General features: G+C 40.8%; 1 protein-coding gene and 1 pseudogene across 5 annotated transcripts; one reads left to right on the forward strand and one right to left on the reverse strand.

Annotated features, from left to right (window-relative positions):
* Nucleotides 1–14,082: 14,082 nt before the first annotated feature.
* On the reverse strand, nt 14,083–14,125 carry LOC130040542 (uncharacterized; annotated as a pseudogene).
* A 6,049-nt stretch (nt 14,126–20,174) lies between these two features.
* On the forward strand, nt 20,175–55,363 carry LOC130040322 (probable small intestine urate exporter). 5 transcript variants are annotated; one of them, XM_056132354.1, is made up of 12 exons: nt 20,175–20,267; nt 26,059–26,170; nt 31,541–31,746; nt 32,329–32,562; nt 32,641–32,728; nt 32,959–33,045; nt 46,344–46,462; nt 46,586–46,747; nt 50,632–50,764; nt 50,849–50,996; nt 51,850–51,940; nt 53,265–55,363. In XM_056132354.1, exons 2-12 carry the CDS (start codon nt 26,080–26,082, stop codon nt 53,397–53,399), a joined length of 1,494 nt encoding a protein of 497 aa, XP_055988329.1. In that variant the 5' UTR covers nt 20,175–20,267; nt 26,059–26,079; the 3' UTR covers nt 53,400–55,363. The 5 variants fall into 5 exon arrangements, with proteins under 5 accessions (XP_055988329.1, XP_055988332.1, XP_055988330.1 ...); XM_056132357.1 differs by having other exon boundaries at nt 31,655–31,746; XM_056132355.1 differs by having other exon boundaries at nt 20,187–20,271.
* Nucleotides 55,364–59,223: the final 3,860 nt, after the last annotated feature.

The raw sequence follows: 59,223 nt of genomic DNA on the forward strand, positions 1-59,223 counted from the left end.
TCTTGCATGCTCTTACTTGGCACATTGGAATGTACTTTTTGGGTATAAATTTGACTGCAGTTTTTGTGTTCCAGGCTGTGGGTTTTAGACCTCAACACATTGCACAGTGCATCAGAAAATTTCTTCTATTCTAGTCTTGATGCCTCGCTTTGAGTTGGACAGATTCAGGTGCAATAGTTTCAGATGTAATGTATGATGTAGTTATGTAATTCATTAGGGTTTTGAAAAGCATAAGTAACATGCCATCAGCTTATAAATAATTCCTTCCTATTAATATCTAGTTATGATAAATTTTTCAGACCTGAACACCTGAAGAACCTGCCGTCAGTACTTATCAATACGCTGGCTTGGCTCTTCACACGCTACTTGTCTGAATGCAAGGTTCCGTCCCAATGGAAAACCAGCAGGACTGTACTACTGTACAAGAAGGGAGACATCCACGACATTGGCAACTATCGCCCGATCTGCCTATTGTCTGTCATCTACAAGTTGTTCACTCGAGTCATCCTGAATAGAATTGGCAGAACACTAGATAAAGGACAATCATGCGAGCAAGCCAAGTTCTGCAAAGGATTCAGCACCATTGACCATATCCACACGAAAACCAAGCTCATTGAGGTTTCTCGGGAGTTCAAGATGCCACTCTGTCTAACATTCATTGATTTAAAGAAGGCCTTTGATTCTGTTGAGACGGAAGCGGTCATTGAAGCCCTAGCCAATCAGGGCATTTAATCTCAATACATCAGGATCCTCCATGAGCTGTATTGCAGATTCACTACCAGGATCTCACCATTCTACAAAGAAGTAATCATTGATATCAAGAGAGGGGTTCAGCAGGGTGATACCATTTCACCGAAACTCTTCAGTGCCACTCTCGAGAACATCATGTGATGACTGAAATGGGAAGGAATGGGAGTGAAGACAGATGGTTGGCAACTACACCACCTCTGCTTTGCTGATGACATTGTTTTAATAACACCAAACATTAGCCAAGTGGCACAAATGCTGGCCAACTTCCTCTGTGAGTGTGGAAAGGTCGGACTACAGCTGAATCTACGAAGACAATGTTTATGAGAAACAGCCTCGTTCCTAATGCTCCATTTGCTCTCAACGGACGACCATCTTCGAATGCAACAGTTATGTGTACCTAGGTCGAGAAGTCAACATGACAAATGACCTGGCACCTGAGCTGCGCAGGAGGAAGAGAGTGGCTTGGAATGCCTTCAAGAGCGTCGAAGAAATAGCTAAGAGGACGAAGAACCTCCGGCTCCAGGCACATCTCTTTGATTCCACTGTTCTTCCTGCATTAACATAAGCCTCAGAGACCTGGGCCCTACGCAAACAGGATGAGAATGCTATTCGGGTCTACCAAAGAGGAATCGAAAGAACTATGATTGGAGTATCACGTTTCACTCAAATGAGAGAAAGAATCCCGAGTTCCGACATCCATCGACGATCAAGAATCAGGGACGCTGTCTCATTTGCCATGGTGTCAAAAATCAGATGGGCTGGTCACGTAATGAGATTTAGAGATGACCACTGGACTAGAGCAGTTACCGACTGGATTCCATGGGATGTCAAAAAACCACGTGGCCACCCACCTACCAGATGGTCAGACTTCTTCATCAAGATCATGAACGACCGGTTTGAGGCTCTTCGTGTTCCTAGAACGAACAGATGCCATTGGGCTACACTAGCATGTGACAGGGACAAATGGAGACGTTACTGGTGCTCGTTCGAGCAAATCAACGATTAACAGGAAGTCAAGTGATCAAGTGATAAATTTTTCCAGTTGCTTCCACATCAATTCTTTTTTTTTTTTCTTTTTGGATCACATGTGGCGATGTTCAGGGGTTACTACTGGCTTTACACTCAGGAATTACTCCTGGTGCTGCTCAGGGGACCAGCAGCTACACTATCACTCCAGCCTCCAAACTTAATTCCTTTAAATGTGGATACAATCAATATCTTGATTGAATCTTGATTGATAAGACACTTATTTCTCTGGCTTGCACAGCTCCTTAATTGCAACAATTCCTCCCTTCTTCACTGCCTTCAACAATTATACAGCAACACAGGGATATTTACAGTGACTTTCATAATAGACTTGGCTAATTGCTTCCTTTCAGTGTAATTATTCAGTGAATTATTTCATTAACCCTTTGTGAACTGGAAACTGCCAGGTATGTAGAGATAGATTCAGAACAAGAGAGCTTTACTGGAGTGCTAGAAACTTTTTTTTTTTTAATATTTTTAGCCCCTCTTGGAGAGCCTGGCAAGCTACTGAGAGTATCTCGCTCGCACACAAGCTACCCGTGACGTATCCCATATGCCAAACACAGTAACAACAAGTCTCAAAATGGAGACATTACTGGGCCCGCTCAAGCAAATTGATGAACAGTTTTCTTAAAAATGTTCTTAAAAAATTAAATCACTTTGCGATAGACACTTACAAAGCTATTCATGATTCAGTTTCAGTCCTACAGTGTTCCAACACCTATTCTTGTACCAGTGTACATTTCCCAGCACCAGTGTCCCCAAGTTTCCTCCCTCACTCTACTCCCACCCCCACCCCCCAACCTGTCTCTATGGCAGCACTTTTCTTCTCTCTCTCTCTCCCTTTCTCTCTCTCTCTTTCTCTCTCCCTCCCTCCCTCTCTGTGTTTTTGCAAAATAAAATTTCGCAATAACAACTGTCCTACTTTTATTAAGGGAAGAGAGAGTGTGTGTGTGTTTTGAGAGTCTATTTATTGATTGATAACGTTCATCAACCTTTATTGATTGGTTTTAGATTTTTAGTAAATTTTATCAAGATATTGCAAAATAGTGATTTTGAAATTGGATCAGGCTTTCCTAATTTGTGAGGTAGCCTTTCCTCTTTTCCTATTGGTTAATTTTTAGCTGATGGATATATTACAGTTTACAATACTACTTAAGTCATTTAGAATTGCAGAGCTGTTGCACCAATCCCTTCAAAAGTCCCTCCATCACTCTCCCACGTTCCCTCTCCACTCTTCAGTTTCCCCAGTTTCCAGTTCTAAACACCATATCCAAGGGTGTTTGCCATTGGGGATTGTCCTATCCCCTTTCTCTCTCCCTCCCTCCCTCCCTCTCTTCCCTTCTTTCCTGGAGGCTCTTCGTGTTCCTAGAACGAACAGACGCCATTGGGTTACATTAGCACGCGACAGGGACAAATGGAGACGTTACTGGTGCCTGTTCGAGCAAATCGACGATTAACAGCAAGTCAAGTGATCAAGTGATAAATTTTTTTCACTTGAAAAAAGTCCTTCCTTCCTTCCTTCCTTCCTTCCTTCCTTCCTTCCTTCCTTCCTTCCTTTTCTCTTTCATCCTTTTTTTTATAGTCATATAAGAGAGGTCATCTGGTATTTAACTGGACTCACTTCACTAACGAAACTCTCCAATTCATCCACCTTGCGATGAATTGTAAAATTTCACTATTTCTTCATCTCATAATCCATAAAATAACAATTGAATAACATTCACTTGTACATACACACCACAATTTATTTATCTCTTCATCTGTTTAGGAGCACTGTATCTTGGCTATTGTAAATAGAGCTGCTGTGCTGAACATAGATATGCATATGTCTATTCAAATTAATGTTTTTGTTTTCTAAGGGTAGATTCCCAGGAGCAGAATTTCTGGGTCAAATAGAATTGCTCTTCATAATATTTTGAAATATTTCCAAACTGTTTTTTAAAAGTGACATTCCCAAGAGCAATGAATGTGTTCCTTTTACAACATATCCCTGTCATTAATTATTGTTTCTGATCTTTTTCATAGAAACTACACTTCCTGGTAGTTTCATTGTCAGTTAAGTGCATTTCCCTGACAATCAATGATATCAATGATAATCAACATTTTTTTATGTATCTATTGGCTATCTTTATTTCTTCTTGAAAAAAATGTTGTTAGTGCCTAGAAAACCGACCCAGGGAAGTGCAGGAACGCCGCCCCCCCCCCCCCCCCCCCCGGCCAGATTTAGGACCACATCAGAATTAGGACTTTAGTTCAGCCCAGGTGCCAAATCCCCCACAGGTACAGTGTGGTAAGGGATGTGGCCTGTGGAGCCCAGACAGCTCATGCAGCAACAGTCATTCCCCCCTTTCCCAGTGTTTTAGACTCACATCTCAATCACCTTTACCTAACTCTGAGGAGGACAGCCTGCCTGTCACAAACACATCACACCAATAGTCCACTAGCCTATTCCAATCTCACCACAATAAATGTGAACACAAGAAACTGAACAAGGCTAATATTAAAGAATACATCCTCTAAATCTGCATTAGATGACTCATATAAGTCACAGACGGGCAGCAAAGAGGAAGTCAGTATTCTAGAAAGGGAAAAAGGTGACCATCATCGACCAAGCTCATCCAGAATCCTTTCTTGCAACCAGAGGGGGACACTGATAGTGAACTGGAGTGTCCCACCTTCATACTACCACAGTAACATGAAAAACAGCTCAAGTCCCCACCACGAGGAGTGGATGAAGTAAAGAGGCCAAAAGCCTCAATTCCCTCAATGGGGAATACCAACAAATACAATCTCTCCAATAGAGAATTCAGAGATGAAATGTTGAGGATGTTTAATGAACTCAAAGAAACGGTGGAATCAGTATCTAGTAAATTAAAGGAGGATATGAAAGAAACAGTGGAATGGACAGCCAATAAACTACAGGAAGAAATGAGAGCAGAAATAAGAGAGCTACAAACAGAAGTATCACTAATAAAGAATTTGGTAGATGGAATTAAAAACTCAGTAGGTGCCCTCAACAGTAGAATGACAACAGCTGAAGACAGAATCAATGAGCTTGAGGATGAGCTGCAGAAAGCTTACAGGCAACAACATACGTGGGAAGATGTAGGATAGCATTGATTTGTCCTTCCTGCATAGCTCAGGTAGTTAAGGTTTATTGGGTTGCTCCCATCACAGTGCTCCCATTCCTTTGTGTTTATTTGTAACTTCTTTCTTTGCACTATGTTGACTTGTAAATATTGTTTTTCCCTTCTCCCTAAGTCCTTTGCATAGTTTATTCAGAGCAATGTCCTTTTTGTATGGACACAAGAAGACAGTATATGCTATGATTTCGTAACATGCCTCTCAGTGATATTTTCCTCCTGGGCATCTGTTCTCCCGACCTAAGCCTCAGTGCCCTTACTTCCTAGAGCCCCCAAAAGCAGGGTCCCGACAAGGGACTGGATGGAACCAGGGCAAGAGGTAAGCTATGTGCTACCCTGGCATCGAGATGGGCCTGACCAAAGAGTCATAGTGCTTAACTATAAGTTAATAGCTTGGTCATGGACAAATGCTGTCATCATCAAAAAAGTAATAACTGAACTTGGATTCTGCTAGGGTTAGGAAAGATTAATCTGGCCTGAGGTCTGTAGTCTGAGTCTGTGGCAAGATGTTCCCAGGAGACCTGCCCAACAAGCTTCAATGTTATCTCTTACTGTGCCCATACAAAAATAACTAGTATTAAGACGCTAATAGAGTTATTGGACTGAGGAAAGGAGAAAAACACCTTAGGAGGTATTTTGCCCTTGGGCAGTCAGGAAGGGTTTTGGAATACCTTTTAGGTGGTGTTCCCTTTGAACTTGATGGGCGCTCAGGAAGGGCTTTCTTATGCTGATTTGACTACCACACTGGGTACAGTATCAGCCCAGAGTGCTGGGGAGTTGGAGAGACTAGAGAGCTGGAGAGAGGAGAGAGGAGAGAGCAGGGTGTCAAGATGGGCGGTGGAGAGGCAAGCAAGGGGGTCAGAGAGAGAAGAATGTAGAAGAATACAGAATCAGGCGTGTGGAGAGAGAGAGCCCAGGCTGTGAGATGGAGTGCAGAGAGATGAGTGGAAGAGACAGGAGGAGATGGGAATGAGGAGCAGTGTGAAACTAGAATTAGAGGCTCAGAGAGACTGGGGCAGGCACGTGGGGGGAAATGGAATAAACGGAATCTGACCAATCAACTGGCTTGGCCCTCATCTCTTCCTCCTCCAGCTGCTCCATGACCCAGATCACCCCAGCTGCGGGAGCAGCCCGAGGTCCCCAGAAGGAGAGCAGCTAGAAGAGCCATCTGGGCCTCCCTCTGGCATACCTTGAAGATTTTATACAGTAATAGACCTCAAAATAGCTCTAGGGCAAGTCAGAGACTGAGGGGATGTATTCAAGAGGAACAACATAAGAATCATCAGAGTACCAGAAGGACAGGGATGCAACCCCAATGAAGTAAGGTAAGGTAAAGGTAAAGGCCCTCCCGTTGATCGTCGATTTGTTCGAGCGGGCCCAGTAACGTCTCCATTGGAGACTTTGTTGTTACTGTGTCTGGCATATCGAATACTCTCGGTAGCTTGCCGGGCTCTCCGAGAGGGGCGGAGGAATCGAACTCGGGTCGGCCATGTTGGCCACTTGTAAGGCGAACGCCCTACCCGCTGTGCTATCGCTCCAAACCCAATGAAGTAGCAACAGTTAAAGATATCATAGTTGAGAAGTTCCCAGAGCTGGATAATGTAGGCCTGCAGATCCAAGGAGACCAAAAGGTACCAGCTAAAAGAGATCCCAATAAAGATTCCAAGACATATCATAGTCAGAATGATGAATATCACAGATAGAGACACAATACTACAAGCAGAAAGGTCAAAGAAGGAAATAACATGCAAAGAATTACCTCTTAGATTTACAACAGACTTATCAGAGGAAACTATCTGAGCCTGAAGACAGTCATGGGATATAGTGAAAAAACTCAATGAAATGAACGCCTCACCACAAATACTCTATCAGACTAAACACTGACTCAAACTTGAAAAAAATGATGCACTATTTTATGGATAAACAACAACTTAGGAACTTAATAGATTCAAAACCAACCTTAAAAGGAGGACTAAAGGGGCTACGTAAGACAAGACGAATCCCTACGAGCACAACAAACCTCTACATAAAGATGGCACAAAACCCCATGATAATAATCTCTCTCAATGTCAATGGTCTAAATGCACCAATTAAGAGACACAGAGTGGCAAAATGGATTAAAAAACTGAACCCAACATTCTGCTGCCTACAAGAAACACATCTGAATAGTCAGAGCAAACACAGACTCAAAGTCAAAGGATGGAAAAAAGTCCTGCAAGCAAACAACTCCCTCAAAAAGGCACATGATTGCCATTCAAAGCCTAATTGCAAACCACAACACCCAAAAAGAGAGAGAGAACAAAGGGGAATGTCCTGCCACAGAGGCAGGGTGAAATTGGGGGATGGGGGTGGGAGGGATACTGGGATCTGTGGTGGTGGGAAATGGGCACTGGTGGAGGGATGGGTATTTGATCATTGTATAACTGAAACCCAAGCACAAAAATTTGTAAGTCTATAACTGTACCTCATGGTGTCTCACAAATAAAAATTTTAAAAAAAACGGCCAGGGGGCAGGGGCATACTAATATCCAACAACATAGGTTTCAGGCTGAAAAAGATTAGAATGGACAGAGAAGGCCATTTTTTAATAATCAAGGGATACGTGCAGCAGGAAGAAATCACACTCCTAAGCATATATGCACCCAAAGCACCAGCAGAATACTTAAAACAACTGCTAATAGACTTCAAAGAGGACATTGATAGCAGTACAATAGTAGCTGGAGACTTCAGCACCACCTTATCACCTCGGAAGAGATCAACAAGATTAAAATTCACTAAGCAAAGTACTGGCTTTGAAGGAAGAAATGAGAAAGAGGGCTAATAGATATATACAGGACTTCCCATCCCCCCAAAAACTGAATATACATTTTTTCCAGTGCACATGGAACACGTGCTGAGCCACAAAACATACCTCAATAGAATCAGAAAAATAGAAATTGTACCAACTATGTTTTCAGACCACGATGCACTGAAGATAGAAGTTAATCACACACAGATGAAGAGAATCAAATAAAACACCTGGAAATGAAATAAGTCAATGTTGAACAATCAAGGAAGAAATCAAAAGATAACTGGAAACAAATGAGAATGAAGACACGAATTACCAGAACTTGTGGGACACAGCTAAAGTAGCGTTAAGGGGAAAATTTATAGCTCTGTAAGTATTTCTCAGGAAGGAGGAAAGGCACATATAAATAACTTAACTTCACAGCTCAAGATCTTAGAAAAGAACCAACAAAAGGAGGCCAAACCAGGCAAGAGGAAATAAAATAAATTTTTGCTCTAATAAAACTTAGAGCAGAAATTAATGACATGGAAACAAACAAACCAAAAACAAAAAAACCCAATCCGAAAGATCAATGAAACCAAGAGCTGGCTCTTTGAAAAACTAAAAAGTGGTCGATAAACCAATAGCAAGATTCAGAGAGAGAGAGAGAGAGAGAGAAAGAGAGAGAGAGAGAGAGAGGAGAACCCTAATAAACCAAATCAGAAATGAAAAGGGGGAGATCACAACAGAAACCAAAGAAATTCAAAACATCATCAGAGATTACTTTGAAAGACTGTATGACACAAAACAAGAGAACCTAGAAGAAATGGATGCATTTCTGGATTCCTATAACATCCCAAGGCTGAGCCAAAAAGATTTTGAATACCTGAACACATCTATTACTATCAAGGAAATTGAAACAGCAATCAAAATCTTCCAAAAAACAAAAGCCCAGATCCAGATGGATTCACTAATGAATTCTTCTAAACATTTAAAGAGGACCTATTGTCAGTTCTTTTCAAGCTTTTCCAGAAAACTGAAGAAACAGAAACACCCCCAAACAGTTTCCATGAGGCACATATCACCCTAATACCAAAAGCAAACAGACACACACACACACACAAAAGAAAATTACAGACTGATATCCCTGATGAACACGGATGCAAAGATCCTCAACAAAATATTAGCGAATAGAATCCAATGGCTCATTGACAAGATAATACACCACGACCAAAAAAGAGTTAAGCTTGAAACCATAGCCCTATCTTCCTGCCCTCCAGTAGGGAGGCTGTAGATTGAGTTTGTAGATTGAGTTAATAAGTAACTGTGCCTCCGTAAGAATCCCTCAGCTATGACATTCTGAGAGTCCTAGGATCTTAACTAACACTTCCATTTCTTCCTGTCACTAGACTTTGATAACCTCCAATCTAATCTCTTCTTCTATGAATTTGGCTTTTCATAGATTCTACTTGTAAGTGATACTTGCTTTTCTGTTTGACTTTCTCATTTGACATAATTCCTCAAGGCCTATCAACAATGTACAAATGACAAGATGTTCCTTTTTCTCACACCTGAACAGAATTTCATAATATATAGATGTAAAACAGTGTCCATAATATATAAATCTCCTTTCTCCATTCATCATTAATGAACACTTAGATTATTACCATATTTTTGCTTTGTGGATAATGCTGTTGTAAACAAAGAATTGCAGATAATTCTTTGAGATTTTGTTTTCATATATTTTAGATATATAGGCAGAATATTGCTGGGTCACAAGAAAATGTTATTTTTTAATATTTTGAGTTACCTCATAGTTTAAATCAGCCAGCATTTGTGCTGCTTGGCTAATGTTTGGTGTTATTAAAATGATGTCATCAGCAAAGCAGAGTTGGCATAGTTGCCGACTGTCTATCTTCACTTCCATTCCTTCCCATTCCAGTTGTCGCATGATGTTCTCGAGGGTAGCACCGAAGAGTTTTGGTGAGATGGTATCACCCTGCCGAACCCCTCTCTTGATGTTGATGATCACTTCCTTGTAGAATGGTGAGGTCCTGGTAGTGAATCTGCAATACAGCTCAAGGAGGATACTTATGTATTGAGTTTGAATAAGCTGTTTGGCTAGGGCTTCAATGACCGCTTCAGTCTCAACAGAATCAAAGGCCTTCTTTAAATCAATGAACGTTAGACAGAGCGGCATCTTGAATTCCCAAGAAACCTCAATGAGCGTGGTTTTCGTGTGGATATGGTTGATCGTGCTGAATCCTTCCTGGAATCCAGCTTGCTCGCATGGTTGTCCTTCATCTAGTGTTCTGCCAATCCTATTCAGGTTGACTCAAGTGAACAGCTTATAGACGACAGATAACAGGCAGATCGGGTGATAGCTGCCAATGTTGTGGATGTCTCTCTTCTTGTACAGTAATACAGTCCTGCTGGTTTTCCACTGGGACAAAACCTTGCATTCAGAAAGGTAGCACATGAAAAGCCGAGCCAGTGTATTGATGAGTACTGACAGCAGGTTCTTCAGGTGTTTGGTTCTGGCCTTGTCTGGGCTGGGTGCTGTTTGCTTCTTTACTGACAAAATGGCGTGTAGGATTTTGTAAGAGAGAATGTTGGGAACAACATATTCATCCTGGAGAATTTGGTATGTGGGCAGGTGGACGTGGCTATCAAAGAGATCCGAGTAGAAGTCATAGATAATCTTCTCCATTGCCCTTCTGGAAGATGTGATAGATCCATCAGGACCTCGCAGGGCAGTCATTTTGGTCTTATAGTTGGCGAAGGACAGGTGGGCATTGCGAATACTTTTCCCGGCTTCTTTTGCATTGGCCAGCACTGCTGCTCTTCTCTCTTTGAGGTCTTCCTTCATTGCTTCTCTGCACTGCTTTGAGAGCTCAGACTTTCACTTGTGGTTGCCCGAGGCTTGAGCCAAGCCAAGTTGGCCAACGAGCTGGAGAGTTTTCTAAGTAAATTTACTGTATCACTCTCATTCTGTTGGTTGTCGATTGCCTCTTAGCAGGCCCCAGTAATGTCTCCTTTGTCCTAGCCCTGAGATTTTAAAAAGTGCCACATTCAAGGCTCTTTCAGGGTCAGGGGAATGAGACTCATTGTTGTTACTGGTTTTTGGCATATTGAATATGCCACGGGGAGTTTGCCAGACTCTACTGTGTGGGCAGGATACTTTTGGTAGCCTGCCAGGTTCTCCAGAGTAAGACCTAGATAATAAGATGATAATAAGATAATAATAAGAGCAGGGTTTTATAGTCTCTGGGTCTTGGCCGTTGATGGGATTACACAGAGCCAGGGGCAGCTGGTGGGTATAATGCCTGGAAGATGGGGGATCTGTGTGGAGGAGGCCCCAGTCCCAATCCGAGCAGGCATGGAGATCTACGCCTCGGGTCCCGCACACCTGGGTTCCTTGGCTGGTTCCTTCATGCGTGAGGCTCATTCAAACGTGTGGAGAGTGGTCTTAAGCATGACTGTGGCTGGAACTGTAGGTCTTCAGCTGCTTGGGTTCTGCTCAGGGTGGGGAGGGAAACTCAACCCACCCTCCTCCAAGGGGCCCTGGTGAGGACAGCCAGGCACGGAGGCAGAAGACACTGTGCTGTTCTCTTCTGGGAGCAGAGTTTTATAGTCTCTGGGTCTATAGTAATTTTACGAAATTTAAAGTAAATTTACTAGACCATTTAAATGGATTACTAGCTGAGGAAAGAAGAAAGCTACACATCCTGGATAGAATGTCACCCTTGAGTGGATCTTCTAGTAATCTTTTTTTTTAAAATAATTTATTTATTTATTGAATCACTGTGGGAAAAGTTACAAAGCTTTCAGGTTTAGGTCTCAGTCATGCAAATATCAAACACATTTCCCTATACCAGTACTTATTTTTTACCACGAAGAACCCCAATAAAACCCCACCCCCCCACCCCTCCCAGTGCCTGGGAGGCAGATGAATTCTAGTTAACACTCTATCTGCTTTGATTAGATCCATTGTTTCAATAAAAGATTCACCACTATTATTTAGAGTTTACCTCCCCCCCCCCCCCCCAAATCAGACATGCTGAAAAAGCATTGTGAAGTAATTTGCTGTCTACAGCTGGGTTCAAGAATTAAATGTTGGTTTTGGATTTCCGCTATTTTACTTATTAACCCTGGAAGTATTTCTACTGAAAGTCAGATAATTAAGAGATTGGTTTTTGTGCTCTGGAGTCGTGGCCATGCCGGAGAGCCGCTCGTGGGGGGCAACTGGTGACCTTGGTAGGGCGTGAAGGACGGACCGGAACGCCCCCTTCCCATGAGGTTTTAGTCGCCCCCACGCCCCCGGCTCATACCTGCTCTCCACAAGGCTCCCGTGCAGCCGCCATCTTTCTTTCCAGAGGGAGGAGGGCGGAAGGGAGCAACACCCTTTCCCCTCTGAGCAGACATGATGGCCTGGATTAACGCATAGTCCTTTCACTTTTCTGCTCCAAGCTGCTGGGTTCTGCATTAAGTCCTTGTGCTTCTGGGGCTGTGGCTGTGCTCCTAACTTAACTCTGATTTTCAGGGAGAAAGGTTGGGTGATTTACTTCCCACTGATCACTTTGTATATACAGAGATGTCTCGCGGCCGCATAAGCGGCCGCGCGGTTTGGAGAAAAAGTCCTAGTTCTCTCATACTCGAGTTATGCTTGTAGAGGCTTCTGGTCACCGGGGTTCCATCTGGGGGAGGCGGGATGCGGCACCTACCCCATCTGGGACTTCCCGGTGATCTCGGCTCTTTTTGGAACCTGGTGTCTTCTCCGGGAGCTGTGGAGCCAGCCGTCCATGTGGCCCTTCTTTCTAGTAATCTCTTTAGCTGAGACTTTGTCCTTGAGTTAATCTCCTGGAGGAGTGGCCTTATCTCTCTTTGTTTATTTGTTAATATTCAATATCACCTTTGTATCCCCACTCTGTTGTGGATGGGCCCAGGCACTCCCTGCCTTTGTCCCTGAAAACAGAGACTGGTTGTGGAGAAACTTGGCGTGAGGGTGAGCCAGGCTGTGACAGCCAACTTGGACAGGTGGCCGAAGGGCCACCATGTTCTGGCAACCGGCCTCAAGAGTAAAGCCGAGGGCCACCATGCTCTGGCGGCTGGCCTTGAGATGAGAGGGAAGGGAAGGCTGGCCCATATCCGCCCTGGCCGGGCCCAAGGCCACATCTCCATTCCTGTTTCTCAGAACTGAGATGAGAAACAGAAAATAAGTAATGCTTGCAAAAATAAAATTGCTTATGCAGCGTAATTAATATTGTCTACACAACTGTTTAAACCTGCCGATCGGGGTCGGAGTGATAGCACAGCAGGTAGGGCACTTGCCTTGCACGTGGCTGACCCAGGTTCAATCCCTGGCATCCCTTATGGTCCCCCGAGCACAGCCAGGAGTAATTCCTGAGTGTTGAGTCAGGAGTAACCCTTGAGCATTGCTGGGTGTGACCCAAAAAGCAAAAACAAGAACAACAAGAACAAAAAACCCTGCTGATCATTGCTAAAATAAGACTATATAAACCAGCTTGGATTATAATAAATTCGTTGTATATTTCATACTGTCATCCCTACCCCATCTATCAGCTCTCATTCCCTCTCTTTAGCCGAACATCGATTTGGCTGCGTGGGTCATGGCACCACCCTACATGATTTCTATATAAAGTATGCTTGAAGGGGTTTAGGGATATTATGAGCTTACAAGGTCACCAAGGTAGCTGGGGTCACAGGGTTAGAAGAGGTCAGAAGATGAAGAGACCAGAGACTGAAGAAGAAGACAACGGCAGCAGACTAGAGACCAGGAGACAGAGAGAGGGAGCTGAGCACAATGGCATGGACAGAAGACAAAGAACTTCTTCTGGACAGAAGACAGAGAAGAGCACAATGCTAAGGTTAGAAGGCTTCAGAGGATCGACAGAAAATAACTTCAGAGGAGATTAGAGAGACTACAGAGAATACAGAGACAAGAGCCAGAGATTGCAGACAGAAAAAAGGAGAGACAGAAAAGAGCACAATGGCACACATAGAAGCAGAGCACAAAGAGAGAAGATAGAAAGAGAGCACAACAACGAAGAGAAGACAAGAAGATGAGGAAGAAAACCGAGACTTTGGAGACTTTGAGGTCTGCAAGAGGAGTAGGATGATGGAACTCTGATTACCGAGACTACGGCAATAATGACAACTACGACTGCTCCATAAAGGGAGAGAACGGACATGCCGGGAAGTCCACCTGTTGCCCATCCTTTCCCCTTTCATTCTGATTCCTGGGTTACTCCCGGTCCACTGAATGCCACCTCTGCATTCTGCCTGCGCCTGGCCTGTGTGTGGGCTTGACTTCCCCACAGCCCACCATTCTTGTTTCTTATATATTGTTTCTTATGTATTGCATATTGTTGATTTGTCAAGGGGAGTGCTAACCTTCTCTCCTTTCATACAACATAGCACAGCGGTAGGGCGTTTGTCTTGCATGCAGTCAACATGGCCGACCCGAGTTCAATTCCTTCGCCCCTCTCAGAGAGCCCGGCAAGCTACCGAGAGTATCTCGCCCACACGGCAGAGCCTGGCAAGCCACCCGTGATGTATTCGATATGCCAAACACAGTAACAACAAAATCTCCAATGGAGACGTTACTGGGCCTGCTTGAGCAAATTGATGAACAACGGGAGGGCCTTTACCTTTACCTTATTGTTGATTTGTAGATTATGTGTAAAATCAGGATTTTCATTTCCACTTTCTAGTTCTACCCCGACTGACCTGGCCAATCAGAATACTTTGTTAAGCCCTTTCTCCTAGACAAGAAAGTTAAATACTTAAAAGAAAAGAAAACAGACTACTTAATCTAGTTATGCTAAAAAAGAATCATCATTTTTTTCTGTCTTCTGATTTTGAATGTAGAGGGCAGGCAGGCAAGCAAGTCTTACTACCTTTATAGTGAGGTAAGCCTATTTTCTTTTTTGACCATGGCATGTTGAGTCATGGTCAGTTCAAGGACTAGTAAGCAAGTTAGTGGCAGCTACAAGATCCAAATCATCTTGCTTGATTGCAATATCAGTAGAACAACCAAAGAAGCAAGGGCAAATCAAATCTCCATATAGGAAAGTCCTGCTGGTAAGATATTCTCTGAGGAAAGACAACTATAGGAAATCAAATACTAAAGTCAGTTTTTCAAAGCCAGGCATGTAACTTCAGAGAAAGATGTTGACCAAGGTCACAATATGCAATATTTCAACAATACACAATATTTCAATAAATTAGTCCATAAAATATGATGTATTTGACACATAATCACAATCATCTGGTTGTTCGTCGATTGCCTTGAGCAGGCACCAGTAACGTCTCCTTCTTCCTAGCCCTGAGATTTTAAAAGAGCCATATTCAATGCTCTTTCAGGGTTAGGTAAATGAGACCCATCATTATTACTGGTATTTGGCATACTGAGTATGACACGGGAAGTTTGCCAGACTCTGCTGTGCGGGCAGGATACTTTCGGTAGCCTGCCAGGTTCTCCAAAGTAAGAGTGAGATAGTAAGATGTCGTGTGGCCATGAATGCGGCCGCGCGCTTCCGGGAGCTGGGTTTTATAGTCTCTGGGTCTTGGCCGTTGATGGAACCACCTGGTGCCGGCGGCAGATGGTGGGTGTGACGCCTACCTACTGGAAGATGGGGGATCTGGGTGGAGAAGATCCAGTTCCGATATGAGCAGGCTTGCAGATCTCAGCCTCGGGACCCGCATGCCTGGGTTCCTCTGCTGGTTCCTTCATGCATGAGGCTTGTCCGGATGTGTGGAGAGTAGTCTCAGCATGGTTGTGGCTGGTTCTCGAGGTCTTTGGCTGCTGGGGCTCTGCTCGGGGGGGAGAGAGAAACTAAACCTGCCCCCCTCCAAGGGGCCCCAGTGAGGACAGCCAGGCGCGGGGGCAGGAGACTCTTGTATTTGACACTCTTGAAAATTCTGATTTTAACTATCCTGTAAAAATGAGTTTTCCTTGAGACTTAAATTATCATCAGATTTTAATCCTTCTCCATTATTAAAAAATCAAGCCCCCAATGCCCACTGAATTGATGTCAATGATAGAATATTGCACGTTGAAAAGATAGGCACAATTACCTCGGGGCTGGGGGAGAATGCCCATGAGGGGGAGAAAAAGAGAGAAAGAAAGAGAGAGAGAGTGTGTGTTGCTGATTGTCCCACTCCCAAGAAATTATGGCCAACAGAGCTGTCTTCTGACCAGAGTTAACTGACCCAATATTGGGAAAGAAAGCCAAACTGAGACAATGTTTGTATTATGGATTTAATTTAGTTCCTGGAATACATTTTTCTTGTAAAGATGTGCGGGGAGGAAGGGCTGCAAACTGTAAGAAGAGAACTCTCAGAACGACCACCAACTGGAAGCTCTTTGGCACTATTGTGGCAACATAGGAAGATGCCAGATGCCGTCATTGACAACACTGACAAAGAATACAATAGACTTGTTCAGCACCTCCATGATTGTGCGAGGAATACCGAGAGAGAGATAGCCGCGAAAAGACGCCTGTCTTTGAAAACTCCTGAACAACGTGGCTTGGCATGAGCCTCAGGCAACCACAAGCGAACGTCCGAGCTCGCAAAACAGTGCAGAGAAGCGATAAAGGAAGACCTCAAAGAGAGAAGAGCAGCAATGCTGGCCGATGCAGCAGAAGCCGGGAAAAGCATTCGCAACGCTCACCTGTCTTTTTCCAACTACAAGACCAAGATGACTGTCCTCCGATATACTGATGGATCTATCACATCTTTCAGAAGGGCAATAGAGAAGATTATCCATGATTCGGATCTCTTCAATAGCCATGTCCACCTGCCCAAATACCAAATTCTGCAGGATGGATATTTTGTTCCCAGTGTTCTCCCTTCCGAAATCCAACACACCATTTCATCAGTAAAGAAGTGAACAGCACCCGGCCCTGACAAGGTTAGAATCAAACACCTGAAGAACCTGCTGTCAGTACTCATCAATACACTGGCTCCACTCTTCACATGCTACCTGTCTGAATGCAAGGTTCCAACCCAGTGGAAAACCACAGGACTGCTCTACTGTACAAGAAGGGAGATATCCACGACATTGGCAACTATCGCCCGATCTGCCTGTTATCTGTTGTCTACAAGCTGTTCACTCGAGTTATCCTGAATAGTATTGGCAGAACACTAGATGAAGGACAACCATGTGAGCAAGCCGGGTTCTGAAAAGGATTCAGCACAATTGACTATATCCACATGATAATCAAGCTCACTGAGGTTTCTCAGGAGTTCAAGATGCCGCTCTAACACTCATTGATTTAAAGAAGGCCTTTGATTCTGTTGAGACTGAAGCAGTCATCGAAGCCCTAGCCAAACAGGGTATTCAAACTCAATACATCAGGGTCCTCCGTGAGCTGTATTCTGGATTCACTACCAGGATCTCACCATTCTACAAGAAAGTAATCGTCTACATCAAGAGAGGGGTTCAGCAGGTTGATAACATTTCACCAAAACTCTTCAGTGCCACCTTTGAGAATGTCATGCGACGACTGGAATGGGAAGGAATGGGAGTGAAGATACAAGTACACCACCTCTGCTTCACTCATAACATCGTTCTAATCACATCAAACATTCGCCAAGTGGCACAAATGCTGGCTGACTTCCTCTGTGAGTGTGGAAAAGTCGGACTACAGCTAAATCTCACGATGATAATGTTTATGAGAAACAGTCTCATTCCTGACATTCCATTCACTCTCAATGGAATGAACATCTCCAAATGCAACAGTTATGTGCACCTAGGTTGAGAAATCAACATGATGAATGACCTGGTACCTTAGTTGCGCAGGAGGAGAGAGAGGCTTGAAATGCCTTCAAGAGCGTCGAAGAAATAGCTAAGAGGACGAAGAATCTCCGGCTATGGGCATATTACTTCGATTCCACTGTTCTTCCTGCATTAACATATGCCTCAGAGACCTGGGCCCTATGCAAACAGGATAAGAACGCTATTCGGGTCTCCCAAAGAGGAATCGAAGGAGTTATGCTTGGAGTATCACGCTTCACTCAAGTGAGAGAAGGAATTTGGAGTTCCGACCTCCATCGACGATTGAGAATCAGGGCCGCCATCTCATTTGCCAAGGCGTTGAAAATCAGAAAGGCTGGACACATAATGCAATTTGGAGATGACCGCTGGACTAGAACCTTACCGACTGGATCAAAAGATCGTGTGGTAGTCCACCTAAGAGATGGTCAGACTTTTTCGTCAAGACCCTGAATGATCAGTTTGAGGCTCTTCATGTTCCTAGAATGAGCAGACACCATTAGGCTACACTAGCATGCGACAGGAAGGAATGGAGATGTTACTGGTGCCTGCTCGACCAAATTGATGAGTAACAGGATATCAAGTGTCAAGTGATCAAGTGATAAAGATGTGCATGACACTCTGAAACTACTAAAGATGTAACTCCTCTATCTTAGGAAAGGTTGAGAAAAGAGGTGACCTTACCAAAAAAAAAAAAAAAACCAATAAAATAACGAGTTTGGAAGTATGTGGCTGGGAAAAGAGTGACATTTCCAATTTTCTCATCTGTGCTTGTTTCAAAAGCTCTCAGGTGTGATGTCTCATTCTCCTTAACTCTACCTACACTTTTTTAAAAACAACATTTTAACTGGGTTTCTGTCATGAGACACTGACAATTGCAAGACAAAGTTAACTCCATAAGATAAAAATTTCACCTCCATCTGCTAGTATAATAGTCAAATAAATGCATCGCGCCCTTATCCTGACCTTTTTTGGTAGAAACAACACGGATATCTTTTAAAAAGTAAGTTTATACTGCTATGACATTAGATTCTGAGAAACAGTTACTAAAAAAAGCTAAAGACATTTATTAAACAGCATCATGGGATAAAATTTTTAATCTATGGAGTGGATGCATCCCAAATGAAAGCCTCATATTATTTGTTTAGTAGTGAACTCATAGTTTTGTTGTCATGAATCATCATCAAAAAAGGGGTTCACATCATCACCAAGTTTCTATCATGAAATGTTAGAGAAGTATAATAGAAAAAGAATTTAAACAGTCAGCTGAAGGACAAAATCATACTCTTGGACAATTTAATTTCTTAGAATCAGGGCTAATCTATGTGATCAACAAAATAGAATGTGGAAAATTTATAGTACGTCACTCTGAAGATTAGGTTATACTAGATAAGACAGTTTCATTTTGTCACAAACAGAAAACAGAAACAAAATCAACACAATAACTGATTCCTTTTATTTTATAAATTCATAGTACTCTAAAAGGAGTTTCTGTTTGTATTTAGGGCATACCCAATGGTGCTCAAGGCTTTTTCCTGGCCATGCTCAAGAGTCATTACTGGTGAGGCATAACGGTACTGAAGATTCAATCCAGGCTGACCAAATGCAAGGCAAATGCCTTACCTGCTGTACTAACATTCTGGTCCTAAAAGGAGTTTTTGATGAAATGATAATGGATTCCAAAGTATAACACCAAGAAAGGAGTTAATATGCCCACAACTGCAAAGAATGCAGATATGGAAGCAGATCTACCTTAGGAACTTGTAGACCTGGTGAAACCACTGACCCATCAGAGTATCAACATACGGTTTTGTTGTTAGTGAAGCTATTTTAGGGTAATGAACAAAGTACAATAATTTCGTCACTGTGACAATATCACAGCTCTTGTGAAAGAAAAATAAATACGGTACTCCTCCTTCTCCACAATTTCACTTTCATAAGTTTCAGTTACCTGTGGTCAATAATGTGTTCTGGAAATATTCAGAAATATTTGTTTAGAAATAATTGTCACATAACTCTTAATATGGTATATAAATATGATTATCATATTATCTTATTATGCTAATTTATAGACTAAATTTTATCAGTTATATATGTATAGTGCAAATGCATATATATATTCTTTGTTATAGGGTTTGGTGTTGTATCTGTAGTTTTAGGTCTCTATGGGAGTATTGGAAAACATTGTTTTGTATTTGAGGGAGGACTACTATGTGTAGATTGTAGTGAGTTAGGACAGCTCTCATTTTAGGAATTACCTTTTAATTAGAAAAGGAGCCAGGCTTCAAGATTCACTGTACTAGAAACAATGGAAGGAGACTTGTAAACTCAGGTCCCAGATGAACTGTCTGATGGGATGATACGTTCATAGGATATACTCCAATACTGTATGACTTGCCCTAGGTATCTCCTAGTTAGGAATATTCTTTCAAGAAGCCTATGAGATAATAACATTGGGAAATCTATAATATTGGATTTATAATAAGTCAAACAAATAAAACAAATGTTCTGTTCCAATTCACCATCAGTAATAATCAGAACCTAGAGCTCATACCCAGAATTTCTTATTGTCATTACTCTTCTTTTTCAAAAATTAAATTTCTCTGAACTGTGCTAACAGAAAGTTGAACATTAAACCACTGACCCATTAAAAGAACATCTACTTGGTGACACCTAAGTTAAGTATAATCATTGACTTTCTGTAAAAAACAAAAATTTGAAAGGCTGTAATAATTTATTTGTAAAGAAAGAAGACCCTGTTTTCTACCTTCTTCATGTAAGTAAGTCTTATTTCCCCCTTAGTATTCTGCTTTTGAGATGGGAATGGGTTTCCTCACAACTAAAAAACAAACCCTTAATTTTCTCTTTTGTGATGGATATTGTTGGGTTGAGGAAGAAAATTTCATCTTTCTAAGAGGATTCTGAAAATAAAGGGGAAAACATTCACCTTTTCCTAGGAAACACAAGCTTTCTAAGAGGATTCTGAAAATAAAGGGGAAAACATTCACCTTTTCCTAGGAAACACAAGCTTTCTAAGAGGATTCTGAAAATAAAGGGGAAAACATTCACCTTTTCCTAGGAAACACAAGCTTTCCTGAACTCTAGGGAATAAAAGTTTAGAGAACAAAGTCACCCAAAAGGATGATTGCAAGGAGAAATCTAAATTATCTAAATATCTCAGACAAACCATTTTACAACAATTTTATTATTTATTGTCCAATCTGGATATTCTCAAGGGCTATTCCTGGCTCGATGCCTAGCAGTGATGACTAATGTTTTAAAGGAATCATGTGATGTCAGAGATTTGTAGTGGGATTGACCAAATGCAAGGGAAACAAATTTCTTACCTCCTATTCTATCTCCTCATCCCAAACCAGCAATTTTAAAGTATACTTTTAAGTATAAATATCACCCAAATATTAGAATCTGATTATATGCCCACTACTAAGATTAATAGGTCATATTTATTTTTGTAGGTGCTGAAAAAAACATAATGCTCAATATGTTTAAAAAATATAGATGCTAAATTCTGACAGAAAAATGTTTCATCAGGCCTAAATGATCAAATTTCTCTACACAATTGGACATTTTTTTTTTTTTGCTTTTTGGGTCACACCTGGCAATGCACAGGGGTTATTCCTGGCTCTGCACTCAGGAGTTATGCCTGGTGGTGCTCAGGGGACCGTATGGGATGCTGGAAATCGAACCTGGGTCAGCCGCGTGCAAGGCAAATGCCCTACCTGCTGTGCTATCTCTCCAATCCCACAATTGGACATTTTCAATAAATTTATGTAAAGTAAAAAATTCTATTTTTGGGGAAATATTAAATATTAGGAGTTTTGGTGGTGAATGTGGGGGGGCAGATGACTTATTTTAGAACTAAAATAAGATCCACAAGTATCTTCTTTTTATGGAGAAAATGTTCAGTGTTATGACTATGTTGAACATTTGGACACTTTAATACTCTGCAAGGCAATTGAAGGAAGAATCTCATTCTACAGTGAAGTAATAAACAGAGAAGCAAGCTATATGTTAGTATAAAGGAAGTAGACAATCAGTGATGGCGAAGGAAATTTATGATACACTGATATGAGTTTCAGTGTCTGTTAGTAATCTCTTATTTTTATTCTCTAGATAGAACTAATGACTTTTGAATTAATTTTATGAAATCAGTATTTTTATGACTGGCGCAATGAAGAAATACCTATACTTTATTTGAATATTAGTGATCGTTAGTTACTCCTGATTATTTACTTTTATTTATATTGCTACACAAAGCATTTAGGAACATAATTCATTGGGTGCTTGTATATCTGATTCTGGTAAATCTGAACAGTGAGGCAACCTTCCTATTGAGAGGAAGAAGGAGACTTGACACTCACAAATAAAAATGCTTCCCTTCTACTTTTGCCTAATCCTTGTGATAAAAATGTTTCATATATTTATGAAATAATACGGAGAGAAAACAACAAGATCTTACTAATTCTTATGTATTCAGTAGTACTAATCGTGTATTTTCTCATGCTTATTATCTTTATATATAGTTCTGATAGTTATCTATTTTTCTATATTTTAAATTGAAAAAGTTAAATTTATCTACTCCCTCATCTTATTCTGTTATAATTACATTCTCTCTTTAGACCAATGACTAATTATGGAATATGATTATTAGCAAGCTATATGCCCCTTTTTCTTTTTTTAGGGTTGTGTAATGATTTTATATTATTTTTAAAAAATTTATTGAATCACCATGAGATAGTTACAAGCTTTCACGTTTGGGTTACAATCACACAATGATATGATCAAATACACATCCCTCCACCAGTGCACCACCAATATCTCTGGTATACCCCCCTTTCCCACCCTCCCCCTGCCTCCCATGGTAGATAGGATTCCCCATAATCTCTCTCTACTTTGGGGCTTTATGGTTTTCAATACAGTCCCTGAGAGGTTATCATGTTTGTTTCTTTATCTACTTTCTGCACACATCTCCGATTCCTCCAGCCATCTTTTACTTAGTGATCCCTTATATGTTCCAGCTACTTTCTCCTCTTTGCTCATGAGGCAGGCTTCCAGCAATGGAGCAATCTGTCTGTCTAGTGTATCTACTATCCTTAGGTGTCAGCCTCATGTTATGTAATTTTATACTCCACAAATGAGTGCACTCCTTCTATGTCTGTCCCTCTCTTTCTGACTCATTTCACTTAGCATGATACTCTCCATGTCTATCCATTTATAAGCAAAGTTCATGACTTCATCTCTCCTGACAGCTGCATAGTATTCCATTGTGTAGATGTACCAAAGTTTCTTTAACCAGTCATCTGTTCTAGGGCACTTGGGTTGTTTCCAGATTTTGGCTATTGTGAACAGTGCTGCAATGAACATATAGGTACAGATGTCATTTCTACTGTGCTTTTTTGCATCCTCGAGATATACTCCCAGGAGTGGTATTGCGGGGTCATATGGAAGCTCAATTTCTAGTTTTTGAAGGACTGTCCATATTGTTTTCCAGAAAGGCTGGACTAGTGGGCATTCCCACCAACAGTGAAAGAATGTCCCTTTTTCCCCACATCCACGCCAGCACTGGTTGCTTTTGTTCTTTTGAATGTGTGCCAGTCTCTGTGGTGTGAGATGATATCTCATTGTTGTTTTGATTTGCATCTCCCTGGTGGCTAGCGATGTGGAGCATTTTTTATGTGCCTTTTGGCCATTTGTATTTCTTTCTTGAGGAAACTTTTGTTTATTTCTTCTACCCATTTTTTGATGGGGTTGGAGAATTTTTTCTTGTACAATTCTACTAGTGTCTTGTATATCCTGGATATTAATCACTGGGTATTGGGTAAATATTCTTTCCCATTCTGTGGGATCTTTCTGTATTTTGGTCACTGTTTCTTTTGAAGTGAAGAAGTTTCTTAGTTTGATGTAGTCCCATTTGTTTTAGTTTGCTTCCACTTGCCTGGTCAGTGCTGTTTCATCCTGAAAGATATTTTTAGCTTCAATGTCATGGAGAGTTCTGCCTACATTTTCCTCTATGTACTTTATGAATTAATATCTGATATTGAGGTCTTTAATCCATTTTGATCTGATTTTTGTGCCTGACATCCGATAGGGGTCAGAGCTCATTTATTTGCAGGTAGCTATCCAGTTTTCCCAGCACCATTTGTTGAAGAAGCTTTCCTTGTTCCACTTCACATTTCTTGCTCCTTTGTCCAAGATAAGGTGGTCATATATTTGGGGATCTGTGACAGAATATTCAACTCTGTTCCATTGGTCTGCTATTCTGTTTCTAGCCCAGTACCATGCTGTCTTAATTACTACTGCTTTGTAGTACAGTTTCAAGTTGGGGAGGGTGATGCCACCCATCTTCTTTTTCCCAAGGATTGTTTTAGGTATTTGTGAGGTTTTTTTGTTCCATATGAATTTCAGGAGTGTTTTGTCTATTTCTTTGAAATATGTCATGGGTATTCCAATAGGGACTGCATTGAATTTGTATAGTGCTTTGGGAAGTATTGCCATTTTGATAATGTTAATCCTCCCTATCCATGAACAAGGGCATGTGTCTCCATTTCCTAGTGTCCTCTTTTATTTCTTGAAGTAGTGTTTTGTAATTTTCCTTGTATAGGTTCTTCACCTCTTTGGGTAAGCTGATTTCGAGGTACTTGATTTTCTGAGGTACTGTTGTGAACGGGATTCATTTTTAATGTCTATTTCTTGTCCTTTGTTATTTGTATATAAGAAAGCCATGGACTTTTGGGTGTTGATTTTGTAGCCTGCCACTTTACTAAACCCTCCTATTGTTTCTAGGAGCTTTTCTGTAGAATCTTTAGAGTTTTCTAAGTATAGTATCATCACTGTCACTGTCTTCACGTTGTTCATTGATATGCTCGAGCGGGCCCAGTAACGTCTCCATTGGAGACTTTGTTGTTACTGTGTTTGGCATATCGAATACATCACGGGTAGCTTGCCAGGCTCTGCAGTGCGGGCGAGATACTCTCAGTAGCTTGCCGGGCTCTCAGAGAGGGGTGGAGGAATCGAACTCTGGTTGGCCATGTTGGCTGTGTGCAAGGCAAACGCTCTACAGCTGTGCTATTGCTCCAGCCCAAGTATAGTATCATATTGTTTGCAAATAGTGATAGTTTCACCTCTTCCTTTCCTATCTGTATTCCCTTGATACCTTTCTCTTGCCTAACTGCAATAGCCAGGACTTCCAATACTATATTGAATATGCCCCTTTTTAATGCTGTATCTTTAATGACATGTTTATGGTAATGAAACTTTTCCTCCCTCCCTCCCTCTCTCCCACCATCCCTCCCACCCTCCCTCCCATTCACCTTCCCTCCCTCTCTCCTCCCCTCCCTCCCTCCCTCCCTCTTCCTTTCTTTTTTGGGGGGCATCACACCTGGCTGTGCTCAAGGCTTATCCCTGGCTTTGCTCTCAGAGTTCCTTACTGGTGATGCTCAGGGTCCATGTGGGATACTGGGAATTGATCCTGGTTGTAAGGCAAGTAACCTACCTGTTGGAATGTTGGTCCAGCCCGGAATCTCTTTCTTTTTAAACAGATCTCAGGAAAATGTAGAGAAGAGGTTCTTTTTGTTTTGTTTTTGTTTTGGGGGCACATTGGGTGGTAGTCAAGGATTCTACTGGCTCTGTGATTGGGAGTCTGCTACTAGGTCTGTGATTATGGCTGTGTTTGTGGTGCTAGAACTGAATTGGTGTCAATCACATGTAAGGCAGTGCCTTAATCCCTGTACTATCTCTGTCCTCTGGATGAAAGTTGTTACTCTCTGACTGCTGTGGTGAGGGTCTCTTGAGGCAAGTTTTGATTCTCTTCCTACCACTCTAGACTGTTTTAGAATATCCATTGTAATCGCCTTCCTAGTATGAGCCTAGGCTTCATGCTTCACTGCAACTGAGATCCATGCCGCTGCATCATTGAAGTGAATGTCTCCTCCTTGGTATGGTCCCAGAGTTACTGCAGAGCTAGTTAGCTCACACCTAGCTTTTCATAACATACGAATTTTCACTGCATTCATTTTACCATGACATCAAATCACACACTCTCTTTAAAGCTATGCATTTGAAAGAAAGCTTAAAATTAGATTGAGTGTTGAACAGATATACAAATGGTATTTTCCCACAACTGAAACCTATTTAATGTTATAAACTATTGTTATTTCAGCAATTTTTTTCAATAATAAAAAAATAAAGAGGTTTTCTATATTTTATCCAGTAAATTTATATGTTTGAAATATGTTTTTTTTTCAAGTAGTTTAATCCACTGGAATCTTACAGATAAAATTTCAAGCATGGGCGCCATGTTTTACCATCATTTCGATGCTGATATCCTTTAGAGCTGTGGGAACAGGTAGAGGGAAAAACAAGGCAATCCAGCCAAATCCATGATTTTAGAGAAGTGGTGACTAAGTCCCAGACCACATGATTGGTCAGTGATAGGGTCTAGACCTTTCCCACCAAATAATTCCACTCAATTCTCAGAGTTGGGACAGCGTCACATATGGTATATTTTATCCGTCTCTTTGTGTTTTATGTGGTCTTATCTATTTCAGTTCCTGGAAAAGGGAAACCAAATGTCTACTAGAGAAGAAGTTAAGGAAACAGTGGGACATATCTCCAACGATGGGAACTTGAACATGGATCAAGTACAAACCTCCAGAAGAGGTAAAATCTTGTCATGGACTTGAAAAAATATGGTATCATTGTCACCCTGACCTCTATTTTAGTAAAATGCAGAGTCTTCTCTTGCTACTACTAATTTTTAAGAGATGTGCATAGTTGGAAATAATTTTTACTGAATTATTTCTTTTTTTTTCTGCTAGAAACCTTGATGGTATACAGGAGAGGTATCAAAATATTATTCAGGAGAGAAAAAATCAGAGCAGATGACAAATGCAAAACATAGAAACCAATCCTGGCTTTTCTGAGTTGAGGGAACATCTCTCTGCTCATATCATATCATATCATATCATATCATATCATATCATATCATAACATCTCTCTGCTCATTGTCTGGTCAAGACTGATCAAGGGACAATGGGCTTTTGCACCATATCTTAGACGTCACCTTTATTCGTTCTTTCATCTATATTGCAGCTTCCTGCTTCTCTAGAACATTCCAGGAGAAAACCAGCTTCTTAAGTAGTCAATTCACTGAGTCTATAAGTTTGGGAAAAATCTGTGGAAAAACAAAACTGACAACTGAGGTATAGAAAAATATAAGTTCATAACCAGTAACAACATGCTAGTAATGGTTTCTACCTGGACTGCATGGTGAAATAACACAATATAAACACATCTTCTTCTAAGGAAATATTTTTTGATCATTTTTATTGAATATACCAAGCAATATAAACTAAATTATTCAGGGCTTGCTATAGGCACAGGCTTGAGGAGTGGTTGGGAACATTGGAAATAATGGTGGTGGGAAGGTGCACTGGGGGTGGGATTGATTTTGGAAAATTGGATGTAATAAATCATAAACAGCTTTAAAAATAAAGTAAAAACAAGGCTAGTGAGAGAGAAAAAATAAAGAAAATGTAAGCTTACTTTACAAGCAAAGTTGAGATGAAAACTATATACAAGATATGATTCTTTGATAACTAATATGCTAGTCACAGCACAGAAGAGATTAAATAGAAGTGATACACAAAAGGGATTAAATATAAGTAATATTGGAAAGAGCAGACTGAGTATTAAAATGATGTTTATACGGAGATTAAAACTCATCTATATATTTCTTATACCGCTACTGTGACATGATAATTGATAGGTTGCTAACCACACTCGGCACAAACAGAGGGACATAACCAAGTAAAGAGAAGACATAGGAGAAGTTGATTGGGGTGCAGTGGACCTTAAGACCTCTGGTGAGGCTGGGGTGTAGAGATATGCCCTGGGAAAGAGTAAGCAGCATTTTTTTTCGCTTTTTGGGTCACACCCGGTGATGCACAGGGATTACTTCTGGCTCATGCACTCAGGAATTACTCCTGGCAAGCTTGGTGGACCATATGCGGTGCTGGGAATCAAACCTGGGTTGGCCACGTGCAAGGCAAATGCCCTACCCGTTGTGCTATAGCTCCAGCCCCCTAAGCAGGATTTTAAGTTGTCTTGGGTGGGAAAAGGGAACAGAGACCAGTGGGACCTGTGCGCTTGGTCTGGCCTTCTGTTATTTGTAGGGGGTCAATGTGAGGAAGCACAGACTGCAGTCTGATGGCTTCCTGTCACCAAATGGGCCATAAGTCTTGTCCTCTGCCCTGGGAGCAGGGTGATCTTTGATTCTGGTAATATCTCATCAGCTGGTTGCCTTTGATCCCAAGCAAACCTTACATTTGGTCCCAAGCAAACCTTACAATAATTATAATTATATAATTTATAGATTGCACTGCACTGTAGCACTGTCCTCCCATTCTTCATCGATTTGCTCAAGTGGGCACCGGTAACGTCTCCATTGTGAGACTTGTGGTTACTGTTTTTGGCATATCAAACATGCCACGGGTAGCTTGCCAGGCTCTGCCATACGGGTGGGATACTCTTGGTAGCTTGCTGGGCTCTCCGAAGGAAAATAAGAAAAGAAAAAGTTCATCCAATAAGCATATAAGAAATAGAGAAAGTTTTCAAAAATTATTCCTTCTAAAATAAAAATTGATGATACAGAAGTTTCACAGAAAAAAATTCTGTGAGATTTTTACAGAACAGAGAATGCTTATATGCTTCATGAAGAAAAAAATACAAATAATTTATGTGGACATCTACTTTATTATTATTAGCACAATTTTACAGGTGAAATACTGAGGCCAAAGAATTCAGGAACATTCCCAAGAAGGCACAGCAGAAAATACAGCAGGTGGGATTCAAATGTCTGGTGCTTGGATTAAAATTCACTTGATGAAACCTATGTATTCTCATAAAAATAATGAGATGGAGTAAAAGATTGGACAATGAGTAAAACTCTTACCTGGCGTGGGCTGACCCAGGTTCAATCCCCGGCTGGTCCCCCATATAGGTCCCCCAATCCCCCCCAGGAGCAATCCTTGGGCAGAGAGTCAGGAGTAAGCCCTAAGCATCACCTTGTCCCTAAGGCAAATAAATAATTACATAAAGTAATTGGGTAGTGAATACAATATAAATTCCACCAATAACCAGAAGCATATCTTATATGTAATATGCGAAGCTCAGAAAACTCAGAAAATTAAAATACAGCAGGAATTCTCCCTTTCACCATCCCTGTTTAACACTGTGAAAATCTAATGAATAAAATGACAGGAAATAAAAAAACCAAAATGAGTGCCACAAAAGGCAAAAATAAACTGCTATTATTTCCCCACTGTTTGTAGCATCTCCCCCCACCCTCCCCAAACCCAAATTAGTGGAAAGATGAGAAAGAATGAGAAAAAGGCTAAATAATAAAAATAATAAAACTTGATCACTTGACATGCCGTTACTCATCTATTTGCTCGAGTGGGTATCAGTAACATCTCCATTCATCCCTGTCATGCACTAGTGTAGCCCAATGGCGTCTGCTCGCTCCAGGAACATGAAGAGCCTCAAACCGATCATTCAAGGTCTTGATGAAGAAGTCTGACCATCTCGTAGGTAGGCGGTCATGCAATCTTTTGACGTCCTGTGGAATCCAGTTGCTAACGGCTCTAGTCCAGCAGTCGTCTCCAAATCACATAACGTTTCCAGCCAATCTGATTTTTGACGCCTTTGCAAATGAGACAGCGTCCCTGATTCTTGATCGTCGACAGGTCAAAACTCAATTCGAGTGAAGCGTGATATTCCAAGCATAGCTCTTTTGATTCTTCTTTGGGAGACCCGAATAGCATTCTCATCCTGTTTTCGTAGAGCCCAGGTCTCTGAGGCGTATGTTAATGCAGGAAGAACAGTGGAATCAAAGAGATGTGCCCTGAGCCGGAGGTTCTTCGTCCTGTTAGCTATTTCTTTGACACTCTTGAAGGAGTACCAAGCTGCTCTCTTCCTCCTGCGCAACTCAGGTGCCAGGTCATTCATCATGTTGACTTCTCGACCTAGGTACACATAACTGTTGCATTTGGAGATGTTCCTCCCATTGAGAGCGGATGGAACGTCAGAAATGAGGCCGTTTCTCATAAACATTGTCTTTGTGAGATTCAGCTGTAGTTCGACCTTTCCATACTCACGGTCGAAGTCGGCCAGCATCTGTGCTGCTTGGCTAATGTTTGGTGTTATTAGAACAATGTCATCAGTGAAGCGTAGGTGGTGTAGTTGCCGACCGTCTATCTTCACTCCCATTCCTTCCCATTCCAGTTGTCTCAAGATGTTCTCAGGGGTGGCACAATAAAACAATAAAAGGAACTTCAAAAATTCATTGAATGGGATTTAATTGAAGGAAAGATAAGAACTCTACTTTGCAGTAGATAAAGACTTGAATACATGGGAAAGCATCCTTGTTCTTGACTGAAAGTAGGCAATACTGTAAATGAGGCAAGCTTTTCTTCTGACATATCATTATTACAGCTCTGTAGCACTGTCCTCCCATTGTTCATCGATTTGCTCGAGTGGGCACCAGTAACATCTCCATTGTGAGACTTGTTACTATTTTTGGCATATTGAATACGCCACTCTGGTTTCTATTCAGAGCATATATCATTATCATATTCATCCAAATTTCAATGAAAATTTTAATGGGTGGTACAGCGGGATACTCAACTACATGCTCCCCTAGTTAAACCAAATTGGAGTTTATGTGTCAACTTCAGGAACTGGAAGGGGTGTTAGATCTACTGCATTTACTCCCAGGTAATCAGACACCCAACTTGCCCTGAAGGCAGTGAGCTCAGTCAATTCTTCACAGTTGTTAAGCTACTGGTCATTCTACTGGGTCTGTTTGAATTCAACCTCGGATAATAATCAAAGAATTCCCATAGAATGCTGTAAACATTTTTTTTTTTTGTGCAAGCCTGGAATATAGTTTCCTGATGAAGTTGAGCTACTTTTATCATATAATGAACTTTAACTTCCAGGTTTATCTTCTAGTTTCTAGTTATGCTATGTTCCCTGGTTAGAAATAAAACCTCAAGCCATCTTGGCTGCCCATGTGGGGCACTTGGGGGTCATTTCCAACAACTCTATTACCATTCGCACCCAATGAAGGCTTCCAGACAATTATCTAAATCTACTTGTTTTTTTCTTGTCTACATCAGTTCATCCAGGGACTCTGTATTTGAAACTTGCACCTAATGCTCACACAAACCAACTCCACACATTCTTGAAGAATCGAGTGATGCTTCTAGGGTAGTTTTTAAATTCACTTACTTCCTAGGAGGACAAATGTCTGCCAAACACGTATTGAGCATCATCTGTTTTATCTCTATTTCTGCTTCGTAGTGATGCAACTGGTGCTGGATCAGTGAGTCTGTTCATTCATTCTTAGCTCCCAGGTTCTTCAATATTTTTTCATTTTCGTTTTAGTTACATGGTTTCTTTTATTTATATTTTTATTTTCAAGAATGAAAGTATTGAGTAATAAAGCTGCTCAGGGTTGGAAAGATTCAGAATTGGAAAGTAGAAAAGTTTATTAGAAAGTAGAAGAGAAGGAAAAGGAATCCTCTAGATGGGGAGGAACTAGTATAAGACTAAGTTAAAAGTAAAAGTTTTGTGTAGGCCTGTTTAAAGACCTTTTGCATTTTTTATCAATTGAAAAATATTACAGAGAATGCACAGAATCTACAGGATGGTTGGGCTGGTTTGAGTCTTTCTGCCCATCTGCCTTAGGTATTATCCGTTATCTTAGTTTCCTTGTGAGCTTAAGCTCTGGGACAGAATGTTACGATGGACAATCGTTAACTGACTATTGATCCCAAAAGCCCAGGAATATGCAGGAGGTCAAAAAAAGTGAGATGGGCCAGCAACAAACAGGACAGCTCTCAGTAGCTCCAAGGGTAAACTGAGGCTTCCTCTTTCAATAAATTCCAGCCTTTTACCTTTTCCAGACTTAGGTAGGGTGGGAGAAAAGCACCCAATTATAAGTATTTCTGTACCTTCTTATCTCAGGCTGTTTTTCAGTTCGATACATGCTGGCCTTCATTTTGCTACTCTGTAATTTTTCTGTTCTCACCCAAAACATGAGCTTAAACATTGCCATCCCAGCAATGGTTAACATCACAGCTCTGCCCAGCAGCCCCAATACCTCTACAGAAGGACCCCCCATTGTTTCCAAGGACAACTGGAATGAAACCCAGAAAGAAATTATGGCAATGGTAAGTGAATGAGACTTTGAATTCATTCTTTGACTCAATTAATTTGAACTGAAGGTGCTTTTTGAGTATCTACTAAATTCCAGAAATCATGTCATACATGATTGTAAAATGTATCTTGAGAGAATATACATTAACTTCATTGTTTATGAGTGTAACCAGGATTAGGGATGAAGAAAACCTTTTACTATTAGTAGACATAATATCTTCACCTAAAATGAAAATTTACAAAAATCACCCCAAAATAAGTTTCAAAGATTTATGTTTTGTCTCTTTCTTCCTTCACCACATGTTTTATTGTCTTGCCTATGAGTTTTGCTTTTATATGAACTTTCATATTTAAATTATTATTTATAGGCTCTCCAATTTGAATTGGTCAGTTAATTGTATAATCAGGAAAATTGTATATGAGGAAAGACAATGTTTAGCATATATTTATTTCTTGGAGAAATTGGTGGATTGTAGGAACTGGAGAGGTGAAATATAAGAGAACTTGAATTATGGTTTATGTTGTTGTTGATTAAATAATCATGCTGAAATTGTCAGCTCTTACAGATGAACAACAAAATTCCTTTTGTCACCTAGGCCCCAGTGTATGACTGGAGTCCTGAAATCCAGGGAATCATTCTCAGCTCCATCAACTATGGCTCATTTTTGACTCCCATTCCCAGTGGCTATATAGCTGGAATATTTGGAGCCAAGTATGTGGTCGGAGCTGGCATATTTATTTCATCAGTCCTGTCTTTATTCATCCCACTGGCAGCTGATACTGGGGTGGCCTTGATCATTATCATTCGGATTATTCAAGGAATAGCACAGGTACCAAGATTTTTCTAAGGTTCAATGGAATATAAGTTCTAGGTTGACCACAGAAAGCTAAAAATGGTTTTGTTTCAGGTTAGTGTATCAACAGGCCAATACTCAATTTGGATCAAATGGGGTCCCCCACTGGAAAGAAATAAACTTATCGCCATAGCAAACTCAGGTAACTGGGTTCATAAGAGTGTGATTTGTACCTTCGTAGCCAACTCTTTAATTGGTACTGCAAACCTAGGTAGTATACTCTTTAATTGGTCAACTCTTTAATCTAGATACTACAACGCTAATAATCACAAAGCAACTCATATCTATGGGGGGGGGGTGGTTAGTATACAGGTAACAGAGTCTCAAGCTTAACTAACTCACATGGCATGTTCTCCCACGTCTTCTGTCTAGGGTCATTGCTGGGATACATCATCATTCTTCTCACTGGTGGTGTCCTTTGCCAGACTGTAGGATGGTCTTATATCTTCTATATTTTTGGTGAGTTTATGCTCTTTAAGTCTCAGAATTTTGTTTTTGTGACAAGGAATGCTGGGTATGATTTTATGATCATCTATATTTAGCCAAATCCTAACAATCAGATATTTATCTATCTGTGGTTGGTAATGTCCAGAGAAAATAATATTGTGAGTTTTGCAAATGGGCTGGAGCAATAGCCCAGTGGGTAGGGTGTTAGCCTTGCACACAACAGACCCGGGGTCAATTCCTCTGCTTCTCTGGGAGAGACCAGCAAGCTACGGAGAGTATCCCGCCCTCATGACAAAGCATGGCAAGCTACCCATAATGTATTTGATATGCCAAAAACAGTAACAACAAGTCTCACAATGGAGATGTTATTGGTGTCCACTCGAGTAAATTGATGAGCAACAGGAGGATAGTGACAATGACAGTAAGTCTTGAAAAATGAAATTTAAGTTTCAACAGCTTAAATTTGTATCTAGAATAGCTTCATGGATTTAAAAGAATCATAACATTTATTCTTTAATTTTTTTTATGTAGGCACCAGAGTTGATAATACTGTTAATATTAAAGTTTTGGCACACAATGGTCCAACACTACACCCTCCGCCAATGTGCCAGTATATCTCCTCCTATGTCTTAAGGTTTTCTCCCACCTACTCCTATCCCACCCTTTGATAGACACAGTTATGCCTCTCAGGGTATGTTATTACAGAATATTTGTTATTTCTCTACTATGTCTTACTCATTGTTTCTTCAAGTTCCACATATGAAAGAAATCATCAGCTCATTCTTTAATTTCCTTTCTCCTTCTGATTAATATCACCTCAGCATGATATCCTCTAGTTACATTCACATAACAGTGAATTTCATGTCTTCATTTTTTCTTAAAGCTGAGCAAATTACACTGTGCATCTATGCCACAGTTTCTTCATTTGCTCATCCATTCTGGGGCATTTGTGATGTTTCCATGTCTTGAGTATTTTTTTTTTTTGCTTTTTTGGTGTCACACCCAACGATGCACAGGGGTTACTCCTGATTCTGCACTCAGGAATTACTTTACTCCTGGCGGTACCTTAGTGACCATATGGGATGCTGGGAATTAAACCCGGGTTGGTCCCGTGCAAGGCAAAAGCCCTACCTGCTGTGTTATCGCTCCAGTCCTGTCTTGGCTATTATGAATAACACTGCAATGAACATAGGAATGCAAACGTTATTTTGAAATAGTATTTTGGGGCTCTTGGGAATAGATGCTCAGAAATGGATTTCAGGAAACATAGAAGTTTGATTCTTAAGTTTGTGAAAAGTCTTTATACTGTTTTCCATAGATGCTGAACCAGATGACATTCCTACCAACAATAAATTATTCCCCCCCCTTCATATACTGCCAGCATTGCTTGATTTTACTATTTTTGTATGTGCCAATCTCACTGCAGTTGTTTTTATTTGCATTTTCCTGATGACAAGTATGAAGAGCAGAATTCTTAAAACTATTGGCCATCTTTATGTCCTCTTTGAAGAAGTGTCTATCATTGTTTTGCCTCCCTATTTTAGTTTGGGTATAGTTCAACTGTATTTTTATTTTCTATTTTTACTTTTTTGTGAGAAATTTATAAGCAATAGTTTATTATTTTTTATTTTTTGGTGTATACTTGCTTTTTATTCATTTATTTAAAAAATTTTATTAGTGAAACACCATGAGGAGCAGTTGTAGACTTACAAATTTTTGTGCTTGGGTTTCGGTTATAAAATGTTCAAGTACCTATCTCTCCACCAGTGCCCATTCTCCACCACCAATGATCCCAGTATCCCTCCTCCCCCTACACACCCATCCCCATCCCACCCCGCCTTTGTGGCAGGGCATTCCTTTTTGTTCTCTCTCTCCTTTTGGGTGTTGTGGTCTGCAAAAGAAGCAATGAGTGGCAATCATATTCAGTCTATAGTCTACTTTCAGCATGCATTTCCAATCTTGGGAGGATCTTCCCAACACCCTTTATTTGGTGGTCCCTTCTCTATCTGAGCTGCCTTTCCCCCTAGCATGTGGGGCTGGCCTCCAAGACATGGAGTGAACCTCCTGGTACTTATCTCGGCTATTCTTGGGTGTTAGTCTCCTATTTTGTTACTTTATATTCTCCAGAAAAATGCAATCTTTCTATGTATGTCCCTCTCTTTCTGACTCATTTTACTTAGCATGATACTTTTCATGTAGTACCACTTGTATGTAAATTATATGACTTCATCTTTTCTAACAGCTACACAGTACTCCATTGTGTAGATGTACCAACGTTTCTTTAATCAGCCGTCTGTTCTTGGGCACTTAGGTTTTTTCCAGATTCTGGCTATTGTAAACAGTACTGCAGTGAACAAACAAGTGCAGATGTCACTTCAACAATACTATACTTTTTTTTGCCTCTCTGAGATATATTCCCAGGAGTGGTATTGCTGGGTCAAATGGGAGCTCAATTTTAATTTTTGGAGAATCGTCCGTACTGTTTTCCAAAAGGGCTGAACCAGTCTGCATTCCCACCAGCAGTGAAGGAGGGTCCCTTTCTCACCACATCCATGTCAACACCAGTGCTTTTGTTCTTTTGGATGTGGGTCAGTCTCTGTCATATGAGATGGTATCTCATTGTTGTTTTGATCTGCGTCTCCCTGATGATTAATGATGTAGAGCATTTTCTCATGTGCTTTTTTACCATTTGGATTTCTTCTTTGAGAAAGTTTCTGTTCATTTTGTTGCCCCATTTTTTGATGGGGTTGGATGTTTTCTTCTTGTGGAATTCAACCAGTACTTTGTATATACTTGATAGCAACCCCTTATCTGATGGGTATTGGGCAAAAATCCTTTTCTATTCTGTAGACTGTCTTTGTATTTTGGTCACTGTTTCTTTTGAGATGCAAAAGCTCCTTAGTTTAAGATAGTCCCATTTTTCTATCTCTGTTTTCACTTGCTTGGCCAGTGACATGACATCTTTGAAGATACCGTTAGCTTCAATGTTGTAGAGGGTTTTGCCAACCTTGTCTTCAATGTACTTTATGGATTTTGGTCTGATATTAAGGTCTTTAATCCATTTTGATCTTACTTCTGTACTGGTGTTAGGCAGAGATCTGAGCCCATTTTTTGCATGAAGCTGTCCAGTTTTGCCAGCACAATTTGTTAAAGAGGCTTTCTTTGCTCCATTTCACATTTCTTGCTCCCATGTCAAAGATCATATGTTTGGGGAGTAGATGTCAGTATATTCAACCCTGTTCCATTGGTTTGCAGCTCTGCCTTTGTTTTAATTATTACTGCTTTGTAGAAGAGTTTGCTCGAGCGGGCCCAGTAACGTCTCCATTGGAGACTTTGTTGTTACTGTGTCTGGCATATCGAAGAGTTTGAAGTTAGGGAGGTTGATTCATTCCATTTTCTTTTTCCCAAGATTTGCTTTAGCTATTCGTGTGGGCTTAATTGTTCCATATGAATTTCAGGAGTGTTTGCTCCATTTCTTTGAAGATTGCCATGGGTGTCATTATAGGGATTGCATTGAATTTTTACAGTACTTTGGGAAGTATTGCCATTTTGACATTGCTAATTCTCCCGATCCATGAGCAGGGGATATCTTTCCATTTTCTCGTGTCCTCTTTTATTTCCTGAAGTAGCGTTTTGTAGTTTTCTTTGACAGGTCATTTACTTCCTTAGTTAAGCTGATTCCTAGGTATTTGATTTTCTGGGGCCCAATTGTGAACAGGGTTGTTTTTTTTATGTCACTTTCTTTTCTCTCACTATTTGCGTATAGGGAAACCATGGACTTTTGGGTATTGATTTTATAGCCTGCAACTTTACTATACAAGTCTATTGTTTCTAGGAGTTTCTTGGTAGAGGTTTTAGGGTTCTCTAAGTACAGTATCATATCATCTGTGAATAGTGAGAACTTGATTTCTTCCTTTCCTACCTGAATGCCCTTAATATTTTTTTTTTTTGCCTAACCGCTATTGCAAGTACTTACAGTACTATGTTGAACAGCAGTCAAGAGAGTGGGCATCCTTGTCTTGCCCCTGATCTTAGAGGGAAGGCTCTCAGTTTTTCCCCATTGAGGATGATGCTTGCTGTAGGCGTGTGGTAGATGGTTTTAACTATATTGAGGAAAGTTCCCCCATACTCATTTTGGCGAGGGTTTTCATCATAAAGGGGTGCTGGATCTTGTCAAATGCTTTCTCTGCATCTATTGATGTGATCAATGAAGAAGAATAATAGAAAGAAGAATAGAAAGAGCTATGCTTGGAATATCATGTTTCACTCAAATGAGAGAAAGAATCCGGAGTTCTGACATTCGTCGACGATCAAGAATCAGGGACGCCATCTTGTTTGCCAAGGTGTCAAAAATCAGATGGGCTGGTCACGTAATGAGATTTAAAGACGACCGCTGGACTAGAGCTGTTACTGACTGGATTCCACGGGATGTCAAAAGACCGCGTGGCCGCCCACCTACCAGATGGTCAGACTTCTTTGTCAAGATCATGAACGATCGGTTTGAGGCTCTTCATGTTCCCAGAGCGAACAGATGTCATTGGGCTACACTAGCACGCGACAGGGACAAATGGAGACGTTACTGGCGCCAGCTCGAGCAAATCGACGACTAATGGGAAGTTAAGTGATTAAGTGATTGATGTGATCATATGTTTTTATCTTTTTGTTTGTTGATATGATGGATTATGTTGATTGATTTCTGAAAGTTAAACCATCCATCCATGCATCCCCAGGATGAATCCCACTTGGTCATGGTGTACGATATTTTTGATGACTTGTTGAGTTTTATTTGCTAGTATTTTGTTGAGAATCTTTGCATCCATGTTCATCAGGGATATCGGCCTGTAGTTTTCTTTTCTTGTGGTGTCTTTGTTTCCTTTTGGTATTAGAGAGATATGGGCTTCATAGAAACTGTTTGGGAGAGTTTCTGTCTCTTCAATTTCTTGGAAAAGCTTGAGAAGAACTGGCAATAGGTCCTCTTTAAATGTTTGGAAAAATTCGCTAGTGAATTCATCTGAACCTGGGCTTTTGTTTTTGGGAAGACTTTTGATTACAGTTTCAGTTTCCTTGATGTAAATAGGTCTATTCAGGTACTCTAGATCTTCTTGATTCAGCCTTGGGAGATTATAGGAATCCAGACTTTTATCCATTTCTTCTAGGTTCTCTTGTTTTGTGGCATACAGACTTTCAAAGTAGTCTCTCATGATCTTTTGAATTTCTTTGGTTTCTGTTGTGATATCCCATTTCTCATTTCTGATTCGGTTTATTAAAGGTCTCTCTCTCTCCTTCTTTTTGTGTCATTCTAGTGGTTTATTTATTTTGTTTGATTTTGTCCTTAACTTCCTTTCTGACCCATTCGTTATTAAACATTGAGTTGTTTAATTTCCAGGTGTTTGATTTGGTTCTCCGAATATCTTGAAGAGATTCACTTCTATTCTCAGTGCATTGTGGTCTGAAAAGATTGTTGATAATATTTCTATCTTCCTGATTCTAGTGAGGTATGCTTTGTGGCCTAGCACATGTTCTGTTTTGGAAAGTGTTCTCTGTGCACTGGACAATAATGTGTATTCTTTCTTTTTGGGAGTATAAAACCCTGTATAGGTCTATAAGCCCTCTCCTATTTCTTCCTTCATAGTCAATGTTTCCTTGCTGAGTTTTGTTCTTGTTGATCTATTCAGAGGTGACAAGGTCATGTTGAAGTCTCTGGCTACTATTGTGTTGTTAGCAATGTGTCAGCAGTTGTTTTAAATATTTAGCTTCTTAAAATCTGTCAGCAGTTGTTTTAAATATTTAGCTGTTCCCTCATTAGGTGCATATACATTTAAGAGTGTGATTTCATCCTGTTGTATGTATACCTAGATGAATAGAAAATGGCCTTTTCTGTTCCTTCTAATCTTTTTCAACCTGAAATTTAGGTTGTCAGATACTGGTGTGGCCACCCCAGCTTTTTTGAGGGTGCTGTTTGCTTGCAGGATTGTTTTTCATCCTTTAACTTTGAGTCTGTGTTTGCTCTGACTGTTCAGATGTGTTTCTGAATCCATTTTGCCATTCTGTGTCTCTTAATTGGTGAATTTATTTATTTATTTATTTATTTTTAAATTTTTATTAGTGAAACACCATGAGGTACAGTTGTAGACTTACAAATTTTTGTGCTTGGGTTTCAGTTACACAATGATCCAGTACCCATTTCTCCACCAGTGCCCATTCTCCATCATTTACATTTTTTTAAAAAAAATTTTGTTAGTGAAACACCATGAGGTACAGTTGTAGATTTACAGATTTTGTGCTTGGGTTTCAATTGTACAATGATAAAACACCCATCCCTCCACCAGTGCCCATTATCCACCACCACGGGTCCCAGTCTTGCCAAGCCAGCCACACACTCTAGGGGAAAAGGGAGCTCAGATAGAGAAAAGAGCACCAATTAATTGGTGAATTTAGACCATTGACGTTGAGAGAGATAATTTTTATGGGGTTTTGTGTCATCTTTCTATAAGGATCTGTTGTGCTTGTAGAGATTGTCTTGTCTTATAGTAGTCCCTTTTACCCTTCTTTTAGGTTTGGTTTTGAGTCTATGAAGTTCCTGAGCTGCTGTTTATCCACAAAATAGTGTACTGTTTCTTCGAGTTTGAGTAAGAATTTAGCTGGATAGAGTATTCTTGGTGAAGCATTCATTTCAGTGAGTTTTTTCACTATATCACACCATTGCCTTCAGGCTTGGAGGGTTTCCTCTAATAGGTCTGCTGTGAATCTAAGGGGTGCTCCTTTGTATGTGATTTCCTTCTTTGACCTTGCTGCTTGCAGTATTGTGTCTCTATCCGCGGCATCCATGATTCTAACTATGATATGTCTTGGAATATTTTTGTTAGGGTCTCTTTTAGCTGGCACCCTTCAGGCTCCTTGAATATGAATGACTGTATTGTCCAACTCTGGAAATTTTTCAGCAATAATTTGTTTAACCATGGCTTTTAAAAAAAATTTTTATTAGTGAAACACCATGAGGTACAGTTGTAGATTTACAAATTTTTGTGCTTGGGTTTCGATTATACAATGATCAAATACCCATCCCTCCACCAGTGCCCATTTTCCACCCCCATGGATCCCAGTATCCCTCCCACCCCAATCCTCCCCATCCTACCCTGCCTCTGTGACAGGGCATTTCCTTTTGTTCTCTCTCTCCTTTTGGGTGTTGTGGTCTGCAAAAGAGGCATTGAGTGGCAATCATGTTCAGTCCATAGTCTACTTTCAACATGCATCTCCCCACCTGGAAGGATCCTCCAAACACCCTTTATTTGGTGCTCTCTTCTCTATCTGGAGCGATAGCACAGCAGTAGGGTGTTTGCCTTACAAGTGGCCAACATGGCCGACCCGAGTTCGATTCCTCCTCCCCTCTCGGAGAGCCTGGCAAGCTACCGAGAGTATCTTGCCCGCATGGCAGAGCCTGGCAAACTACTCGTGACGTATTTGATATGCCAAACACAGTAACAACAAGTCTCATGATGGAGACGTTACTGGGCCCGCTCGAGCAAATCGATGAACAACGGGAGGACTGTGACCGTGACCATTTTTCTATCTGAGCTGCCCTTTACGCTAGAATGCCCGGCTGGCCTCTAAGCCATGGAGTAATCCTTCTGGTACTTATCTCGGCTATTCTTGGGCTTTAATCTCCTATTTTGTTACTTTATGTCCCCCAGATGAATGCAGTCTTTTTATGTCTTACCTTCTCTTTCTGACTCATTTCGCTTAGCATGATACTTTCCATGTAGTACCACTTGTATGTAAATTTCATGACTTCATCTTTTCTAACAGCTATATAGTACTCCATTGTGTAGATGTACCAAAGTTTCTTTAACCAGTAATCTGTTCTTGGGCACTCAGGTTTTTTCCAGATTCTGGCTATTGTAAAGAGTGCTGCAATGAACAAACAGGTGCAGATGTCACTTTGACTATATATTTTTGCCTCTCTGTGATATATTCCCAGGAGTGGTATTGCTGGGTCAAATGGGAGCTCAATTTCTAATTTTTTGAGAATTGTTCATACTGTTTTCCAAAAGGGCTGAACCAGTCTGCATTCCCACCAACAGTGAAGGAGGGTTCCTTTCTTGCCACATCCATGCCAGCACTGGTTGCTTTTGTTCTTTTGGATGTGGGCCAGTCTATGAGGTGTGAAATGATATCTCATTGTGGTTTTGATCTGCATCTCCCTGATGATTAATGATGTAGAGCATTTTCTCATGTGTTTTTTTGCCATTCGGATTTCTTCTTTGAGAAAGTTTCTGTTCATTTCATTGACCCATTTTTTGATGGGGTTGGATGTTTTCTTCTTGTGGAGTTCAACCAGTACTTTATATATACTTGATATCAACCCCTTGTCAGATGTGCATTCGATGAATATCCTTTCCCATTCTGTAGACTGTCTTTGTATTTTGGTCACTGTTTCTTTTGAGGTGCAGAAGCTTCTTAGTTTAATATAGTCCCATTTATCTATCTCTGTTTTCACTTGCTCGGCCAGTGGCGTGAAATCTTTGAAGATACCATTAGCTTCAATGTCATGGAGGGTTTTGCCAACTTTGTCTTCAATGTACCTTATGGTTTCCAGTCTGATGTTGAGGTCTTTAATCCATTTTGATCTCACTTTTGTACATGGTGTTAGGCAGAGTTCTGAGCCCATTTTTTTGCATGTAGTCGTCCAGTTTTGCCAGCACAATTTGTTAAAGTTAACCATGGCTTTTTCATTGGAATTTGTTCCCTGCCCTTTTGGTACTTCAATGATTCTAATGCTGTTCCTCTTGGAATCATCTCCTAGGACTCTGATTTGCTCTAGAACTATTCTGAGGTCTCTTGCCATTGTTTGTTGTTGCCTGTTGGCTTGGTGCAGCTGATCTTCCAGCTCACTGATTCTGACTTCAGCTGTGGCCATTCTACCGTTGAGAGCACAGACTGAGTTTTTTATTTCATCTATAGAATCTTTTATTAATGACATTTCTGTGTGTAGCTTTCCAATTTCTGCTCTCATTTCTTCCTGGATTTTCTCGATTGTCCGATCCATTGTTTCTTTCATGTCCTCATTCAATTTACTGGATATCTGTCTTACTGTTTCATTGAGTTCATTGAACATCTTCATTTCTTCATATCTGAATTCTTTCTCAGAGAGGTCCCTTAGATGAGTAGCACCTACTGAGGCTTCTGGATTCTTTTCATCATTCTCCCTGCGTGGTGGGCATTTGCATTGTTGGTGTGGAGGTATGGAAACTGAGATGTTACTTGAGATTGCTGGGTATGAGTAGATTACCTGCAGCCGTGTGAGCATCCACCAGCCCAAAATTAGGCCACTCCCACTTCTTCAGAAGCCACGCCCACTTCTGAAGAGGCCATGCCCCCTACGGGTACCTGGTATGTGTGGGGCAGTACAACCTGGGGGAGGAAGAAGACCGGGTACAGCATTGGGAATGAACTGGAAGAGGTTCAGGGATGGTGAGCATCCCAGGGTCCTAGAGGATGCCTGGGGCACATACGTGGAGAAAGCTGAGTCCTGGGTTCAAATCAGTATTTTTATTTTTTATTTATTTTTTTTAAAAAAATGTTTTATCAGTGAATCACCATGAGGCACAGTTACAGACTTACAAACTTTCATGCTTGCGTTTCACACAATGATTGAGTACCCATCCCTCCACCAGTGCCCATTTTCCACCATCAATGGTCCCAGCATCCCTCTCAATACCCCTACTCTGTCCCCTCCATCCCACCCTGCCTTTGTAGAGGGCATTCACTTTTGCTTTTTCTCTCCTTTTGGGTGTTGTGGTTTGCAATGGAGGTATTAAGTGGCCATCATATTCGGTCTATAGTCAGCCTGCATCTCCCATCCTGAGCGGGCTCTCCTAGCACCCTTTACTAGGTGTTCCCTTCTCTATCTGAGCTGCCTTTTTCCCCAGCGTGTGAGGCTGGCTTTTAAGCTGTGGAGTAATCCTCCTGGTACTTATCTCTACTATTCTTCGGTGTTAGTCTCCCATTTAGTTCAGTATTTTTAATGTTTTATAGGTGCTTAACTCCCATTTTTTATATCAAAATTATTGTTTTATTTTCTTTTTTAAAAAATAATGTAGGAGTACTGCTATTTGTTCAGCCATTGATTAAGCGGATTGAATTGGGCATGAACTCCACATAGCGCAGTGGTAGGACATTTGTCTTGCATGCAGCCAGCCCGGCTGACCCGAGTTCGATTCCTCCACCCCTCTTGGAGAGCCCGGTTAGCTACCGAGAGTATCTTGCCCGCACAACAAAGCCTGGCATACTACTCATGACGTATTCAATATGCCAAACATAGTAACAGCAAAGTCTCACAACGGAGACATTACTGGGCCTGCTCAAGCAAATCCATTTTGAGATATATCTACACCGTGAGATAGGGTTACAAAGCTTTAATTTTGGAGATTCAGCCGTACAATGATGGAACACTCATCCCTCCACCAATGCACATTTACCACACCAATGTCTCAAGTATCACCCCCTGATACACACATACACATCGCAACCTGCCTCTACACCAATCTCCCCAATACTCTCTAATTTTGGGCATTAATTTTGCTCGAATTTTCCCACCACCATTCAAGCCTACCTACCAGGGGCAGACACTAGAAAATATATTTTCCATAGCTTATTTTTCGAATATTGCAAAGCTTGCATAGCTGTAATTGTAAATGTTAATTTCTATATTGTAAATATTTGGGTTCCAGAGACATCTCTGTATGGCACTAATCCATTTTGGGATTCAGTTGGGAGTCTCTGGATATAGAAATACTATGGATTTCTGTGTGCTGATTTTTTAGCCTGCCACTTTAATATACATGTTTATTGTATCTAGGATTTTTTTTTGTATACTCCTCAGGGTTTCTGGGTATAAAATCATAACAACTCTGACTGTGTAATCAAGACTGTGTGTGGCACTGTAATTAAGTGATAATTTCATATTAATGGAATAAAATTGAGGTCCCAGAGACAGAAACTTGGGTGTATGGATAGTTAATTTTCAACAAAGCATCTAGGCATATAGAGTGGAACAAGAAAGCACCTTCATTAGTCTTGCAAAAACTGGCTAGTCACTTGCAAAAAAAGAAAAGAAAAGAACTTGGATTCCTATATCACATCATCCACAATACAACTAAAAATGGATTAAAGATCACAATAAAAGATCTTAATTGATATCCAAATAATAAAATAGCAGAGACAGAAAATATTTTTAAAAATCCTAGTAAAAATTGTGTTCTCCAAGAGCTCAGCTGGGAGGAGGTGGTGCTGAAAGGAGCTGATGTGTGAAACCCTATCAGCAACAGTACTGTAAATCACAGGGCAAAAAATTCGTGTTTTTTTATTTAAAGCTTCTCTTGTAGAAACAGACTGGTAGGTGGGAAGCTAATGAGAGAAGGGGCATTGTTGGAGAGAAGTGGACTCTGATAAAGAGATTGGTTTTGAAACATCATATACCTGAAACCCAACTATGAATAACTATAATTTCATGCTAACTAAATAATCACAATCACAATCACAATCACGACCATCCTGTTATTCGTCGATTGCCTCCAGCAGGCCCCAGTAACTTTTCCTTCGTCCTAGCCCTGAGACTTTTAAAAAAAGTGCCATATTCAAGGCTCCTTCAGAGTTAGGAGAATGAGACCCTTCATTGTTACTGGTATTTGGCATATTGGGTACGCCATGGGGAGTTTGCCAGACTCTGCCGTGTGGGCAGGTTACATTCGGTAGCCTGCCAGTTTGTTCAAAGTAGGAATGAGATGATAAGATGTCGCTCGGCCGTTGATGGGATTACAAAGTGCCAGGGGGCCAATTGGTGGGTGTGACCCCCGCCTACTGGAATTTGGAGGACCTGGGTGGAGGATGCTCAGTCCCTATCCGAGTAGAGTCTCTTGCCCCGTGCCTGGCTGTCCTCGCCAGGGCCCCTTGGAGGGGAGTGGGTTGAGTTTTCCTCCCCGCTCTGACCAGGGCTCTGGCAGCCGAAGACCTCCAGAACTAAATAAATGAAACCGATTATGTCCCTTCGTTTCCCCCCCCCCGCCCCCCCCCCCCATCAAGATATGGGAATCACCTTAACAAAAGAGGTGAAAGACATACAAAGAACACTATAGATAAGGATGAAAAGAAATTGAAAAAAAAAAACAAATGGAAACACATCCCTGTTCATAGATCGGAAGGAATAACAGTAAAAATAATCATCCTGAGGTTGGAGTGATAGCACAGCGGGTAGGGCATTTGCCTTGTTTGCAACTGACCCAGGTTCCATTCCCAGCATCCCATATGGCTCCCTGAGCACCACTAGGAGTAATTCCTGAGTGCATGAGCCAGGAGTAGCCCCTGTACATCGCCGGGTGTGACCCCACCAAAAAATCGTACTGCGAACACCGTAAAAATTTAATGCAGTTCCCATCAAAAGTTCCTGTGATGGGGCCAGAGAGATAGGACTTGTCTTTCACATGGTAAGGTGCTTGTCTTTCACATGGCCAATCTGAGTTTGATCCCCAGCACCAAATATGTTCTCATTATCATGGTTAGGAGTGATCCCTGAGTATAGAAACAGGAGTAAGCCCAGATCAGCAACGGGTATGTGTTTTCCCCAAATAAGATATTTTCAGGGACATGGATGAAATGCTGTTAACATTTATATGAAGTAATAAAATTACCTGATTGACTAAAGCAATCTTGAGGGGAAAAAAGATGGCACGTTTTTCTTTTTTAAGTTTAAATTATGCTGCAACATTAATTCTTGCTTCTAATTCGAGCCCACAAAAGACCCCAATGGAATTTTTTTCATAATTATATAGAGATGTTACTTGTATGAATTATATTTTTAGTTATCTCTCTATTCAATACACTGTCAAACTGTCCTCCCGTTGTTCATTTATTTGCTCGAGCAGGCCCAGTAACATCTCCATTTTTTTTGAGACTTGCTGTTACTGTGTTTGGCATATTGAATACGTCACGGGTAGCTTTCCAGGCTTTGCCATGCAGGCGAAATACTCTTGGTAGCTTGCCGGGCTCTCCGAGAGGGGTGGAGGAATCAAACCCGGCTCTGCCTGGCTGGCTGCATGCAAAGCAAATGCTCTACCGCTGTGCTATCGCTATTCAATACATTCTTTAAAATTTATCCCTTCACTGTGATAGGGCCATTCATACAAGAGTATGGAAGGGTGAAGGGAGGAGTAGAATGTTCGGGCCATTTATTCTGTCAGGCACAGAAATCATCCTCAGGTAAAGTCAAGCCGAAAGAATTCCAGTCCAGTGCTAACTGAATCCTCTTTTCCTAGGTGGAGTGGGCTGTGTCTGTTCTTTTACCTGGTTTTCTCTTTTTTCTGAGAAACCCAGAAATCATCCATTCATCAGCACGGCTGAGAAGGAGTACATCGAATCTTCACTGGCTCAAGAGGTGCATTGAGGAAGTCTTCTACTATTTCCACACATCTATCTAGATGTTTCAGAGGTGAAGGGTGCAATAGTGCAAATATTTTGTCTTCTGATAGAAGGAATATTGATGTATGCTTTATTCCAGGATGGCCCACCAGGATGGTCAGTTCCCATTAAGGCTATGCTCAAATCCATACCGCTTTGGGTCATTTTAATTTGTATTTTCTGTGAATACTGGCAATTTCATGTCCTTATAGTATACTTACCAACATACATCAATTCGGTACTTCAAGCTGACTTAAAAACTGTAAGTACAAAAAAAGCTCATTCTTCCTTCTACTTAATGTCTTACTCGAGCGGGGGCCAGTAGCACTCGAGTAATCGATGATTAACGGGATGATAGTAACAGATTTAATGTCTTAATACATTCTCTAAAATTTATCCCTTCATTGCAATAGGACCATTTATACAAGATTATGTGTAGGTGAAGGAAGGAGTATTCCTTCTATTTAATGTTTTTCCAGAAAATTCTCTTTATCTCGTGTGATCTCCAAATCTCTAGTTTAGATTCAGATTCTTAGGGTAGCCACTGTACCTTAGTTCACATGAATTCTGGTTAATATTAATATGACTATAGGGCAGTATAACAATAAGACTATATAACAATGAGACTACTGCTTATTGGGACCAAGTGGCTCAGTTCTGCATCAACTTTACCATCAGGATAATGCCATATTGATTAAGGTTGTCAAGCAAAAACAATTTGGTTCAATCAATACTTGCAAAAAATATTTTGCAAGATCCTCCTGGAAGCTTAAGCAATAAAGCATTAACAAAATTAATTATGCCTTTGAGAAGGCTGTGATTATTTCTTTAAACAACATGATTTAAGACATTATTACTAGAACATAAAGTTCTGAATAACAAAATGTCATGAAAATATTTTCTAAAATTTTATTAGAAAAATAATAAAGACTAATATGTATATATACATATGAGTGACATAATTTTTCACAAAATGAACAAATACTCTGATTGGCTAATAAGGATCTTTTCTATTTTACTTTTTTTCACTTTTTTACTTTTTCTCTGGATTTTCATTTAGGTGCTATAATTTGCAGAACTGTTAATGGTAGTATTTCAAGCATATGCTGTTCTCCTGACACACTCACCACCAGAGAGTATCAGCTTTCCTTATTGGTGTCTTTTAATTCATACTAGGTGGTTGTCTTAAAAGTGGGGAAGACTATCAGATCTCAATGTGTTACAATTCACAAGGTCATTGAATTATTATTATTCTCATTGTTTGAGCAAAAAAGTAGCATTAAGTTGTGCTTAGTTGACTGAACTCCCAAGGAGAAGAATGTTCACTGGACTGCAGAGAGCAGGATTTTTTATTTTGGGCTACACGTGCCAATGCTTAGGGTTTACTCCTTGCTCTGAGTTCAGGAATCACTGCTAGTGAGGCTCAAGGGATCTTATGGGATGCCAGGGATCAAACCCTGATTGGTCATGTGCAAGGCAAGCGCCTTACCTGCTGTTCTATCTGGCTCCTGAGAGCAGGGCTTCTTAGCAGAGGGCAGAGTTGGAGACTCATGCATGCAAGCAGGCTGGAGACACATGAGGGTGAATGGACTAGCTGGGATTTTTCCTAAAGAGGAGGAAGGATAGAAGCAGTCAATAAAATGCATAATCTCAGGTAGAAGGATCAGGGGATGAGCCAATCTAAGTGTTTACCAGTTCTGAGAAATATCTTCAGCTGGCTGTTGGCATGATTTAAGGCTGAGGTTGAGCAAGGTTGGGAAATGTTTAGAAAGACAACTTGATAGTAGAGCTTTCCTATTTGGGAAAGTCAAAAAACTTGAACTGTTGTTTGCAGGCTATTTTCCTACTGTCATTTGCTTTGATGGACTTTGTTTTCTCATCTGTAAGATAAAGAGCCTGGATGAGGTGCCCAATTGTTATTATTTGGGTTACACACAGTAAAGTTGGTCCCCATCTCCTTGTATTTTAATTATAGCAGCATTTTAATTTAGAAGTTGAGTTTATAACAGTTAAACAGTTTTAAAACTATAAGAAAAGGTAAAGAGTGAAAAATCTTTCTCCCATTGTTTTCCCCTCCTTTCTGACTTATTCTCCCAGTTGACTCTATAGATAACTCTTTTTCAATAAATGACTTTATTATATAATTTTTCTTTGGGAGAGTGCAAAATGTTTGAATTTGTATTGTTTTCTATTTTTTATTTGATGCAAACCATTAAGCACTGCTGCTATTCTTTTTTTTTTGACAAGCTGTAGAATTTATTTATAATTTACTTGAATGTGACCCACCTCCTCAGACTTAATGTAATTCTTCTTATCTGTAAATTGATGACTTCATGTTCTGGCCAGGGGTGTCAGAAGAAATCAGTACAAGAAGAGTGAAGATGCAGTGTTTTCCCAAAAGCCTTAAGAGATCTCTTCTCCTTCAAAGACCCCAAAGCTTTCACTGTACTTTTATTCAAATGCAACATTTGGGATAATCATCTCCAAGGGCTGATACTTCCCAATTTAATCTGAGGTCATAAGCAAACAAGCAACAAAACGGTGATTGGTATTTCAGCTCCTCCCCCTTATCACCAAGACTCACTGCCTCTCATCATCAATATTTATTGAGCATTTAAAGTGGAATAGGCACAATAGATCATACAGAAGACTATGTCCCTACTCTTGAGGAGCTTCCATTCTAATGAAAAAATCATACACTTCTTTAAAATGATATATTTTTTTGGTGCTTTCTGCAAGGTACCGAGGAAACAATGGGTAGGGTGAGCTTTGGGAATAATTCAGCCCCATCATTATTTAAAGAGGAGGGGTGGGGGAAGTTAAAGGCAGACAATGACAGGCCATTCGAGATAGGGGGTTTTCAGGGAGATCAACACGATCTCATCAACTCAGGAAAGATCTGCTGCAGTAACAGGATGAGGAAAATTGTTTGTGGGATGCAAGCAAAGGAAAATGGGGTGTCCTTAGACATTGAGTGGAGCCAGAAAGTTCATGCGGCCTCTTCTCCAAGTACATGGCCACCAAAGAGGAATGGCTGGTGACAAGACAAAGGCTGAAAAAGGTAAGCCTGTGCACCCAAGAATAAAGGGAATGAAGGATCAAAATTGAAAGCAAACTTGTAAGAATATTAAGAAATTCTTAAAAACAAAAGTGATCTGGAAGCACAAAACATAGCTGATGTTACCCAATATCACTGTGGGCCATAACATTGCGTCTTCCTAGGTTAGAAAATCCCATACCAAAAATTGTACATAGAACACATTATTGTTTTTCCAATCAATCCCCTCTGACCCTGAAGAAAAAAGCCCCTTTTTCTCTCAGAGAGAGAAAGGGGAAGAATATTATGGGACATGCTTTGGAACAGTAGCAATATGCTGGTATTCTTTATAGATTAGTCGGCTGGAATATTTTCATATAAGTATATAAATTCTTTATTGAGTGACATTTGGGTTCTTTCTAGTCATTGATCAAAGCTGAATTAAAAACATTATTTGTGATTCTTTTGTGCAACTATTTCTTAAGTTTATACATATCTGATTCAAAAGTAAATGCTGTATAAATGTTCTTGCATATACATATACAAACATATATATTTGTCATAACAAGGATTGAATCCAAGTCCTACATGTGCAAGGTATTTATTTATTTTATAGAAAAGTCGCATCCCAGCATTAAATTTTTATATTTGTTGTTAAATTTTCCTCCATTGGCTACTAATGATAGTGATTTCTCACATTTTAGGATTTTTGACAATTTGATGTAGGAAAAGTGGTACTTTACAGTCACTTTTTAAATGAGACTGAGTAATATTTTCTATTCCTTGTACTCAATATGCCAAACACAGTAACAACAAGTCTCAAAATGGAAACGTTACTGGGCCCGCTCAAGCAAATTGATGTATTTCCAGATAGTATTTATATGTGAAGATCATGTAAAATGGATATACATGATGTAAACTAAAAAATTTCCCCAAATTATATCCATCTTTCCCCCAGGCCCTAAAATTGTATTGAGTCCTTGAAATATATTGGAATTTATGTGGAGTTAAGTGTATATAAAGAAAAACCTTGTATGCATATAATTGGCACAGAGATGAATCTATGCTATCATGTGGTAGTGAGACATTGTCCCTTACTTCATCTTCAGAGTGGATTCCTGTCAGCCCTGCCATTTGTTTTTGGACTTGTCTTCATTATACTTGAAGGTCAGTTGGCAGATTTCCTGCTTTCCAGAAAGCTTCTTAAACTTAACACAATCAGGAAACTCTTCACAGCTATAGGTAAGGAACCATGCTGTTACCAGATTGGCTATGGCAATCTCAGGGTAGCCTCCTGATCACTCTGTGTGTATTCTTTTGCTTTAGGAGTTCTCTTTTCAAGTCCTTTCCTCTTGTCTCTTTATTGGGTGAGATCCAGCCACAGCACCACGATGGCCTTCTTTGTACTGTCCGCTATCTTCAGCAGCTTCAATGAACTAGGAGTGTTAATTAATGTCATCGATATTGCTCCACGGTAGGCATCCCTTTGCTTTATCCTCATATAAACTCAGCACAGGTCCGGGGGCCTTAAACCTGTTCTGTCATTGAGTAAAATGGGAATGACATGCTCACTAGGTTACAGGGAATGTGAAAACAAATCTCCACCCAAGGCATTTCCTGGCAGCATCCCAAAGCTAGTTAACCACTGAGAATTGAATTTCTCCCAGGTGATAACAGGAGTCAGTGACCACACTAACAAAACATTAGAGGTGTTCCAACAAGCTGTGTTGGAGGATGCAGCAGTGTCAAAATACTGAAAGACCCTGCAAAGTCTACACTGCGTGCTCTTGAAAGGATTTAATACGGTATATAATAAAGGATAGAGAGAAGTAAATATGAGATATGACTGCAACTTCCAATTATAGCTCCCAGGTTTTTTTTCATAGCCAATTCCTGTTGGGCTTGCTTTGTCTTCAGATGATAAACCACCAAGATATGTGGAAGATGCCATTGTCTAAGAAGGACCAATGACTCATCCATTGAAATGTCTTTTGCACGTGAAGAAGGATGTTTTAGTGATTCCCTTCCCCAACAAAACATTACGAATAGGAACTGGTATAGAAATTAAGAGTGCATAAGTGCAAACCATCAATCTGTACATTTTGTTTAGCAGTGTTCACAAATAAGTGTAGATCAATCCTTAGAAGTCTTAGACTTTAGAACAGGATCTTACTAAAAACCACTAGTTAACTTTTCATTCAAGCTTGACCAAGGGTGAGCATAGGTTCAGATGTCTCCAGAGATAACTGCAGAATACAACAGATTAGCTGGGATTAACCTTTTGTACTGGAATGTCCTCACCCCATGTTTCTCTACTCTCTTTCTAGGTATGTTTCCTTTCTCAAGGGAGTATCAGAAGTCTTTAGTAACATGGTTGGAGCCATTTCTCCTGCTGTTTCTGGATATTTAATCAGTCAGGTGAGTTCAAATGTTCTGATGAGAACATTCCTAGGAGTGGGACTGGAGGAATAGGACAGCAGCTGGGCCGTTTGTCTTGCATGTGGCTGAGCCAGGTTTGATCTCCTGCATCCCATTTTGTCCACTGAGCACCACCAGGACTAATTCCTGAGTTCAAAAGCTAGGAGTGACCCCTGAGCATCACCAGGTGTAGCCCCCAAACAAAACAAAATAAAACACTCATAAAATGTATTGAGTTCTCTTTCTTTCTTTCTTTCTTTCTTTCTTTCTTTCTTTCTTTTTTATTTTTTGAATCTTTAAATTTCCTTCTAACCATTGATAACTGTCAAGGAAATAGTGATTTAAAATGAAAAAAAATGTTATCCTTACCTTGTTTTCCCTTTGATTCATTCATCATTCCGTATCCACTCATTCAACAAATATATTGGATATGAGCATAATTCATGCATTATTTTAGTAGACAATATCCCTGCCCTTGTGACACATTCTATCACTGTATCACTGTCATCCCATTGTTCATCGATTTACTCGAGTGGGCTTCAGTAACGTCTCTATTTGTCCCAGCCCTGAGTTTTAGCAGCCTCTCATTACTCGTTTTTCTCAATGTTCAGGGTCAGGGGAATGAGACCTGTTATAGTTACTGGTTTTGGCATATCAAATATGCCATGGGGAGCTTTCCAGGCTCTGCCCGTGCAGGTGGATACTCTTGGTAGCTTGCCAGGATATATATATATAGTTGCCTACTGAACTCCATTAAACACAGTGTGGTAATTGTGAAAAATGGGTAGGAAATGTCCTATGATCCATTAAAGCGGCCTGGAAAGTGGTGGCGGTTGGACAGTGGAGGTCGGCTGCCTGGGTTGGATCCGTTGGGATGGGGAGGGCTCTCACCTGCCCCTTTCTGGGGTACCCCGATTGGAAACAGCCTGGTGCAGAATCCCATATTATATAAAAGTAAATAATCAAACATTTATAAAATAAGTTAAATATATGACCTAGGTAATGGTGATGTGTGATGAAGAATGAAATAAAGTGGAGAGAAGAGGACAAAGCAGAACACTTTTAATTTTAAATCTGATGGTCAATGAATGAAAAAGTAACCTTAAATTGGAATCAGTAAAAAAGCCAGACAAAGGGCTACATGTGGGTAAATATCCCAGTAAAATGGAAGGCTAGTCCATTGGCAGCAGACCTTTTTATTTCAGACACAGATAGGCAGCGACCCAGGGCCGCTGGAGCAGCGTTGAGAGTAGGGACTATAAGACAGGCACAGCCAGGACAAGAATTAGGAGACTATTAATGACATGTAATTTCCTGCTTCCAGGACTCGGAGTTTGGTTGGAGAAATGTCTTCTTCCTCTCAACTGCTATTAACATAGTGGGCTTGATCTTCTACGTCATCTTTGGCCAAGCAGAGATCCAGGACTGGGCTAGAGAGGACACATTCACCCGCTTCTGAGAAAAATGAGAGACACCTTAGATCCTGATGTTTATTTGTCCATTGTTTAGCTTCATGGAAATTCTACTTTAGTTCCTGTGTGACTGGTTAGCCATTTTATTTGAATTGACTATCCAACATCTTCTTAGAGATCTTGGCCTTCTAATACTAAAGGTTCTGCCTGAAAATTTTATAGGGGATGGGGAGAAAAAAGACTACTTACTTAACTGTGAATTCCTGAAGACATAGACTCGCATGTTCTTCCATGTGCTTGCCATTCTTTTCAGTTACTGTAAGATACTAAGAACTATGTAATTGGTTTCTCCATCCAGTTTCTTATGTAGAGCTCTTGAAAGATGCAATTTCCTAGGGAGTATGCTGCCACCAGCAGGTCAATCTGTACCTGTGCGGCGAGTGCATCAGCAGCCTGATGGCACCTTCAGAATTCCAGATACCCCAAAATTGCTGCTGTGACTTTGGCCAGACCCCAAAAACTTGGGGCAAAGTTTACCAAGAAAGTAAATGGCCAAAAGTTAGATATGTGGGAAACACACCCACAAACCACCTCCGGCTCAGCTATGTAATTGGAGGTATGGCCTCTCTGGTTCCTGATAGGACTGCTTAACGGCCATGATCCCAGAGACTCAGAAACAAATCTTGAAACCCAATGGCTTTTGGCAGAAATGTGTCCGGTCCTTGCAGTAGGTTACTGGCACCAGGCCACTCCAGGTGGGAATAGGTTTCGTGCCTTGGCCAGTTCTCCCTGGTGGCCTGGTGGCCGTCATCCTCCAGAGGCCACTGGGCAGTCAGGTTTGGGCCAGCAGTGACAAGACACTAGGGGCCTCACAGAATGGGAGTGGAGGTGGCCTTTTCCTCCCCGTCCCAATGAGACCCGGAGTCACTGCCCACAAATGGTCTCTCTGGCTCCTGATCAAGCTACTTAATGGTCATGATCACAGAGACTCAGAAACAAGTCTTGAAACCCAGCGGCTTTTGGCAGAAATGCGTCCGGACCCCGCAGTAGGTTACTGTTGCTGTGTCACCCTGGGGAGGAAAGTGTACTGTCCCTCCACCTGCTTCTCGTTGGCGGTTTGGTAGCTGCCATCCTCCAGAGGCCATTGGAAGTTGGGTTTGGGCCCTCTGTGACAAGACACATAGGGTCTCATGGGATGGGGGTGGAGTCGGCCCTCTCCTCTGCACCCCAAAAAGATCCCGAGTTGCTGCCCATGACCAGCCTCTCTGGCTCCTGATCAAGCTGCTTAATGGCCATGATCCCAGAGACTCAGGAACAAATCTCAGAACCCAGAAGGTTTTGGCAGAAATCCCTCCAGATTTAATTGTTAAAATTTCGGAATTTCAAAATTGTGCAGCCACTACTGCAGTCGTGCGACATCATATGTTACTCATAACCAGCAATAGAAAACAAATTGTCTACTGTTGCCTTTTCGCAGATCTGAGTGTTTGGGTAAAAATCCCAAATAATAATTGTGGGTCTGGTGTCAAAATATTGAATGTAATCAAAGTAGAGAGAGAGAGAGTAATGTGGAAATCATCTGCTCCACAGGTAGGGAGAGGGATTGAAATGGGGGTATACTGGGGATTTTGGTGGTGGAGAATGGGCACTGCTGAAGGTATGCCTGTTTCATTGTATGACTGAGACTTAAACCCGAAAGCTTTGTAACTGCTCTCACAGTGATTCAATAAATAAAATGTTAAAAAGTGAAAAAAAAAAAGTAAGATGGAGTTCATGCCCAATTCAATCAGCCTAATCAATGGCTGAATAAATATCAGTACTCCTAACATAAACAAACAAACAAAACAAAAGATACAATTTCCTGAGGAAAATGCCTTATAAAGACATTTTAATTTTAATTTTAATATTTCTTCTTAGCCTGTGTCTTCCCCCCCAATGCTTTTGCTTGAATAACTAAAGAAAGTTGTATCTGTGTTCACAGCATTTCTCACCCCAAATGTATGCTTTTCCACACAATACAATTCCCTCTTTCTCTGTAGACACCAACAGAGTGTCCTGCCATTTAATTAAAATCTGACACTGGTACAAAACCCACAGGTTAAAGGCTGCATTCCATAAGACTGCCTTCATTCCAGACATTAATCATAGTAGCACTGTAGCACTGTTATCCTGCTGTTCATCGATTTACTTGAGCGGACACCAGTAACGTCTCTATTGTGAGATTTGTTGTTACTGTTTTTGGCATATCGAATACACCATGGGGAGCTTGCCAGGCTCTGCCTTGCAGGTGGGGTACTCTCGGTAGCTTGGTGGGCTCTCCAAGAGGGATGGAGGAATCGAACCCGGTCGGCCTCATGCAAGGCAAATGCCCTATCCACTCTGCTCCAGCCCATTGATCAAACAATTCCCTGTTTAGGCTTGATAATGCGGTAGAATGACTCAAAGAGTTCAGTAAAACAGTTTACTCTTACTGGTTTATTATAAAGGGATACAGGATACAGGATAAAGGGATCTCAGGAACAACTAAACAGAAAAGACCCAAGAGATGGTGGTGGTGGTAATGAGAAGGAATGTAAAGCAGAGTTCATCCTGTCTCCATGCATGGAAAGGTCCTAACTTGGACAGTTCCCCATTGTCCAAGCACTTCCTTATGTTTATCAAAAACTCTTGGAACACTATCAGGATTTTAATTGAAGATTTTTATAATTGATCACAACATTTTTAAAAAATTTTTATTAGTGAAACACCATGAGGTACAGTTGTAGACTTACAAGTTGTTGTGCTTGGGTTTCAGTTATACAATGATCGAGTACCCATCCCACCACCAGTGCCCATTCTCCACCCCCACCAATCCCAGTATCCCTCCCACCCCTCCCATCCCCCATCCCACCCTGCCTCTGTGGCAGGGAACTCCCTTTTGTTCTACCTCTCCTTTTGGGTGCTGTAATCACAACATTTTTATGAACTCAGTCTCCAAGTCATTCAATCCCCAAAACTTCTCTCCACAGTGATTGAATGATGGAGTCAAATGTTAAAATTTTCTAATCCTATTATAGTCTCTCTGAAGATCTACGTCATGATGCAATTAAGGGCCCCCATTACCAATAATCTATTTAGCATAAAAAAAGACATTTTCATTAGGTGAGAAAAGAAAAGAATTTAGAAAGGGGGGAGAGGGCTGGAGAACAATTTCTCACCAAAATCAAATAGGAAGCCAGAAACAATGGAATGGGAACTGACTGTGACAAGAAGGATTCTGATCAAACATCCAGAAAGATGAACCTTAAGACCTGTCATATAAAGAAAGCCTGAAATAACGCAAATCATAGGGCATGCAATTCCAAGACCAGAGCAAGTGAATTCACCGTTATGTCAGTGAATAAAGGTAAAGGGTCATTATGAGACTTGGGTGGGCAAGATGTTGGGGGTATAAAATAACAAGAAAGAAATGACATTAGAGATTGAATACATTGTACCAAGAATGAATTTTTCTACACTAATAGACTTCATCTTTTTCAGACAAGGGTACCTTTCTTCTGCCCTGGGCAACTGGCAGAGTCCTACATACTTTAGTGGATCTTCTTCAGCATTTACCTCATTAACTTCATTTATGTCTTCTAAAAGTATACGTATTACCTACAGTTTATCTGTGATAAATATCTGGAGGATGTTTATGGTGTGCTTGCTTTCAGTAAGCCCTTAGGTGGATAATATGAAAGCAACAGACATTAATCACTAATTGAATATTGATAAGCATATCACATAGGGACACGACAGAGATTAAAGTCAAATATGCATAGCATCTAGGAGTTCAGTAACTTGGTTTGGATGACTTTATTACTATTATTAATCTTATTTTTGGTGTGTAACAAATTTCTCATACAAAGTATCATGGGGACAAGAAAGACAGCTTGAGGAAAATATATTAAGCCTGACAATTCCAACCCAGTGTCTTAAAGCCTTCTTAAGTTTTCTGAATATAGTTGCTCACAAAAGACATTTGTGAGTCAGCATCTGGACTTAGGGGCAGTCACCAGTTCAGGGCAAAAGATGGTCTGAGAATTCTGTAAGCTAGTTTCCCCTCTCATATTCAGTTTGTACCTCCCACACCATGCAACACATAACATGTCTGGATTCTAAGGAAAGCTTTCCACTTCCACCCTATATTCTCTGCTTTATAAGTCACTTTAAGAAAAATCAATAAATAGGAACAAATAATAATTTGTTCTATTTTATAATGTAAAGGTAAAGGCCCTCCCGTTGATCGTCGATTTGCTCGAGCGGGCCCAGTAACGTCTCCATTGGAGACTTTGTTGTTACTGTGTCTGGCATATCGAATACTCTCGGTAGCTTGCCGGGCTCTCCGAGAGGGGCGGAGGAATCGAACTCGGGTCGGCCATGTTGGCCACGTGTAAGGCGAACGCCCTACCCGCTGTGCTATAATGAAAGTCTTTTTCACAGAGTAGTTTCTGTGATAGTCCAATACTAGTTAATCGTAGGGCCGTGTCTACAGCTGCAAGGAGTACCACAATGAGAGGAATTTCAAGGGTCCCAGACTTCCACTTAGTATGGTGGACAAGGCCTCAGAGGGAGAAGGTGGATTCCCCAGAAACCACATAGAAGTTTGAGAGAAGAGCTGAGAAGGTGCAGGAGGGATCATTGGTGGTGGAGAACAGGAACTGGTGGAGGGATGGGTACTCGATAATTGTATAACTGAAACCCAAGCACAAAAAATTGTAAGTCTACAACTGTACCTCATGGTGTTTCACTAACAATTTTTTTTTAAAAGAAAAGGTCATTTAACTACATGACATCTCAACTTCTTTCTCCCAAGGAAATGGAAACAATATTCTTAATTCTATAAGGTTGTCATGAAGATTAATAAAAAGTATAGACATACATTTTAATAACAGATTCCTGATGCAGGTAAAACATTATTTAGGAGAAGCATAAAATTTAATATCTGATATTTGGATTCAGATTATTCAGAACAAAATACCACCTCTGCTGACAGTGTGGGCCTCTTAACTGGTCAGTAACTCACAGTAAACATATGCTACGGGGGTATGATGCTGCCAACAGTTCAACCTCTATCTGTGGGGTGAGTGCATCAGCAGTCTGATGGTGCCTTCAGACTTCCTGATACCTCCACATTGCCACTGTGCCTTTCTCCAGACCCCAATAACTTGGGACCAAGTTTACTAAGAAAATTAACGGCCAAAAGTTAGATATGTGGGAGCTACCCCCACAAGCCACATTCGGCTCAGCTATAGAAGCTCATCTATTGGTCTTATTTCAGAGACCCATTGATAAATCTCAAAAGAAACCCAAAGCCAGAGTTAATCTCAGAATTGCGCATGGCTGAATAGACTGGGGTAAATTGGAGGGGGGCAGGTTGGCCTGTGCCTGCCCAAGCAGAACCCCCAGCATCCGCTTGCTTCCACAGTCCAAAATTGCCGCCATAGCCCTGGCCTGACTCCACCTTCTCAGGATGGATCTCACCAAGATAGAATCTGCTCAAAATTCAGGTATTCCGGTTTTGTGACTGAAATCTCCAGGCTTTCAAGAAGTTGGGGTGGGTTACCTCCCCCAAATTCCCAATAAACATGGAATCACTAGCAGTCACCCCCATGAACCAACTTCAGTGCCACCCTGTAAACTCTAATATTACTGGCCTTGCTTGAGAGACCCATAAATAAATCTCAAAAGAGATCAAAAGTCAGAGACACAGCAGTGAGTCCCAAAAGACACCATAGAACTGGAGATCTCTCCGGGCCCCATACCGAGCCAATTTCACTATAGCACCCCATATGGAGCAGGTGCAGTCTCCTCGCTTCCTCCAGATAGAATTGTGGTGACCAAGACCTTGCA

Source organism: Sorex fumeus, unplaced genomic scaffold, assembly GCF_029834395.1.
Source record: "Sorex fumeus unplaced genomic scaffold, SorFum_2.1 ptg000094l, whole genome shotgun sequence".
NCBI classification, from domain to species: domain Eukaryota; kingdom Metazoa; phylum Chordata; class Mammalia; order Eulipotyphla; family Soricidae; genus Sorex; species Sorex fumeus.

Coding starts and splice junctions, on each gene's coding strand:
- LOC130040322 (XM_056132354.1), top strand. CDS start 26,080: ATGTCTACTAGAGAAGAAGTTAAGGAAACAGTGGGACATATCTCCAAC. Junction 33,046..46,343: donor TTATATCTTCTATATTTTTG/GTGAGTTTATGC, acceptor CTCTTTTCCTAG/GTGGAGTGGGCTGTGTCTGT. Junction 51,941..53,264: donor CTGGATATTTAATCAGTCAG/GTGAGTTCAAAT, acceptor TCCTGCTTCCAG/GACTCGGAGTTTGGTTGGAG.